Source organism: Salmo trutta, chromosome 19 (genome assembly GCF_901001165.1).
Source record: "Salmo trutta chromosome 19, fSalTru1.1, whole genome shotgun sequence".
Lineage (NCBI taxonomy): Eukaryota > Metazoa > Chordata > Actinopteri > Salmoniformes > Salmonidae > Salmo > Salmo trutta.
Window position 1 is genome coordinate 42,260,670 of NC_042975.1, and position 60,948 is coordinate 42,321,617.

The 60,948-nt window shown below is 44.5% G+C and overlaps 1 protein-coding gene and 1 non-coding gene across 3 annotated transcripts; one reads left to right on the forward strand and one right to left on the reverse strand.

Annotated features, from left to right (window-relative positions):
* Window positions 1-27,189: 27,189 nt before the first annotated feature.
* On the forward strand, window positions 27,190-50,655 carry hrh2b (histamine receptor H2b). 2 transcript variants are annotated; one of them, XM_029701053.1, is made up of 4 exons: window positions 27,190-27,315; window positions 47,921-48,832; window positions 48,992-49,482; window positions 49,845-50,655. In XM_029701053.1, the coding sequence occupies exons 2-4, from the start codon at window positions 48,212-48,214 to the stop codon at window positions 49,975-49,977; spliced, it is 1,245 nt and encodes a 414-aa protein (XP_029556913.1). In that variant the 5' UTR covers window positions 27,190-27,315; window positions 47,921-48,211; the 3' UTR covers window positions 49,978-50,655. The 2 variants fall into 2 exon arrangements, with proteins under 2 accessions (XP_029556913.1, XP_029556914.1); XM_029701054.1 differs by having other exon boundaries at window positions 49,772-49,928.
* Window positions 40,510-40,562, reverse strand: LOC115155105 (U7 small nuclear RNA). Its single transcript, XR_003867999.1, has one exon. It is a non-coding gene; the product is annotated as a U7 small nuclear RNA (small nuclear RNA).
* Window positions 50,656-60,948: the final 10,293 nt, after the last annotated feature.

The following is a 60,948-nucleotide window of genomic DNA, read 5'->3' on the forward strand; positions in this document are numbered from 1 at the left end:
TCAACATTTAAATCACCCAGAAAATGTAGTTCTCTGTTGATATCACATATATTATCAAGTATATCACACATACTATCCAGATCCTATATTACTTCAACTGTATTTAACATGAGATCCTCTCTAAGCTTTACAAGAATGTGGTTCTGAAAATAAACAGCAACACCTCCACCTTCTGTCTTTTCTGTAGATGTTCTAATCATATATTGCTACCACTGTATCATCAAAGGTATTATCTAAGTGAGTTTCGGAGATTGTCAGAATATGAATGTAATCTGTTACTAGCAAGTTATTGATTTCATTTATCTTGTTTCTTAAGCTACATATGTTAACATGGGCTGTTTTTAGCACTTTTCTGGCATTATTGATTGTTTTCATTGCTTTGCTGGGAAGTTTAGAATAAGTACAAATGCTCATGTTATTTATGTTAGTGTAGGGTGAGCTGCACACAGTTGACTTCCTACTAGGGCACACAGCCTCAGTGCTAACAGCATAACTCTGGTTCATAGGCACAAGATTTCTGCATACAATAGCTGTAGGATCAGCAGAGGCATTTGGGGCAGTTCGAGGGACATACATTAGGTTACTTACATTGTGTCTACCAACGCCCCTGGGATAATGTACATTTGCTGACAACATTATGACAACTCAGCAACACAATGGTAGGGATTAACTGAGCTGGGCTGGGCTTTGGTCATTGATAAATCATTGTCTCAATGCAGCCTTATAATGCAGTGAAAGGATCCAGGATCCCAAATGATTTGGGTGGATCCCATCCTCCTTATAAAAAGTGACAAAGGATGGTCATAATGCTTCATGATAGTGTCATAAAGTGTGTTCTGACGTCACAACGGCAGTCAAGCGCCAAAGCTAACTGGCCATAGTTGGCTAGCTTGCTAGCTACTTCCAGACACAAATGAGAGACCACCTCACTCTGACCATTTTACTCAACCTAGCAGAGCTAGTTAGGCTGTATTCATGTTATCTAGAGCATTACTGACTGTAACTGTGCTGATAGAAACAATTTAATAATTTTTTTTGACAACCTTTACTGACACCTGTCATATTCAACGGGTTTGTAAATTCATCAGTTATTGTGCGCTCTGGCACACAAACGAGAGTGCTCTGAAATTGTAGGAGATAGCCAAAAAGCATTTACAAACGCATGTCACAACAGGTGTAAATATATGGGTCATGTCAGCTGTTGTGACATATTATGACATGGTTATGACCGTGTCAAGTAAATTGTTACCAAAACAAGTTGTGCTAGTAAATTCAGTTTTAATCCCAAAACAGCCCATGCCCTCCACTGATTGTTTATTTATTCTGTTGTTTTTTTTTGGGGGGGGGGGGGGGTTCCAGCTCCTGAGAGGTGTGGTCTCTCGGTCAGGTTTAGGAGGCACTCTGAAACTATACTGTAATTACAGTAATGACAAATGTGCTCAGTGATGATAACCCTGGGGTGCAGTACCACCGTGGAAAGGATTAGGCAGCAGTGTGAGTTAAAGACAGGACTGACAGAGTTGGTTAATCAGGAACATGACGTGTGAGCCAGTCCACTAACAGCTTGTTAGCACACAGCAGAGGATGAGCATGATGGACAGAGACAGGATCTCAGTGCCAAGAGACCTTTTTCATCCCTGTTAATTGGGCCAGAAATGTCATACTGCCTGAATAATCTTACTGACATGACATGTCCTCCTGAGGAGCACATAGCCATCACACACAAAGACACCCTCACTGTGCTCGGACACTTACGCACTGAAACTATGTAAACACACTGGGCAGGATACAGCTAAACCAGCATATTCAACCGGGGGTGTTTGGGCCCCTAGTGCTACAAGAGGTCCGCGAATATATATATATATATATATATATATATATATATATATATACTGCTCGAAAAAATAAAGGGAACACTTAAACAACACATCCTAGATCTGAATGAAAGAAATAATCTTATTAAATACTTTTTTCTTTACATAGTTGAATGTGCTGACAACAAAATCACACAAAAATAATCAATGGAAATCCAATTTATCAACCCATGGAGGTCTGGATTTGGAGTCACACTCAAAATTAAAGTGGAAAACCACACTACAGGCTGATCCAACTTTGATGTAATGTAAAACAAGTCAAAATGAGGCTCAGTAGTGTGTGTGGCCTCCACGTGCCTGTATGACCTCCCTACAACGCCTGGGCATGCTCCTGATGAGGTGGAGGATGGGATCCTGAGGGATCTCCTCCCAGACCTGGACTAAAGCATCCGGCAACTCCTGGACAGTCTGTGGTACAACGTGGCGTTGGTGGATGGAGCGAGACATAATGTCCCAGATGTGCTCAATTGGATTCAGGTCTGGGGAACGGGCGGGCCAGTCCATAGCATCAATGCCTTCCTCTTGCAGGAACTGCTGACACACTCCAGCCACATGAGGTCTAGCATTGTCTTGCATTAGGAGGAACCCAGGGCCAACCGCACCAGCATATGGTCTCACAAGGGGTCTGAGGATCTCATCTCGGTACCTAATGGCAGTCAGGCTACCTCTGGCGAGCACATGGAGGGCTGTGCGGCCCCCCAAAGAAATGCCACCCCACACCATGACTGACCCACCGCCAAACCGGTCATGCTGGAGGATGTTGCAGGCAGCAGAACGTTCTCCACGGCGTCACCAGACTCTGTCATGTCTGTCACGTGCTCAGTGTGAACCTGCTTTCATCTGTGAAGAGCACAGGGCACCAGTGGCGAATTTACCAATCTTGGTGTTCTCTGGCAAATGCCAAACGTCCTGCACGGTGTTGGGCTGTAAGCACAACCCCCACCTGTGGACGTCGGGCCCTCATACCACCCTCATGGAGTCTGTTTCTGACCGTTTGAGCAGACACATGCACATTTGTGGCCTGCTGGAGGTCATTTTGCAGGGCTCTGGCAGTGCTTCTCCTGCTCCTCCTTGCACAAAGGCAGAGGTAGCGGTCCTGCTGCTGGGTTGTTGCCCTCCTACGGCCTCCTCCACGTCTCCTGATGCACTGGCCTGTCTCCTGGTAGCGCCTCCGTGCTCTGGACACTACACAGCAAACCTTCTTGCCACAGCTCGCATTGATGTGCCATCCTGGATGAGCTGCACTACCTGAGCCAGTTGTGTGGGTTGTAGACTCCGTCTCATGCTACCACTAGAGTGAAAGCACTGCCAGCATTCTCAAAACTGAGAAGTGGTCTGTGGTCCCCACCTGCAGAACCACTCCTTTATTGGTGGTGTCTTGCTAATTGCCTATAATTTCCACCTGTTGTCTATTCCATTTGCACAACAGCATGTGACATTTATTGTCAATCAGTGTTGCTTCCGAAGTGGACGGTTTGATTTCACAGAGGTGTGATTGACTTGGAGTTACATTGTGTTGTTTAAGTGTTCCCTTTATTTTTTTGAGCAGTGTATATATATATATATATATATATATATATATATATATATATATATATATATATATATATATATATATATATATACAGTGAGGAGAACAAATATTTGATACACTGCCGATTTTGCAGGTTTTCCTACTTACAAAGCATGTAGAGGTCTGTAATTTTTATCATAGGTACACTTCAACTGTGAGAGACGGAATCTAAAACAAAAATACAGAAAATCACATTGTATGATTTTTAAGTAACCAATTTGCATTTTATTGCATGACATAAGTATTTGATCACCTACCAACCAGTAAGAATACCGGCTCTCACAGACCTGTTAGTTTTTCTTTAAGAAGCCCTCCTGTTCTCCACTCATTACCTGTATTAACTGCACCTCTTTGAACTCGTTACCTGTATAAAAGACACCTGTCCACACACTCAATCAAACAGACTCCAACCTCTCCACAATGGCCAAGACCAGAGAGCTGTGTAAGGACATCAGGGATAAAATTGTAGACCTGTACATGGCTGGGATGGGCTACAGGACAATAGGCAAGCAGCTTGGTGAGAAGGCAACAATTGTTGCCGCAATTATTAGAAAATAGAAGAAGTTCAAGATGACGGTCAATCAACCTCGGTCTGGGGCTCCATGCAAGATCTCACCTCGTGGGGCATCAATGATCATGAGGAAGGTGAGGGATCAGCCCAGAACTACACGGCAGGACCTGGTCAATGACCTGAAGAGAGCTAGGACCACAGTCTCAAAGAAAACCATTGGTAACACACTACGCCGTCATGGATTAAAATCCTGCAGCCCACGCAAGGTCCCCCTGCTCAAGCCAGTGCATGTCCAGGCCCGTCTGAAGTTTGCCAATGACCATCTGGATGATCTAGAGGAGGAATGGGAGAAGGTCATGTGGTCTGATGAGACAAAAATAGAGCTTTTTGGTCTAAACTCCACTCGCCTTGTTAGGAGGAAGAAGAAGGATGAGTACAACCCCAAGAACACCAACCCAACCGTGAAGCATGGAGGTGGAAACATCATTCTTTGGGGATGCTTTTCTGCAAAGGGGACAGAACGACTGCACCGTATTGAGGGGAGGAGGGATGGGGCCATGTATCGCGAGATCTTGGCCAACAACCTCCTTCCCTCAGTAAGAGCATTGAAGATGGGTTGTGGCTGGGTCTTCCAGCATGACAACGACCCGAAACACACAGCCAGGGCAACTAAGGAGTGGCTCCGTAAGAAGCATCTCAAGGTCCTGGAGTGGCCTAGCCAGTCTCCAGACCTGAACCCAATAGAAGATCTTTGGAGGGAGCTGAAAGTCCATATTGCCCAGCGACAGCCCCGAAACCTGAAGGATCTGGAGAATGTCTGTATGGAGGAGTGGGCCAAAATCCCTGCTGCAGTGTGTGCAAACCTGGTTTGCACACACTACAGGAAACATATGATCTCTGTAATTGCAAACAAAGGTTTCTATACCAAATATTAAGTTCTGCTTTTCTGATGTATCAAATACTTATGTCATGCAATAAAATGCAAATTAATTACTTAAAAATCATACAATGTGATTTTCTGGATTTTTGTTTTAGATTCCATCTCTCACAGTTGAAGTGTACCTATGATAAAAAAATTACAGACCTCTACATGCTTTGTAAGTAGGAAAACCTGCAAAATCGGTCGTGTATCAAATACTTGTTCTCCCCACTGTATATATATATATATAAGTATGCGGGCACCCCTTCAATGAGTGGATTCGGCAAATTCAGCCATACCCGTTGCCAGTGGCGGAACGAGATTGTTATACATGGGGTGGCCAGGGGGTGTCCAAGGCTACTTCAGGGGGTCCATAGACCGTGACAGAAAATGTGTGTGTAACCCTAACCTGGCATCTAAGGAGCATGAATGAATCCTGTGATTGCTGATTAGAGGTAGAAGTGATAATTCTTCAATGTGGCAGATAGTGTGGTCCAAAAGGGTTACTTCACTATAATTCTTTAACATACTATGAATAGTCAGTGTCACGTCCTGACCAGTATAAGGGGTTATTGGTTATTGTAGTTTGGTCAGGACGTGGCAGGGGGTGTTTGTTTTATGTGGTTCTGGGTTTGTTGGGATATGTCCTTATAGAAGAGGGGTGTTTGTTTTATGTGTTCCGGGGTTTTGGGTATTGTTCTGGTTTTGTGTGTTTCTATGTTTTTCTAGGTTGTGTATTTCTTTGTTGGCCTGGTATGGCTCTCAATCAGGAACAGCTGTACATCGTTGTTGCTGATTGGGAGTCATACTTAGGTAGCCCTTTTTTCACCTGTGGTTTGTGGGAAGTTGTTTTTTTGCATAGCTGTGTATAGCCTGCATTACTGTTCGTTCGTTTTCTTGTTTTGTTTTTTCAGTGTTCAAATAAAAGTTAAAATGAGCACTCAACCCGCTGCGCCTTGGTACACTTCATACGACGACCATTACAGTCAGTGTCTCTACCTCGGAACTGCAGCTCAATTTCTTTCTTTCTTTCTCTCTCTCACATACACACGCTGTACTCACACGCTGGAGAGACTTGGGTCACTCTGTTTTCATGAATATATAATCTGAGTCTATAAGTGTTGAACATCCAAAATATTTTCAGAAAATAAAGCTCAAGCACCAAGGAGATAAGCTAGTATTTGTGTGTTACATAAATTGCATAGTTTATTTACAAAAAATGTAATTTACAAGAAAAACACACGGCAATTTGACATACCAGGTATCAAGCAGAAATGGACTTGAAAAATAAAAATAATTTTGATGCCCATCAATATTACAAACTTACAGTATCATATTTATGCTCATATATATTATGTTAACTAATAGCAAAGAAAAGTTTTGGAATTGGCCTAATCAAGACCAAATTACATTTGTGTGACATGATACCCTTTGGATTTGTCATTTTAGAATGTCAGTGTACTAGCTAGTGCACAGTGCAGGTGTTAATCATGACCAGAGGGACCGCCTAAGTGCCAAATTATCCTTGGTAGATTTAAAACAGCAATATTCTGCGGTTCTGTTGAAAACTGGCAAAATGTTTCACAAACTCATCCATGTTGAGGGAGCGTGCCCTCCTTGACTTAACACTGAGAATTCCGAGGTGACTTAAGCTGTTATCAACCATTGTTGTCCTAAGGTGGGTTTTAATCCATTTTAAAGCTGAGAAGCTTCTCTCACAAGAAGCACTGCTGACTGGTGTAACAACAGAAATCTTATAAAGTTGAAATAGCTCATGGAAGACCTCCATGAGTTCTAGAAACACAACAAAGTCAAGGAGTCTGAAGTTTGACCACACTGACTGACTAGCCTCAGGTAGGGAGCTGCTCTTAGGGTCTGGTGGTGATGCAAGCGCTGGGGTCTGTTTGGACCTGATCTGCCTGTTTGTGCTTCTTTAAAAATAAGTCTGATATCTCCCCCTTTCTTTTCATGTTTACTTGACCCTATGCAAAAATAAGACAGTCTATGGTTTCATCTAAGAATCCAATTACCCACATTTTAGTCCAATCTCAATCTTAATTACAAATCCCCATTATCATAACTTTACCTTAAAATCAACTACCAGCCTACGTTACTAGTTAGATCATGGCTAGCCCTACTCTGCAGTAAGTAACTTCGCTAACTATCATTTCTTACACCTTTACGATAGCAAACAGGCTATCTGAAAATTGTGGTAATCTTTTGAGTAACGTTAACAGATTGAAATCTAACTGAGTTAATGGATTTCAAATTGTTGAATGTTAACTTGCTGAACACTGACAGCAGTAGCTTACTAGTTACACCACATTAGCTAAACATTCGTATACTGTAACTTACGACACTGAACTCTATATGCGTGTATTACTAGCACAGATGTAAGCATAATGTTGGGCCAAATTGGGAACCCATCTCTCTTATCTGATTAACTGTCTGTTAATGGAGCCAAAGCTCTAACGTTTTAACTTATACAGCGACTCAACTTTCGTAAAAGTTGTTCAGGAAACCTAAACCCGATGCTAAACCTTAAAACTTACTTCAAATATGATGTTTTCGCCAATCGCGAAAAGAGCTCGTGGAGCTGTGGAAATATTCTCTCTTCTTCTTCTGTATGTTCTTCTTATTCTTCCGTATCTCGCAACCAACATTAATATTCTCTCTTCCTCGTCCTTGAATTTAAAACGTCAAAACAAATGCTTCTTTCAACAAGAGGTGAAATGAGATGTCAATCAGCATCAAACTGCCAGTACCGAATAACATTTTGGGGTAGCAGCCGGGGTGGCCAATCAGATGTCAGGGGTGTCCAGTGCCACCCTGGACACCCCTCTGGCTCCGCCCCTGCCTATTGCTGACAGGTGTATAAAATCAACCACACAGCCATGCAATCTCTATAGACAAACATTGGCAGTAGAATGGCCTCACTGGAGAGGTCAGTGACTTTCAACGTGACACCGTCATAGGACACTACCTATCCAGCAAGTCAGTTCATCAAATGTCTGCCCTGCTAGAACTGCCACAGTCAACTGTAAGTGCTGTTATTGTGAGGTGGAAATCTCTAGGAGCAACAACGGCTCAGCCGTGAAGTGGTAGGCCACACAAGTTCACAGAACGGGAGCGCAGAAGGCTGAAGTGCGTATCACGTAAAAATCGTCTGCCCTCAGTTGCAACACTCACTACCGAGTTCCCAACTGCCTCTGGAAGCAACGTCAGCACAATAATTGTTCGTCGGGAGCTTCTGAAAATGGGTTTCCATTGCCGAGAATCCGCACACAAGCCTAAGATCACCATGCGTAATTTCAAGCGTTGGCTGGAGTGGTGTAAAGCTCGCCACCATTGGACTCTGGAGCAGTGGAAATGCGTTTTCTAGAGTGATGAACCACGCTTCACCATCTGGCAGTCTGACGGACAAATCTGTGTTTGGAGGATGCCAGGAGAATGCTACCTGCCGAATGCATTGTGCCAACTGTAATGTTTGGTGGAGGAGGAATAATGGTCTGTGGCTTTTTTTCATTGTTTGGGCTAGGCCCCTTAGTTCCAGTGAACATTTACTGCTCTTAGCGAACATGTGATTTGAGTTACCTTTCTATCTAATAGGCTATGTTAGAGTTTACACTTCCTCTTCCAATTATAATGTGGGGAGCTAAACATATTGAAAAACTATCTACCAAATCTATTCATTTTAAACGGTTGATTACTTCTCCTTGCCATTATCATTCATCGGATGATGAGAAAAGACGTGATGGTGCTTCTGTTATGTTGGTGTCCCTGGGTCGCAGGTTTTCCCAGTATGTCCCTTGGCAGGAAAAGGTTGAAGACCCTTGATCTAAACAAGCACATACAGTATGTACATTGTGGACACAGTGGTAAACTGTGGGGTGTTGGGTTGAGAATGCTGAGATGGACACAGAGACAGGGAGTTTCTATTCAGAAAACATGACTTTACTATGCAACAAAAATAAACAGCACCAAAATAACTTAGGGTTGGCTCGGTCCTTCTTCTCCTATTCGGCTCCGTGCCTCTGTGGGATGTGTTCCCCTCTGTTGGCTCACTCCTTGCCTCTCTCTTTGTCCTCTTCACGGTGTGCCACGGTGCTCCATTTATGTGGCCTGCACGTTCAGTTGGCACTCTCCAACTGAATGTTGGCAATCTCCCAGCCCGTGTACTCCCAGCAGAGGGAGCAAACGTCGCGGCACGTACCTCCCCTCTATCACCAACCCCTGGGGTAGACCTCCCAGGATACCGCACACCTCCCCCTTAGCCCTGACTGGGAGGAAGGTGTGCTCAGGGTTAGGGTTGCATTATTCGTGGAGAGGGCATCCGCATTGCCATGCTGGCCCCCATGACATGTGCATGACAGAGAAAGAGAATGACAGGAACCAGCGGGTGACGCGGTCATTCGTGTCCTTACCTCTTGCCATCCACTCGACGGGGGCATTGTCAGTGATCAGGGTGAACTTCCTACCGAGGAGGTAATACTTGAGTGTGTCCTGCACCCACTTCATGGCGAGGGACTCCTTCTCGACAATTGAGTACTTCTTCTCCCTCGGGAGGAGCTTCCTGCTGACATGCCAAGAGTGTTCAAGGCTGCCATCAAGTCGAAGGGTGGCTACTTTGAAGAATATCAAATATCAAATATATTTATATTTGTTTAACACTTTTACTACATTATTCCATGTGTTATTTCATAGTTTTGATGTTTTCACTATTATTCTACAATGTAGAAAATAGTAAAAATAAAGAAAAACCTTTGAATGAGTAGGTGTGTTCAAACTTTTGACTGGTACTGTACATGATGGGGTGCTCCTTGTCTTCCTGCTCCTGGGACAGAGGTATCTGTCTGGACCAGGAGTTTTTTTAATCATTATTATTATTTTTTTTTTAATTGGGAGAAGTCCGGGGTGACGAGTACTGGGTGCGAACATAGTGCGTCCTTCAGGGCCTGGAACGCCGCCTCTGTGTCATCCGTCCATCGCACCATCTGGGGTAGGCATGCCTTCGTTATGTCTATGAGGAGAGAAACTACTGCGGCAAAGTTAGGTACAAATCGACTGTAGTAGCCTGCTAACACCAGGAATGACTTCACCTGCCTTTTGGTTCGGGGGACTGGCCATCCCCTAATGGCGGTGATTTTTGTTCTTGGGGGCTTCACATTTCCCCGCCCGATTCGATACTCCACCTCAGCGTAACCCAGCTTGCACTTGTGGGGGTTCGTGATCAACCCCACATCCCTTAGCTCATCCACCACCACCTCTAACCTAGACGAATGGGACTCCCAACTGTCACTGTGCACGATTATATCATCCAAATAAGCAGCAGTCTACTCACAGTGCGGGTGCAGGACACGGTCTATAAGTTGCTGGAAGGTCACTGGGGCCCGTGGAGTCCGAAAGGAATAACTAAAATGTAAAATTACACAAGACATGAATGCGGTGCCCTGGTCCATCAGGATTTCCCGTGGAATACCCACCCGGCTGAATAAATGGAAGACCTCCTGTGCGATCCCTTTCACTGCCACCGTGCGTAACAGGATCGCCTCCGGATACCGGGTGGCGTAATCCACGATTACCAGGATGTATTGGCAGTAGTCCTCCACGGTGCGCATGTCTCCGGGCCAGTGAAACCAATTCCAGATTAGCTCCCTGGTTTTCTGCATCCCCGGGTGTGCCCCGAGCAGGTGGGTGTGGGCGATCACCAACCCCCAGGGTAGACCTCCCAGGATACCACAACACATACACACTTTAACATACATAAACTCGCACACATCGGCATACACATGTAACGCTCGTCGTCGGGTGATAAGGAAGCGGACCAAAACGCAGCTGGGAGCGAACACATGTTTATTTAGACACAAATAAACACGTTAACCAAAACAGCCAAAGAATAGACGAAACGTTAACTTGCTCAAACAAAAGAGGCAACAACCCACAAACATCGTGGGGGAAAAGGAACTTAAATGTGATTCCCAATCAGACTTCACAAGCGACAGCTGTCTGATTGGGAAATCACCCCCGAGCCCAACATAGAAATAAAACACAAAGAAAGAAATAAAACACAAAGGCTATAACCAAAACATAGAAAATAAACCATAGAAATGCCACACCCTGACCAAAATAGCAGAGTTCACCTGGTCAGGGCGTGACAGTACCCCCCCTCCAACGGTGCGTACTCCCGGCGCACCAACCTAAAGTCTATTAGGGGGGGGACCCGGGTGGGCGCCTCACCCTCGGTGGAGGCTCTGGCCCCGGGCGTGTTTCTCCCCCTGCCTCCACCCTAGCCCTACCCCTCTGGCCCGTACTGGACCACGGTGGAGCGGCATGCTCAGTCTCCGGAGCGGAGCCGCCGACCGGAACAAGACTGGTCACCGGTGGACCGGACACAGGCCGTGCCGGACTGTGGACATGCGCCTTGGGCCTAGTGCGGGGAACAGGGACGGGCCGGACAGGACCGGGGACACGCACCACCAACCTGGTGTGGGGAGCAGGGACGGGCCGGACTGGACTGGGGACACGCACCACTGGCTTGGTGCGGGGAGCAGGGATGGGCCGGACAGGACTGGGGACACGCACCGTGGGCTTGGTGCGAGGAGCAGGGACGGGTCGGGCCGGACTGTGGACACGCACCGTAGCCTTGGTGCGGCGAACAGGGATGGGCCGGACAGGACTGGGGACACGCACCACTGGCTTGGTGCGGGGAGCAGGGATGGGCCGGACAGGACTGGGGACACGCACCGTGGGCTTGGTGCGAGGAGCAGGGACGGGTCGGGCCGGACTGTGGACACGCACCGTAGCCTTGGTGCGGCGAACAGGGATGGGCCGGACAGGACTGGGGACACGCACCACTGGCTTGGTGCGGGGAGCAGGGACGGGCCGGACAGGACTGGGGACACGCACCACTGACTTGGTGCGGGGAGCAGGGACGGGCCGGACAGGACTGGGGACACGCACCACTAACCTGGTGCGGGGAGCAGGGACGGGCCGGACAGGACTGGGGACACGCACCACTAACCTGGTGCGGGGAGCAGGGACGGGCCAGACAGGACTGTGAACACGTACTGGTGACCTGAAGCGTGGAGCCGGTTTAGCCACTCGTCCTGGCTGGATGCCCATCCTAGCACGGCATGTGCTGGGCATGTCCACCGGACGCACCGGGCTGTGCGGGCGCACTGGCGACATAGCGCGCAACTCCGCTTCCCATGGCTTGGTGCGGGGAGCAGGGACGGGCCGGGCAGGACTGTGGACACGCACCGTGGGCTTGGTGCGGGGAACAGGAACGGGCCAGACAGGACTGTGAACACGCACTGGTGACCTGAAGCGTGGAGCCGGTTTAGCCACTCGTCCTGGCTGGATGCCCATCCTAGCACGGCATGTGCTGGGCATGTCCACCGGACGCACCGGGCTGTGCGGGCGCACTGGCGACACAGCGCGCAACTCCGCATACCATGGCTCCTCCTCCAGATCTTCCCTCTGCAGGTCCTCAATCAACTGCCTCATCTCCGTCTCTTCCTCCGCCGTCATCCCCCACGAGAGCAGTGGTCTGGGCTCTTCCTCTGCCCTTCCGGACCACCCCATTAGCCCCCCCAAAAAATTTTCTTGGGGGTGTTTTCCGGGCCTCCTCGACCGCCGCCTGCGACTCCGTCTACCGGCTGGCTTTATCTCCTCGACCTGGGAATCCTTCCGCCAGGGTCCTTTCCCCGACATGATCTCCTCCCAGGTCCAGAACTCCTTTCCCTCGCGAGCCCATCTCTCGCGCTCCTTTTCCTCCCGCTGCTTGGTCCTGGTTCGGTGGGTTGTTCTGTAACGCTCGTCGTCGGGTGATAAGGAAGCGGACCAAAACGCAGCTGGGAGCGAACACATGTTTATTTAGACACAAATAAACACGTTAACCAAAACAGCCAAAGAATAGACGAAACGTTAACTTGCTCAAACAAAAGAGGCAACAACCCACAAACATCGTGGGGGAAAAGGAACTTAAATGTGATTCCCAATCAGACTTCACAAGCGACAGCTGTCTGATTGGGAAATCACCCCCGAGCCCAACATAGAAATAAAACACAAAGAAAGAAATAAAACACAAAGGCTATAACCAAAACATAGAAAATAAACCATAGAAATGCCACACCCTGACCAAAATAGCAGAGTTCACCTGGTCAGGGCGTGACAACACAGTTCAAAGACATGAATATATGTCTATTTTAACTCGATATGTAACGATAAAAAATGTTTAACTAGATAACATGCAGGATTTCTGAATTTGCTCAAAGTGTGCTGTAATTTATGACTTTTCATTTACTAAACATAACAAGAATATTGAAGTCTTAATTTTGTCTAATGTAACGGTTAGCAACTAAGGAAAGCATTGTTTCTCTGCATCAATGTCAACTTGTTTTTACATGGCATTGTAGATTTTAGCTGTTTTAGATTGTATTTTGGATGTTTTAGTGTACTTTCAACGCTTTCAGATTATGCCGGCAAAAAAAATTGTGCTCTAAAACCTGGTTGTCTGCTTTCCACCAAACACTTGGAGATGAATTCGCCTTTCAGCAGGACAACAACCTAAAACACAAGGCCAAATCTATACTGGAGTTGCTTACCAAGAAGACATGTTCCTGAGTGGCCGAGTTACAGTTTTGACTTAAATATACTTTAAGTACTATAGCAAGACCTGAAAATGGTTGTCTATCAATGATCAACAACAGATTTGACAGAGCTTGAAGAAGTTCTTAAAATATAATGGGCAAATGTTGCGCAATCCAGGTGTGGAAAGCTCTCAGAAAGTTATCCAGAAATACTCACAGCCGTAATCACTGCCAAAGGGGCTTCTACAAAGTATTGACTCAGGGGTGTGATTTTTGGCAAATATCACCAATATTCTATCCTCCTATTTCCTGCTAACAAGCAAAACTAAAGCAGGAAGCACCAGTGACTCGGTCAATAAGAAAGTGGTCAGATGAAGCAGATGCTAAGCTACAGAACTGTTTTGCTAGCACAGACTGGAATATGTTCCGGGATTCTTCCGATGGCATTGAGGAGTACACCACATCAGTCACAAGATTCATCAATAAGTGCATCAATGACGTCGTCCCCACAGTGACCGTATGTACATACCCCAACCAGAAGCCATGAATTACAGGCAACATCCGCAATGAGCTAAAGGGTAGAGCTGCCGCTTTCAAGGAGTGGGACTCTAACCAGGAAGGTTATAAGAAATCTTGCTATGCCCTCCGACGAACCATCAAACAGGCAAATCATCAATACAGGACTAAGATTTAATCGTACTACACCGGCAAACTATTACAGACTACAAAGGGAAGCACAGCCACCAGCTGCCCAAAGACACAAACATACCAGATGAGCTAAATTACCTCTGTGCTCGCTTCGAGACAAGTAACACTGAAACATGCATGAGAGCACTAGCTGTTCCGGACGACTGTGTGATCATGCTCTCCGTGGCCAATGTGAGTAAGACTTAAACAGGTCAACATTCACAAGGCCGCAGGGCCAGACAGATTACCAGGACGTGTACTTCGAGCATGCGCTGACCAACTGGCAAGTGTCTTCACTGAAGTTTTCAACCTGTCACTGACTGAGTCTATAATACCAACATGTTTCAAGCAGACCACCATAGTCCCTGTGCCCAAGAACACTAAGGTAACTTGCCTAAATGACTACCGATCTGTAGCACTAACATCTGTAGCCATGAAGTGCTTTGAAAAGCTGGTCATGGCTCACATCAACACCATTATCCCAGAAACCCTAGACCCACTCCAATTTGCATACCACCCCAACAGATCCACAGATGATGCAATCTCTATTGCACTCCACACTGCCCTTTCCCACCTGGACAAAGGAACACCTATGTGAGAATGCTATTCATTGACTACAGCTCAGCGTTCAACACCATAGCACCCTCAAAGCTCATCAATAAGCTAAGGACCCTGGGACTAAACACCTCCCTCTGCAACTGGATCCTGGACTTCCTGACGGGCTGCCACCAAGTGGTAAGGGTAGGGAACAGCACATTCACCATGCTGATCCTCAACACGGGGGCCCCTCAGGGGTGCGTGCTTAGTCCCCTCCTGTACTCCCTGTTCAAACATGACTACATGGCCAGGCACGACTCCAACACCATCATCAACTTTGGCAATGACACAACAGTAGTAGGCCTGATCACCGACAACAATGGGACAGCCTATAGGGAGGAGGTCAAAGACCTGGCCGTGTGGTGCCAGGACAACAACCTCTCCCTTAAGATGAGCAAGACAAAGGAGGTGATTGTGAAACACAGGAAAAGGAGGGCCGAGCATGCCCCCATTCTCATCGACGGGACTGTAGTGGAACAGGTTGAGAGCTTCCTGTTCCTTGGTGTCCACATCACCAACAAACTATCATAGTCCAAATACACTAAGACAGTCGTGAAGAGGGCACGACAAAGCCTATTCCCCCTCAGGAGAATGAAAATATTTGTTATGGGTCCTCAGATCATCAAAAGGTTCTACAGCTGCACCATCGAGAGCATCCTGACTGGTTGCATCACTGCCTGGTATGGCAACTGATCGGCCTCCGACCACAGAGGGTAGTGCGTACGGCCCAGAGGGTACAGAGGGTAGTGCGTACGGCCCAGTACATCACTGGGGCCAAGCTTCCTACCATCAAGGAATCCTATATCAGGCAGTGTCAGAGGAAGGCCACCCTAGTCATGGACTGTTCTCTCTACTACTGCACAGAAAGCAGTACCGGAGCGCCAATCGAGGTCCAAAAGGCTTCTTAAGAGTTTCTACCCCCAAGCCATAAGACTCCTGAACAGCTAATCAAAGGGCTACCCAGACCCCTCTTTTACGCTGCTGCTACTATCTGTTAATAATCTTTGCATAGTCACTTTAACTCTGCCTATACGTACATATTACCTCAATTACCTCGACTAACCGGTGACCCTGCACATTGACCCTGCACATTGTACTGGTACCCCCTGTATACAGCCTTGCTTGTTAATTTACTGCTACTGTTTAATTATTTGTTACTTTAATTTTCAAATTTTTTCTTATCTATTTTTTACTTAACACTTTTTTTCTTAACTTGTTGGTTAAGGGCTTGTAATTAAGCATTCACTGTAAGGCCTACATCTGTTGTGTTCGGCGCATACGACAAAACAAAATGGTGTGTTTTTTTTGTGAGACAAGGACGGATCCCGAAGGGTCCCAGGGCCAGGTCTTCTCTCAAAAACGTCTGTAGAGTCCGAATCTGTTTTCCTTCCTGACGCTGACAAGCCACACATGAGAAGTTACAAGGTAAGGAGTTCTTCTAAACTCAGCAAAAAAAGAAACGTCCTCTCACTGTCAACTGAGTTTATTTTCAGCAAACTTAACATGTGTAAATATTTGTATGAACATAACAAGTTGCAAAAACTGAGACATAAACTGAACAAGTTCCACAGACATTTGACTAACAGAAATTGATTAATGTGGCCCTGAACAAAGGGGGGGTCAAAATCAAAAGTAACGTTCGTATCTGGTGTGGCCACCAGCTGCATTAAGGGATTGTGCGTTCCTGATGTAACTCGGGCAGTTGTTGTTGCCATCCTGTACCTGTCCCGCAGGTGTGATGTTCGGATGTACCGATCCTGTGCAGGTGTTGTTACACGTGGTCTGCGACTGCGATCAGCTGTCAGTTCTGTAGCGTTGTCTTTGGTGTCTCACAGTACGAACATTGCAATTTATTGCCCGGGCCATATTTGCAGTCCTCATGTCTCCTTGCAGCATGCCTAAGGCACGTTCACACAGATGAGCAGGGACCCTGGACATCTTTCTTTTGGTGTTTTCAGAGTCAGTAGAAAGGCCTCTTTAGTGTCCTAAGGGTCCTGAAAAAGGGACGTTTCGTTTTTTGCTGAGTTTACATAGAAGTTCATGGATATTTTACCTTTATTTAACTAGGCAAGTCAGTTATAAACAAATTCTTATTATCAATGATGGCCTAGGAACAGTGGGTTAACTGCCTTGTTCAGGGGTAGAACAACAGATTTTTACCTTGTCACCTCAGGGGATAATCTTGCAACCTTCCGGTTACTAGTCCAACCCTCTAACCACTAGGCTACCTGCTGCCCCATCCCAGGACATAGTGTCTTTAATACTGTTTTAAGCTCACATACGGTAGTGGCTGTCACAAACTTAAAACTCCACACATATGTCACTGACTAGTTGAATATTCATTTCCCACTGAGCAAACAATTTCTGTACTTCTGCATTCTTATAAAGTCATTTATATCAGGTGTTAGTATGGTGGACCTTTTTAAAAAATTGACATTTGTCAATAAAACTCATGAATGCAACTGTTTATGGGAAATTGTTTTGTGTTCTACTTGTAGCCCTGGCTGTCCTGAAAATAAAATAGTAAAACACTTTATTGTGATGCTAAATATAAGGGACATGCAGATAAATGAAAGAAGTGAAGAAAAGGCAGATTTTTGCCGGGGTCTTCAGGTCTGATGAGGTTTTAATTAACCTGTAATGGAGATACTTTTCTGTTGATAATGTGCGTCGTCTATAAATATTTTCCCCCCCTCCCCCTACATTAGAGTCCAGATGACAGAGGACTTCACAGCTGAGCACATCACATCATGTCACATTAGCACAGAGAGAGTGTGTGGTTGTGTGGTGTGTGTGTGTGTGTGTGTGTGTGTGTGTGTGTGTGTGTGTATGTGTGTATGTCCATGTGTATGCATGCGTATGTCAGTGCATGAATGTGTACCAGAATCTACAAAATTAGAGCAGCTGTGGTATTCATTGCGTCAAAACAGTGTCAAAAAGATGACTTCAGTACTACCAAAGACCACCAGAGAGCAGCAGAGAGTAATATTGCGCTCATTGCTTTATTAAATCACACACAGGCACAAGCATACACACACTGAAAACACACACACACACACACATGCACAAGCATACACACATTGTAAGGCACAGGTTTGTTATGTGATAAGGATACAGCAAGTGTGTGGTTTAATAACACAGGGAGAGCCCATCTACTGTATTGTTTACCGTTGAGTCAGTCAGTAATGTCGTTTGACGCACTACTATGATACTGGCAGTGCATTGATCGGTCCCCAGTTATCAGCAACACTATCATTGATTTGTGTTAGGTCTGTTTGCAGAGTGGACGCCTCACCCCTGGACAACTACCGCATTTACGCAGCAGACAATGAAGCTAATGTGTACTTTAACACATAATCAGCCACACAACAATGTCTTTTTCCATAACACGGTGATAAAACCAAGAAACACGGAAGCAATCCACTTTCAAAAACGTTATCTTAACTCACGTCACTGTTTCTTGTACAATTAATAAGAATTGCCACATTTACCTGGAGCTAACTCTGCAAATAGCACTGCTGGGTGATTTAAAAAGTCAGTCAATCGATTTTTAATATAATAATACTTTTAGCAAAAAATGTTATCTTTAATTTACAGTCTGTTGAAACCATAAGAATAGAAAGGTTAAAAATGTTTGTGAAACATCACATTTGAAAAACATGTGGAAAATATAAATCAAAACTGGATGGTCTTCAAAGATATAGGGGAGGGGTTAAGGATAGCTGAAAGATAGGACTAAAAACAAACAAAGATAACTATTATAAAATATACTGTGTCTGTAAAATGTATATTATATTTATAAGGTGGAAGTAGTCCATTAGTTTACTCCAATTAGGGGAGGGGTGGTATGGTTAGGGGAAAATAAGAAAGGAAAATACATTTTAAAATATATACATATTTTATATATTTACAAAAAAAAAGATATAGGAAATTGGAAATGAGGCCGACAATTCCATTGATGGAAGCCACAATCTGTCTGCACTATTAAAGCTGATCATTCTTTAAATGAAGGAGTTAATCAGCATCAGTGGACTGTAACATAAATGATGCTACTGTTCACTTAGGGCTTGGAATTTCCTCAGTTGGTCAATTGTTAGAAATGCCTATGTCTATTTTTGTCATGGAAAATACAAGACAATGTGGAATAACTACTATAAGACTGACTGTGAGATGGATACTTCAGATGTTTAATTGTCAACTGTTTATATCCTTGGGATTAACTGTTCTCCCATGGTGTACTTTGTCTCCTGGAAGATAGTTCAATAACAATGCTTTCAAGGATAAAAATATATGTTATGTTTTATTTAATTGAATCGAATTGAGTTCCAATTGGAATTTGTGGAATTGTTGGGGATAATATTGAATTGGAAATTGAATTATTGGAATTTACAAAACATTGGAATTGAGAGGAATGTATTATCTCTGAATTCAAAGACTGACCTGGAATTAGAATTAAATTTAATTTAAAGGGGGAGGGAATAAAATTAGAATTGAATTGTGGAATTAACTTGTAAACAAACTATTTAGTGCAAAAAGTGTCAATGCAGATTGTCCGAGTAGCTATTGGTAAACTGTTTAACTATTTAGTCTTATGGCTTTGGGGTAGAAGCTATTCAGGGTCCTGTTGGTTCCAGGCATGGTGCACCTGTACCGCTTGCCATGCGGTAGCAGAGAGAACAGTATTTAGGGCCTTCCTCTGACACCGCCTGATTTAGAGGTCCTGGATGGCAGGGAGCTCGGTTTCAGAGATGTACCACGCTGTACGCATTACCCTTTGTAGCGTCTTGCGGTCAAATGCCAAGCAGTTGCCATACCAAGCGGTGAAGCAGCCAGTCAAGATATTCTCAATAGTGCAGCTGTAGAACTTTTTAAGAGTCTGAGGGCTCATACCAAATCTTTTCAGCCTCCTGAGGGGAAGATGTGTTGTCGTAACCCCTTCATGACTGTGCTGGTGTGTGTGGACCATGATAAATCGTTAGTGATGTGGACACTGAGGAACTTGAAGATCTCAACTCGCTCCACTACATTACACTTCCAGTAGTTTTCTGTAGTCCACGATCAGCTTCTTTGTCTTGCTGATGTTGAGGGAGAGGTTGTTATTCTGTCACCACACTGCCAGCTCTCTGACCTCCTCCCTATAGGATGTCTCATTGTCGTCAGTGATCAGGACACCATTGTGTCGTTGGCAAACTTAATGATGGTGTTGCAGTCGTGGGTGAACAGGGAGTACAGGAGGGGACTAAGCACGCACCTCTGAGGGGCCCTCGTGTTGAGGGTCAGCGTGGTGGATGTGTTGTTGCCTACCCTCACCACCTGTGGGCAGCCTGTCGGGAAGTGGGAGGTGGGAGGGAGGTGTTTAGTCCCAGGGTCTTTAGCTTAGTGATGTGTTGGAAGACACTATGGTGTTTAACACTGAGCTGTGGTTAATGAACAGCATTTTCACATAGGTGTTCCTCTTGTCGAGGTGGGAAAGGGCAGTGTTGAGCGCAATAGAGATTGCATCATCTGTGGATCTGTTGGGGTGGTATGCAAATTGGAGTGGGTCCAGGGTGTCTGGAATGGTGGTGTTGATGTGAGCCATGACCAGCCTTTCAAAGTATTTCATGGCTACAGATATGAGTGCTACGGGGCGATAGTCATTTAGACAGGTTACCTTGATGGTCTTGGGCAAAGGGACTATGGTGGTCTGCTTGAAACATGTAGGTATTACAGTCTGGTTCAGGGAGAGTTGAACATTTCCATGAATACACTTGCCAGCTGGTCAGTGCATGCTCTGCGTACGCATCCTGATAATGTTAACCTGTGTAAAGTTCTTACTCATATCGGCTACATAGAGCATGATCACACAGTCGTCAAGAACAACTGGTGCTCTCATCTCATGTATGGTTCAGTGTTGCTTGCCTTGAAGCAAGCATAGCAGGAATTTAGCTTGTCTGGTATGTTTCTCTTTGTAATCCGTAATAGTTTGCAAGCCCTGCCACATCCGATGAGCATCAGAGCCAGTGTAGCAGGATTCAATCATAGTCCTGTAATGATGCTTTGCCTGTTTGATGGTTCGTTGAGGGCGTAGAGGGATTTCTTATAAGCGTCCGGAATGAGTGTCCGGCTCCTTCTAAGTGGCAGCTCTAGCCTTTAGCTCAGTGCGGATGTTGTCTGTAATACATGGCTTCTGGATGGGATATGTGGGGATGAAGTTGTCGATGCACTTACTAATTAATGAAGCCAGTGACTGATGTGGTAAACTCCTCAATGCCATCGGATGAATCCTGGGACATATTCCAGTCTGCATTAGCGAAACAATCCTGTAGCTTAGCATCTGCTTCATTAGACCACTTCCATATTGAGCGCTGGTTCTTCTTGTTTGAGTTTTTGCTTGTATGCAGGAATCAGGAGGATAGAGTTATGGTCACATTAGCCAAAAGGAGGGTGAGCATTGTATGCTTTTCTGTGTTTGGAGTAAAGGTGATCTAGAGTTTTTCGTCTGTAGTTGCCAGAGGTGTGGACTCGAGTCACATGACTTGGACTCGAGTCACAAATATGATGACTTGCAACTCGACTTTGACTTTAACACCAATGACTCGTGACTTGGACTTGAGCCTTATGACTTGACCTGACTTGATTCCCTCCTCAAGCCCAAATATTAAAAATAATGCTATTAAAAAAAGTGTACAGCGTGTCAACTCTTCATTTAACAGACTACAGTTTGAATCAGACAGCAGCCAATCAAATTGTGCCAGCCGAGAAAAAGTTGTGCGTGGCAGTGCAGAGGAAGGTCGGCAGGTGAATTCAGATGGAGCCCTTGGAAAGATGGAAAGAAAAATTATTATTTTTGGATATAAAGACGACGCTGTATCAACAAAAAAATTACAGACGGAGGAGCAACAATTTCCAACTTTGTTCAACATTTGAAACTACACAAAGAACGGTAAGTCATGGCTAATATAGACGACAGCTATATATTTTATTACTTTACTAGTGTAGGCTAACATAACGTTAAATCAATGAGCCTCCACACAGTCAGTCAGTGCGGGAACGTGATCATTGCACCCAAGATTGAGCTACAACTGGCTAGGCAGTTGGTAGCCTAAATACTGCCTGATGTTACTGCTGTTCCTAAAACCACTGATATACGTTAGCCTACTGTAACCACACAGAGAGAGTGTGTGTTCAGGTTGGGTGATTGTGTACAAGCCTACATCGCCTGATTGCGCCCATAGCGATCCTCAATAGTTGATCACTATTGGGGGGTGTGTCTGTCTCATGGCTACCCATGTATTTCCATGGAAATATAACGTTTATTTGGAAAGTAATAAATATGTAGATATTTTTAAAAGCATTCATGATTTGCGTAAATGTAATATACTAACTATTACTCTTGTTAAAAATATGAAATGGTATTACATTTGGTGAAGAGCACATTATGACTTGTTTAGGACTCAAAACTCAAAGTTAAAGACTTAAGACTTGACTTGATACTTGACGGTCTTGACTTGAGACTTGACTCGGTCTTGCCTGTCTTGACTTTGGGACTTGACTTGGAACTTGAGTGCTAAGACTTGAAACTTACTTGTGACTTGTAAAACAATGACTTGGTCCCACCTCTGGTAGTTGCACACCTGACATTCTGGTAGAAATTAGGCAAGATGGATTTCAGTTTTCCTGCACTGAAATCACAGGTAACTAGGAGTGTCTTCTCTGGGTGAGCATTTTCTTGTCTGTTTATGACCCTACAGTGCATTTGGAAAGTATTCAGACCCTTTGACCTTTTCCACATTTTGTTACATTACAGCCTTATTCTAAAATGGATTAAATAGTTTGTTCCTCATCAATCTACACACAATACCCCATAATGACAAAGCAAATCCTTTTATATATATATATATATACATACATATATATACATACACATATATATATATGTATATATATATATATATATATATATATATATATATACATACATACATACATATATACATATATATACATACATATATATACATACACATATATATATATACATACCGCCATATATATATATATATTTGAAAATTAGTTAAAAATAAAAAACTTAAATATCACATTTACATAAGTATTCAGAGCCTTTACTGAGTACTTTGTTGAAGCACCTTCTTGGGTATGATGCTACAAGTTTGGCACAACTGAAATTTGGGGAATTTTCTCCCATTCCTTTATGCAGATCCTCTCAAGCTGTCACGTCCTGACCAGTAAAGGGGTTATTTGTTATTGTAGTTTGGTCAGGACATGGCAGGGGGTGTTTGTTTTATGTGGTTCGGGGTTTGTTGGGTTATGTATTTATGTAAGAGGGGTGTTTGTTTAGAGTGTTCCGGGGTTTTTGGTCTATGTTCTAGGTTAGTGTTTTTCTATGTTCAGTCTAGTTTTTCTACTTCTATGTTTAGGGTTTGTTGATTGACCTTCAATTGGAGGCAGCTGTTCCTCGTTGCCTTTGATTGAAGGTCCTATGTATAGGGGTGTTTGTGCTATGGGGGTTTGTGGGTAGTTGTTTCCTGTTTTGTGTCTGTGCACCTGCCAGGACTGTTTAGTGTCGTTCGTTGTTTTGTATACGTGATTTGTTGGTTTTTCCTTCTTTTGATTTAATAAAGAGGATGAGTATACACGTTCCCGCTGCACCTTGGTCCAATCCTTACGACGCCCGTTACAGAACTACCCACCACCAACGGACCAAGCAGCGGGGTAAGGAGCTGGAGAGGAGCTATTGGGAGTCGTGGATCTGGGAGGAGCTCTTAGCCGGAGAGGGACCATGGAGGAAGGCTGGAGAGGACCGGGAGTGTTTTGCTGGAACACGGTTGGCATGGAAGCCTGAGAGGCAGCCCCAAAACATTTTTGGGGGGGGGCACACGGGTAGTTTGGCTGGGCCAGTGTTGAGCCCTAAGCCAACTCCCCGTGCTTACCAGAGGCAGCGTGGTACTGGTCAGGCCCCGTGCTATGGGGTGATGCGCACGGCGTCGAGGCCAAGCATCCACAGGCCGGTATGCTCGGTGCCAGCGTCCCGCATTTGCCGGGGGGAAGCGTGCACCCAGCCAGTAAGGGTGGTGCCAGTCCTGCGCTCGAGACCGCCAGTGCGCCTTCACGGCCCAGTGTATCCTGTTCCCGCTCCCCGCACTAGCCCTGAGGTGCGTGTCTCCAGTCTGGCGTCTCCAAAGCCAGCACCACGCACCAGGCCTTCAGTGCGTCAGCCCAGTCCAGGATGTCCTGTTCCCGCTCCTCGCACTAGCCCTGTGGTGCGTGTCCCTAGTCTGGCACTTCCTAAGCCAGCCCCATGCATCAGGTCTTCAGTGCGCAGTCCCCGTCCAGAGCTTCCGGCAACAGTGCCTCGTCCAGAGTGTCCGGCAACAGTGCCTCGTCCAGAGTGTCCGGCAACAGTGCCTCGTCCAGAGTGTCCAGCAACAGTGCCTCGTCCAGAGTGTCTGGCGACAGTGCCTCGTCCAGAGTGTCCGGCGACAGTGCCCCATCCAGAGTGTTCGGCGACAGTGCCTCATCCAGAGTGTCCGGCGACAGTGCCCCGTCCAGAGCTTCCAGCGACAGTGTCCCGTAGAGAGATGGCCCACAGTCCGGAACCGAGAGAGACGGCCCACAGTTCGGAACCGAGAGAGACGGCCCACAGTCCGGAACCGAGAGAGACGGCCCACAGTCCGGAACCGAGAGAGACGGCCCACAGTCCGGAGCCGAGAGAGACAGTCCGGAGCCGAGAGAGACGGCCCGCAGTCCGGAGCCGAGAGAGACGGCCCACAGTCCGGAGCCGAGAGAGACGGCCCGCAGTCCGGAGCTGAGAGAGACGGCCCACAGTCCGGAACCGAGAGAGATGGCCTACAGTCCGGAATCGGCGCAGCCAGAGTCGCCCTTCAGCCCGAGGTCTCCAGCGACGCGCATCAGCTCGAGGTCTCCAGCAACGCACATCAGCCCGAGGTCTTCAGCGATGCGCCATAGCCCAGAGACTTCGGGAGGGGTAAAGTTTAATGAGTATTTAGCGGGGGTGGACAGGGTTGGTTGGGGAGTAACATAACAACATTTGGAATGAATCAAGGGGTCTGAATACTTTGTGAATGCACTAGCTTCTTGAGGTTTTAGTGCCAGCATCAGTTTGTCATGGTAAATAGACAGCAATGAAAAAATATAGATGAAAACTCTCTTTTTAAATAGTATGGTCTACAGGTTATTATGAGGTATTCTAACTCAGGCAAGGAGAACCGCAAGACTTGCTGAACATTAGAGATCGCGCACCAGCTGTTGTTAACAAAGAGTCACACACCTCCTCCCTTGAGCTTACCCGACTCTGCCCTTCTGTCCTGCCGATGCATAGAAAAACAGCTAGATGTATATTATCCATGTCTTTGTTCAGCCACAGCTCCGTGAAACATAGGATATTACAGTTCTTTAGGTCCCGTTGATAGGATAGTCTCGAACGGATCTCGTACAGTTTGTTCTCTGGTGATTGTCCGTTCACCAATAGAACGGAGGGTAGAGAGGGTTTATGTACTCACCTATGTATTTCCGTCAGGGTGCCCGCTCATCGGCCTCTCTTACCAACGTGTGGGCTCGCTATGGGATATTAACCTCTCTGGCGCATGTGGGACGAACTCGTCCCACCTACGTAACAGCCACTGAAATCCAGTGGCGCGATTTTTGAATCGTTAGAAATACTATTACTTCAATTTCTCAAACATATGACTATTTTACAGCTATTTAAAGACGAGAATCTCGTTAATCTAACCACACTGTCCGATTTCAAAAAGGCTTTACAACGAAAGCAAAACATTAGATTATGTCAGCAGAGTGCCCAGCCAGAAATAATCAGACACCCATTTTTCAAGCTAGCATATCATGTCACATAAACCGAAACCACAGCTAAATGCAGCACTAACCTTTTATGATCTTCATCAGATGACACACCTAGGACATTGTGTTATACAATACATGCATGTCTGTTCAATCAAGTTCATATTTATATCAAAAAACAGCTTTTTACATTAGCATGTGACGTTCAGAAAAAGCATAACCCCCGCAAACTTCCGGGGGAATTTACTAACAGTTTGCTAAATTACTCACGATAAACGTTCACAAAAAGCATAACAATTATTTTAAGAATTATAGATACATTACTCCTCTATGCACTCGATATGTCCGATTTTAAAATAGCTTTTCGGATGAAGCACATTTTGCAATAATCTAAGTACATAGCCCGGCATCACAGGGCTAGCTATTTAGACACCCACCCAGGTCAGCCTCCACCAAAATCACATTTCCTATAAGAAAAATGTTCTTACCTTGCTTGTTCTTCGTCAGAATACACTGCCAGGACTTCTACTTCAATAACAAATGTTGGTTTGGTCCCAAATAATCCATCGTTATATCCAAACAGCGACGTTTTGTTCGTGAGTTCTAGACACTATCAGAATACTACATCACGGTCTCGCGCATGGCGCATTGGCGTGACAAAAAATTTCTAAATATTCCATTACCGTACTTCGAAGCATGTCAACCGCTGTTTAAAACCAATTTTTATGCCATTTATCTCGTAGAAAAGCGATAATATTCCGACCGGGAATATGCAATGAGCCTAAACAGCCGAATTAAATTTCTCCTCAGGAGCGAATCGTGCACGCGCCTCATTCAAAGGTCCTCTGATCCGCCACTTACCAAAGGCGATAATGTGTTTCAGCCTGAGGCTGCCTCGTCAACCTTCAGGTATTTCCCGGGTTCTGAGAGCCTATCGGAGCCCTGGGAATTGTCACGTTACAGCTAAGATCCTTACTTTTCAATAAACAGATGCAAGACGCACGACTCCTTGTCAGACAGGGTACTTCCTGCATGAAACCTTGTCAGGTTTTTGCCTGCCATAGGAGTTCTGTTATACTCACAGACACCATTCAAACAGTTTTAGAAAATTCAGAGTGTTTTCTATCTAAACCTGAACAATAATATGCATATTCTAGCTTCTGAGTTGGTGTAGGAGGCAGTTAAAAATGGGCACATATTTTTTCCAAAATTCTCAATACTGCCCCCTAGCCCAAACAGGTTTTAAGTTAACAAATAAGGGTTGATGTTTAGTTCCCATCAAATATTACCACCAGTAGAGGAGTGTTGATGCACAATAATCGCTAATCCCAGTTAGAGTGCTGTGTTTGTACAGTATGAGTATGTGAGTACAGTACATGGGTGCCTGCGTGCGTGTGTGTGTGTGAGAGAGAAACGACAGGGAATAGAGAGTGGGAAAGAGAGAGAAGAGTTGTCATTGAATTGTTTTATGTGATTCATTTCTCATCCTATTTATGTAACTATAATCCAATTGAATGGGAGGATGTAAACAATAAACAAATAAATATGGCAATGACGAACACTGAAAGGAGGAGGAGGAGGGAGTGAGCAAACAAAGGACAGGAAGAGAGAGAGCGGGAAGGAGTGATAGGGAGGGAGAGGGAGTAGACACCAGATGGAAACCGAAATTACATTTATAACCTGAGCAGAAGGTTAGGTTTGGCGAGAAGACTGTCGTCATTCTGACTCCCATCAGCCAGTGTGAGGTGAGCTTCTCATTCTGTAACTACTTAACAGCTTTTGACACTTTGGTTGTCTTTAAACTAGTTGTGTTTGCCGTGACTAATGTAAATGTGAATGTGTATTTCTAAGTTTGCGTAGATGTCAGTCTAGGACGTTGTAACAGTAAACCACATTACCCTTGTGTGTGCTTTAAGTGGTTTCCTGGGGGGTCTGAGTCTCTTGCTGTATTCTGACAATCGTAAATAAATAATGGTCTCGAAAACCCGACCCTAGGCAACACAGTGACTCGGTTTCAATGATGGACTATTTTGGCATAGTGGAACTACTGACTACATCATTACCTACATCATTACTTTATACGCTTGATTAAAACACAAAATAGTAACTAGCAAGATGGAGATCACAGAGGTTCTTTAAGAGTGCTTTTCTCAAGTGGCTAGTTTGCATTATATACCTTCACTACAGGGGGGAGGGGGGGTTAGAAGGATTACTTTATCCTATCCCAGGTATTCCTTAAAGAGGTGGGGTTAAATCCTCTTAAGGATCGAACCATTTTTTTTTTCAATTTTCGACCTATTATCCCATTATCCCATATGCTAACTTTTTCAAGCTTTTCTTTTTTTTTTATTCAATGAAAGAAAGCTTTGCTTTTTTTCTTACAAGACCATCAGGCATGACTGAGCTGTTTTGTCTTGTAGTAATGTGGTGCAGGACTATATTTCCTTTATCCTTAATTCTAGCTATACACTTTTTTTGTATCATTATAACATCATTTTTGGTCAGTAGATTCCCAGCATAACACCAGGTGGTGGTGTGTTGGACACAGTAGCTGAGATACATAGAGCCTGTCTGTATTCCTCATTTCTGTAACGGTTAGCTTACCATTGTTAAATTGAATTAGGCTCAGAACCATTTGTGTTTTCAAACATGGTCCTGTTTTATCAATTCATATGCTGATCAATGGTAAATAAAAAAGTATTTGGACACCCCTTCAAATTAGTGGATTCAACTATTTCAGCCACACCCGTTAATGACAGTTGTATACAATCAAACACAGCCATGCAATCTCCATAGACAAACATTGGCAATAGAATAACCTTACTGAAGAGCTCAGTGACTTTCAACTTGGTCCTGTCATAGGGTGCCACCTTTCCAACACATCCGTTCATAACATTTCTGCCCTGCTAGAGCGGCCCCAGTCAACTGTAAGTGCTGCTATTGTAGAAGTGGAAACATCGAGGAGCAACAACATTTACATTACATTTACGTCATTTAGCAGACGCTCTTATCCAGAGCGACTTTCAAATTGGTGCATTCACCTTATGATATCCAATGGAACAACCACTTTACAATAGTACATCTGTATATTTTTTTGTGGGGGAGGGTAGGGGGGGTTAGAAGGATTACTTAATCCTATCCCAGGTATTCCTTAAAGAGGTGGGGTTTCAGGTGTCTACGGAAGGTGGTGATTGACTCCGCTGTCCTGGCGTCGTGAGGGAGCTTGTTCCACCATTGGGGTGCCAGGGCAGCGAACAGTTTTGACTGGGCTGAGCGGGAACTGAGGTAGGGGGGCCAGCAGGCCAGAGGTGGATGAACGCAGTGCCCTTGTTTGGGTGTAGGGCCTGATCATAGCCTGAAGGTACGGAGGTGCCGTTCCCCTCACAGCCCCGTAGGCAAGCACCATGGTCTTGTAGCAGATGCGAGCTTCAACTGGAAGCCAATGGAGTGTGCGGAGGATCGGGGTGACGTGAGAGAACTTGGGAAGGTTGAACACCAGACGGGCTGCGGCGTTCTAGATGAGTTGTTGGGGTTTAATGGCACAGGCAGGGAGCCCCGCCAACAGGGAGTTGCAGTAATCCAGACGGGAGATGACAAGTGCCTGGATTAGGACCTGCGCCGCTTCCTGTGTAAGGCAGGGTCGTACTCTGCGAATGTTGTATAGCATGAACCTACAGGATCGGGTCACCGCCTTGATGTTAGCGGAGAACGACAGGGTGTTGTCCAGGGTCACAGCGAGGCTCTTAGCACTCTGGGAGGAGGACACAATGGAGTTGTCCACCGTGATGGCGAGATCATGGAAAGGGCAGTCCTTCCCCGGGAGGAAGAGCAGCTCTGTCTTACCGAGGTTCAGCTTGAGGTAGTGATCCGTCATCCACACTTATATGTCTGCCAGACATGCAGAGATGCGATTCGCCACCTGGTTATCAGAAGGGGGAAAGGAGAAGATGAATTGTGTGTCGTCTGCGTAGCAATGATAGGAGAGACCATGTGAGGATATGACAGAGCCAAGTGACTTGGTGTATAGCGAGAATAGGAGAGGGCCTAGAACTGAGCCCTGGGGGACACCAGTGGTGAGAGCACGTGGTGCGGAGACGGATTCTCGCCACGCCACCTGGTAGGAGCGACCTGTCAGGTAGGACGCAATCCAAGAGTGAGCCGCGCCGGAGATACCCAACTCAGAGAGGGTGGAGAGGAGGATCTGATGGTTCACAGTATCAATGGCAGCAGATAGGTCTAGAAGGATGAGAGCAGAGGAGAGAGTTAGCTTTAGCAGTGCGGAGAGCCTCCGTGACACAGAGAAGAGCAGTCTCAGTTGAATGACCAGCCTTGAAACCTGGCTGATTTGGATCGAGAAGGTCATTCTGAGAGAGATAGCAGGAGAGCTGGCCAAGGATGGCACGTTCAAGAGTTTTGGAGAGAAAAGAAAGAAGGGATACTGGTCTGTAGTTGTTGACATCGGAGGGATCGAGTGTAGGTTTTTTGAGAAGGGGTGCAACTCTCGCTCTCTTGAAGACTGAAGGGACGTAGCCAGCGGTCAAGGATGAGTTGATGAGCGGGGTGAGGTAAGGGAGAAGGTCTCCGGAAATTGTCTGGAGAAGAGAGGAGGGGATAGGGTCAAGCGGGCAGGTTGTTGGGCGGCCGGCCGTCACAAGACGCAAGATTTCATCTGGAGAGAGAGGGGAGAAAGAGGTCAAAGCATAGGGTAGAGCAATGTGAGCAGGACCAGCGGTGTCGTTTGACTTAACAAACGAGGATCGGATGTCGTCGACCTTCTTTTCAAAATGGTTGACAAAGTCATCCGCAGAGAGGGAGGAGGGGGGGGATTCAGGAGGGAGGAGAAGGTGGCAAAGAGCTTCCTAGGGTTAGAGGCAGATGCTTGGAAGTTAGAGTGGTAGAAAGTGGCTTTAGCAGCAGAAACAGAGGAGGAAAATGTAGAGAGGAGGGAGTGAAAAGATGCCAGGTCCGCAGGGAGGCTAGTTTTCCTCCATTTCCGCTCAGCTGCCCGGAGCACTGTTCTGTGAGCTCGCAATGAGTCGTCAAGCCACGGAGCAGGAGGGGAGGACCGAGCCGGTCGGGAGGATAGGGGACATAGAGAGTCAAAGGATGCAGAAAGGGAGGAGAGGAGGGTTGAGGAGGCAGAATCAGGAGATTGGTTGGAGAAGGATTAAGCAGAGGGAAGAGATGATAGGATGGAAGAGGAGAGAGTAGCAGGAGAGAGAGAGCGAAGGTTGCGACGGCACAATACCATCTGAGTAGGGACAGAGTGAGTAGTGTTGGAGGAGAGCGAGAGGGAAAAGGATACAAGGTAGTGATCGGAGACTTGGAGGGGAGTTGCAGTGACATTAGTAGAAGAACAGCATCTAGTGAAGATGAGGTCAAGCATATTGCCTGCCTTGTGAGTAGGGGGGGACGGTGAGAGGGTGAGGTCAAAAGAGGAGAGGAGTGGAAAGGAGGCAGAGAGAAATGAGTCAAAGGTAGACATAGGGAGGTTAAAGTCACCCAGAACTGTGAGGGGTGAGCCATCCTCAGGAAAGGAACTTATCAAGGCGTCAAGCTCATTGATGAACTCTCCAAGGGAACCTGGAGGGCGATAAATGGTAAGGATGTTAAGCTTGAATGGGCTAGTGATTGTGACAGCATGGAATTCAAATGAGGAGATAGACAGATGGGTCAGGGGAGAAAGAGAGAATGTCCACTTGGGAGAGATGAGGATTCCAGTGCCACCACACCGCTGACCAGATGCTCTCGGGGTGTGCGAGAACACGTGGTCGGACGAGGAGAGAGCAGTAGGAGTAGCAGTGTTTTCTGTGATAATCCATGTTTCCGTCAGCGCCAAGAAGTCGAGGGACTGGAGGGTAGCATAGGCTGAGATGAACTCTGCCTTGTTGGCCTCAGACCGGCAGTTCCAGAGGCTGCCGGAGACCAGGAACTCCACGTGGGTCGTGCGCGCTGGGATCACCAGGTTAGAGTGGCAGCGGCCACGCGATGTGAAGCGTTTGTATGGCCTGTGCAGAGAGGAGAGAACAGGGATAGACCGACACATAGTTGATAGGCTACAGGAGAGGCTACGCTAATGCAAAGGAGATTGGCATGAAAATTAACTAAACAACTGGGGAAGCGAGAGAGCAGGGCCTCCCTCACTAACAATTCACTGAAACACTAAAACGCTAAAATATAACTTTTCTAGCTACCACTAGAAATTAAAATTGATGTAAACTACAGTGGTTCAATGTTTCCAGGTATAGGCTCAAACTTAGTTTATTCCGCTAGATAACTTGTGCAGGGTACATATACGACGTTCATAGCGTATTTGTTTTAGGTTTAACAAAATATTCAATTGATGTTCATGCAATTTACATTTTACCTTGTCTTGGACGTCCTCAGAACAGAATATTTAGAAAATGTTAGATTTAAGTTTGACCTAATATTACCACAACTTTCTCAGCATGCACATGAGAAAGCAGATTGGAATACATCCCCATTATGTTTCTCTCCAGATTTGCTTCTTTTCTTCCCATATGTTTATGTACCCTGCACATGTGACATAACTCCACCATTCATATCATTATCAAAGATAATAACATTTTTAAACATATTTTGAACATGGTTCCGATCTCAATTAACCAAAAGTAAGAGGTTGTAGTGTGGATAAAGGGGAAAAGGCCATTTTTTAACAAGGGGTGAGCCATTCTTACTAATCTACTGGAGAACCCGTTCAGGTTTAAGTATAACTTTTCAATGACTGAAGCTTTTAGTGAGATGTTTAATGGTTTAAAATGTAATACTTTTAGCCCATATTCATAATATAAATAAGCATGTTTAATTTTGTTTGGCAAGATGTCTGGAGAAAGCAGGGCCATAAGTAAATATGTAAGTAAACTGTGATATCGCAAGTCCGACTCCACGAGGGGGCTAAAGGGGGCTTAGCCTGCGTTCCTACAACACAAAAGTAAGAATGGAGGCTACAGGGCTGCTGAAGGTGGTGACGGACCCCAGCTATTAGTTTACAGCCAACATGGTGCACAGAATCCTCAACGAGTACGAAGCCATTTGGGCACAGTGCAGTGCCAGTGGCATTGATGCACCACCAGCTCCAAGCTAATGACAATATTATGTACATACAAATTTCCAGCAATATGAGGTGGACAGTACAGTAGGCCAGCAGGACACAGGAAAAGAGACAATGTAAAATACTGTTTTTCAACGCGTTATATGCTGTCATTGGTGAAATGTCAGAACGATTTAGCGAACGCAACAGCCAACTGGTGGAGACCCTGTGTGCCCTTGACCCGGAGAGCCATGACTTTCTAGATGTGAAAAATGTTAAACCACTGCTTGAACCAAGCAAAACAGATTTGATGGAAGCTGAGTTTAGTGTCGCTCACCGGTTTTTGCAGATTGAAATCGTCCGCTCTGGCTCCAATGAGGACAAATGGACCCCACTTGAAATCCAGCAATGATCCTCGTGGTATCTCTTTGCTATCTTGACTATGCTTACTGCACTGAAACATGGACTGACTTTTGGGGCGTCCACGGCTACCTGCGAAAACACATTTTCTGCTTTGACAAATGTGTTCAGTCAGCACAGAAGAGGCAAGCTACACCCAAGGAAAACCTCAACTAATCCTACTGGCATTTGAGGGATCTCTTACAAGTATATTTCCGGGGGAACAGAGTAATTGACTTCTCAGGAAGTTCCACATAGCATCAAGGAAGCTGCAACTCTTTGAAAAAGTAAGATTGTTTCAATCTAGCTAGTTGGATTTTATCAAAATCTTGCTTTAGTCTGTAGTCGGACACGGAACCACGAAGGGGCTAAATGGGGTTTAGCACCCTCAGTTCAAACTTTAGCTCCCTTAGTTTTAGTTTTATGTCCCTATATAAAAATATCAAAAAAGTTAAAAGATTGAGTGACAGGCACCGTATCAACACAATGGACAAGGTGCGCTGCTGTATGTGTAGACAGGCTGGTCTCATAGACTAGACGTAACAAAGTGCAGTGCCTTGCAAAAGTATTCATTCCCCTTGGCGTTTTTCCTATTTTGCTGCATTACAACCTGTCATTTAAATTGAGTTATATTTGGACTTGTAATGTAATGGACATACACAAAATAGTCCAAATTGGGGAAGTGAAATTAAAAAAATAACCTGTTTCAAAAATGAAAAAAGAATAATAATTGAAAAGTGGTGCGTGCATATGTATTCATCCCCTTTGCTATGAAGCCCCTAAATAAGATCTGGTGCAACCAGTTACCTTCAGAAGTCACATAATTAGTTAAATAAAGTCTACCTGTGTGCAATCTAAGTGTCACATGATCTCATTATACACCTGTTCCGAACGGTCGGGGACAAAGTTGTGGAGAAGTACAGATCAGGGTTGGGTTAATAAAAAAATATCAGAAACGTTGAACATCCCACAGAGCACCATTAAATTCATTATTAAAAAATTGAAAGAATATGGCACCACAACAAACCTGCCAAGAGAGGGTCGCCCACCAAAACTCATGGACCAGACAAGGAGGGCATTAATCAGAAAGGCAACAAAGAGACCAAAGATAACCCTGAAGGAGCTGCAAAGCTCCACAGCAGAGATTGGAGTATCTGTCCATAGGACCACTTTAAGCCATACATTCCACTGAGCTGGGCTTTACAGAAGAATGGACAGAAAAAAGCCACTGCTTAAAGAAAACAATAAGCACCCTTCATCACCCCGAGAATAGCATCCCCAGTGAAGTATGGTGGTGGCAGCATCATGCTGTGGGGATGTTTTTCATCGGCAGTGACTGAGAAACTGGTCAGAATTGAAGGAATGGTGGATGGTGCTAAATACAGGGAAATTCATGAGGGAAACCTGTTTCAGTCTTCCAGAGATTTGAGACGGGGACGGAGGTTCACCTTCCAGCAGGACAATAACCCTAAGCATACTGCTAAAGCAACACTCTAGTGGTTTAAGGGAAACATTTAAATGTCTTGGAATGGCCTAGTCAAAGCCCAGACCTCAATCCAATTGAGAATCTGTGGTATGACTTAAATATTACTGTACAGCAGCGGAACCCATCCAACTTGAAGGAGCTGGAGCTGTTTTGCCTTGAAGAATGGGCAAAAATCCCAGTGGCTAGATGCGCCAAGCTTATAGAGACATACCCCAAGAGACTTTCAGCTGTAAAGGTGGCTCTTCAAAGTATTGACTTTGGGGGGAGTGAAGAGTTATGCACACTCAAGTTTTCAGTTGTTTTGTCTTATTTCTTGTTTGTTTCACAATAAAAAATATTTTGCATCTTCAAAGTGGGATGTTGTGTAAATCAAATAATACAAACCCCCCAAAATCTATTTTAATTCCAGGTTGTAAGGCAACAGATAAAGAAAAATGCCAAGGGAGGTGAATACTTTCGCAAGCCACTATAAACATAAATCCGGGAAACTCAAATGAGTATGATATGTTACGTTTGGTATGGTTACATAAGACAGAAGGTTACTTAAAGGTGCCATACGCTGAAATCACTCTGCCTGTTCCTGGTTACTAAAATTCGAATAGTTCGCCTAATTCCTATAAGGACAAGGTAAGACCCAGATGCAGACCGTGTCGAAGTACCGTTTATTACAGCAACAGAGGCAAAGGTACAAGACGGCAGGCAGGCTCAGGGTCAGGCAGAGTGGTCAGGCTGGCGGGTTCAGGGTAAGGACAGGCAAGGGTCAAAAACCAGGAGGGTGTGAAAAAGAGAGGATGGGAAAAGACAGGAGCTGACAGGACAAATGCTGGTAAGCTTGACAAACAAGACGAACTGACAGCAGACAAACAGAGAACACAGGTATAAATACACAGGGGGTAATGGGGAAGATGAGCGACACCTGGAGGGGGGTGGAGACAATCACAAAGACAGGTGAAACATATCAGGGCGTGACAATTTCAGTTTATATGACAGAACAAGCAGTCATTGTGTCGATAATCAGCGTACCATCTAAATAAGGAACTCAATAAAGTCCACAATAGCCGACAAATACATGTGATTTCCTGTATGTAGGGAACTGCCCATGGTGCTGATAGAGCACAACGAGATTTTGTGCCATTGAACCTGTCACTTCTTGGTCAAAAACATTTTTTTTACTTTTATGTTTGTGGTATAGTGTGATATAGAATTCAGAATTCAATATAAGTCCAATGCAAGAACACAAATTACGCCCCTGGCTATTGCTACATATGGGTATGTTTCATCACTGAAATGATGATATTATGGTTTTCTTGGTAGCCTATTAGTTTTTGTGGTTGTAAATGGAACTGCACTTATTAGAAACGTGTTTATGGTAGGTTGTCATTGCTTAATTGATTATGTGGGTCAAATTTGATTCACAGAAGTGTATTGTGACATATCACAACATATTGCTGAACTCGTGAGCAAGCGGAATTCATTTCTATTTTTGAAACAGGCCTGTAAAGGCCTATTTATTTGGCAAGACAGCTGTGCATGTCCGCATCTCACTGTAATAAGCTTTAGGCTATGTTTTGGTTATTTGGATCTCCATTCGCCCTTTGTTTACGGCATATATTTACTATTAATGTAACTAGCCTAAATATAAATTGTGTCATGCCTTACAGATCTGATATTTTGTCTACTAGGCCTACCACTTGGCATTGCTGTTTTGTTCAAAAGCACTCAGTAATCTCAGTCTCTGCATTTGAACTTTATGTTTGTGGAATTGCGTGATTATACACTGAGCGTAGAAAACATTAAGACCACCTTCCTAATACTGAGTTGCACCCACCCTTTTGCCCTCAGAACAGCCTCAGTGCATTGGGGCATGGATTCTGCAAGGTGTCGAAAGCATTCCCAAGGGATGCTGGCCCGTGTTGACTCCAATGCTTCCTACTGTTTTGTCAAGTTGGCCGAAAGTCCATTGGGTGTTGTCCATTCTTTGCAACCATGTACGCTGAGAGTCGGGAAGCAAGTTCAGGGAGTGAGTGTTTTAAAATAAACGGAACATAATACAAAACAAGAACCTCAAATAACATGCAGACAGGAAACTGAAACAGAAACAATGACGCCTGAGGAAGGAACCAAAGTGAGTGACACATATAGGGCAGGTAATCAAGGAAGTGATGGAGTCCAGGTGAGTCTGACGGCACGCAGGTGCGCGTAACGATGGTGACAGTATTATAGACAGCATACATGGTTAATATTTGCCATTTACCTCTGTTAGATCACATTTATCAATAAAATGTTCAAGTCAAATCAAGTTGTATTGGTCACATACACATGGTTAGCAGATGTTATTGTGAGTGTAGTGAAATGCTTGTGCTTCTAGTTCCGATTATAATCAATTATGATCAAGACATGGGTGGAAAAAATCATGTTTATCTTGAACAAATATAAAGTTAACAAGGTTTTCATCACTACTGACATGTATTGCTTTGAACAGAACAAATTGGAAGGACAAATTTTACTAACAGTATTTTATGGAAATGATAAATGAGCCCCATTTAATACAAATTAAGGTGGGTCTACACCCCAGATGAGGGACTGAGTTGTTGGCTATGTGGGTCGGGCGGATGGGGCACCAGCATCCTCCTCCTGAATCCTCCTCACGGTGGCTGCAAAAGCTGGGGTCCTTGGGATATGTTTCCTCCTCTGGATTTGAGGTCTTACCAATGCCTTGCCCAGGTTCTCGAGAAAGAGCCGTCTTCTCTGGAGCTTCCCTCTGTTCCAATCTGGGTTCAACAGCATCCAGATGACACACGCGTTGTACACCGAGATGTCCAGGATGTTGAAGAATATCACGTGGCCAGCATAGGGTTCTTCTTTTGCAGCTGTGGCCAGTCACCAGGTTGTCTAAATTGTCCACAAATTGTCCACTAAATTGTCCACTAAATTGTCCACATTGTAATCCATTATGATTTCTGTTTTTTGATGTTCCTGGCCACAGATTCTCCCATCCCTATGCAGCGTGCTCATGATTGCCACATTTTTGCCTTTCTTTGGAATGCAGGACACTAGGGATGTGTCGGCCACGAACACAAACTTAGAGGAATTGATAGGCCTGTTCCATGTATTCAACAGCTGAGGTTGGAGCTCTGGCTTGTTTTCATACTGTTCCTACCATCGTCAGTTTCCTCTTGAGGAGCTCCTGTCCCAGCTTGTGTGAAGTAAAAAAGTTATTGCATGTGATGTTGTGGACACGGAGTCCCTGTGTCACGTCCAGGAAAACCCATATCCCTTGGTCCTTCTCAGGGGCTCCTCCACCTGGCTTCCCTGTAAACACTTGCAAGTTCCACTCATATGATGAAGAAGCAACACAGTCAGCCCAGATCTTGATTCCATTTTTTGTGGGTTTAGACGGTATGTATCGCCTGAAGGGGCAGCAGCCCCTAAATGGCATAAGCTGCTCATCAACAGTAACATTGGGACCAGGGTTGTAAAACAGGGGAAGGTGGCCCACCAACTTGTCCCACACTGACCTGATTGCAGCTAGTTGGTCTCTCTGCCACCGAGCTGGTCTGCTGTCTCTGTTATCGAAGGGGAAAATCCTGGAAATAATATGGAAGTTTTCCAGAGACATTGTTACACAGAAATGTTCTCTACCAGTTTCTGCATCCCACAGGGATTCTGAGGATTCCCCATTGGATCTGAAAACACAAGCAAGGATAAGAACCCCAAAGTATGCATGTAAATGAATTTGGTCTATCTCCTTCCGTGTCTCTCCAAAAACACGCCTTCCCTCCAAATTAGTGAAGTCCAGAATGATTTTCTGAACACTTTATGTCCTGCACATGAGTAACCGACATCCACGTTGGCTCTGGTTGCACCCTTATCACATTGGCAGCCATGCGGGGTGGCTCATTCCTTGGCAAGATGACCATTCAATTTCACCTTTTTTTAAATAATAGCCCATCTGTTCTGTTGTCTATCTACCATTGATCTTGAGTGCTGTAGAGTGGAGTACATGCACTTAGGGTGACCAGACGCCACTCACTCAGCTGACCTTTGCTGATAAACGTAAACAGGTGGATTCCCCAAGATCAATTCAATTCTCTTCCCTCAAAACTGAATAAAAAAGTAATACACTATATTGAGGGATACATGACATCTATTGGCTCAAGTTGACTTACCAAGTCATACTAACCAGGTCTGTCAGTAGAAATATTTGACGAAGGGTCCCGCCACATGAGCCCCTCAGTAGTCGTAATAGTACTTCTGAGCTGGTAAATAGAATAGGACAGTGTCACACGTGATTGCGTCACTGCTGAAATACTGTGACAAAGTCATTTTCTTGAGCTATCATGACTGCCTAAGAACTGTAGTTCCATGTGTGCAGCGTGGGCGAAATGTAAAGGTAGAGATGACAGCTCATGAGTTGGTTCAACAGTCTAACCAAACCACTTTAGTCAACAACACTCTGTTATCTTTGTCCCCTCCCTGACTGTACCCAGAACCCTGCTCAGGTGGGCATGAAGACAACACTGTCTGTTGAAATCACCAGGGAGATCACAGACTTGCCACTCATGGCTATTAAAGTCTCCATGGAAACGGACAAGACACCACAGAGGAATCTATATTGACTTTGTTTCACTTGGTTGTTCCAAAGGGCAGAACGCAAGTGAGACATTTATAATGTTCTTATACAGTGAGGCCATTATGATAATCAATTTCGATACCACTTTTCCACTGTCGTTGGTGTAAATCATTGTCTGTATTGCAGGGTATACATTTACATTATCTCTCTCATTCTCTTGGTCTCTCACAAACACACTATCTCCCCCGTCTCCCTTTCCTTCTCTCTCTCCCCGTCTCCCTTTCCTTCTCTCTCTCCCCCTCTTCCTTTCATTCTCTCTCTCCCCCATCTCCCTTTATCTCCCTCTTGTTTTAAGAAGGTTATACAGAGGATAATTTGCTATTTGATTTAGAATTTTTATATAAAAATGATTTAATTGATAAACTGATTCACTACATGGAACAATAGATAGTCCCCCCAAAAACAAATCTAAAGGACGTTTGTTTTGAAGTGTCTATCCTATATATTCATCTTTTCTACTGGTCCCGGGGTACCTTCAGACGAGTATTGTGAGGGCTGGGGGCATCCTAGAGAAAAACAGTACACACCTACTCATTCAAAGGTTTTTTCTTGCTTTTTACTATTTTCTACAGTGTAGAATAATAGTGAAGATATCAAAACTATGAAATAACACATATGGAATCATGTAGTAACCAAAAAAGTGTTAAACAAATCTAAATATATTTTATATTTGAGATTCTTCGAAGTAGGCACCCTTTGCCTTGATGACAGCTTTGCACACTCTTGGCATTCTCTCAACAAGTGCTCAGCACATGTGGGAACTCCGTCAAGACTGTTGGAAAAGCATTCTAGGTGAAGCTGGTTGAGAGAATTCCAAGAGTGTGCAAAGCTGATTTTTATGGGGATTTTTTTAATTGTGCTAATTAGATTTCAGTGGGGTGCGGACATCGACCTTAGGTTAAGAAATAATTGCCCCTAACAGTATAAAAGTGTCTCTTGTCAAAGCCTACTGAAAATGTCTGCGGGTGTTAATGCCATGTCTAGACTATGGAGGACTGTTTTTGTCAAATTAAAGTTAATGGAAAATGTTGGCATTTCCACTGAATAGATTTTTGTTTATACCACTCCCACATGAAAAAATAGTATAGTTAAAAACTGTAGTGTTTTTGTGGACTGTATTTGTTTTGCAGACTGCGGTATACTGTATTTTTTCCTATAGAGTTTTTGTAGATATTACCGTAATAGACTATAGTATTTACAGTTTACTATTGTATAAATACTGTAGTATTACTGTAGTTAATACACTGTAATATATTCTATAGTAGTTACTGTAGTACAGTATACTGTAGTATTTACTGTTGTGTTTTTGTGGACATTATACTGTAGTATTTACTATAGTGTTTTCTTTTATTATCTTTTACGTAGAAGAGGAGGGCTTTCTCCTTGAGGAAACCTACTTGGCAAATACTAAAAGAGCACATTTTCCATAACCTGTAGGTAGGTAGGTAGGGGCGGCAGGTAGCCTAGTGGTTAGAGTGTTGGGCCAGAAAGGTTGCTAGATCGACTCCCCGAGCTGACAAGGTAAAAATCTGTCGTTCTGCCCCTGAACAAGGCTGTCCTAGGCCATCATTGTAAATCAGAATTTGTTCTTAACTGACTTGCCTAGTTAAAAAAAGGTAGGTAGGTAATGGGGTCTGAACAAATAGTGCTTCTGCTCTTTTCTATGACCTGTAGTCAACACAATATATGGTCTATACTTGGCATGTAGGTTTCTCACTTATGGGTGGTACAAAAGGGGATATGGGCTGGGTATATGCAAACTAAATACTCAAGTATTACTATAGTTAAACAGTAGTGTTTTTGCAGACTGTAGGATATTTACATCTCATGGCTGTATTCTACAGTATACTACAATATTCTATAGTAATTACTACACACGATCGAGAGACACTACATTGTGTAGTATAGTATTCTACAGTATACTACAGTTGGCTACAGTATTCTACAGTAAACTGTAGTATTTTTTCATGTGGGACTGCAGTCAAAGTCGTTCACAAACTCATACGGATGATATTATGCAAGAAAGAAAACAGAATGACACAATTTCAAGAACATTTTATGAATGGTCTAGACCCTTCATGTTACCTAAGGAGAAGTGTGAAGCCATTTAGCTTACACATTTACTGTCCGTCGTTATACTTTGTGTTCTGCATGTTTCCGTGTTCTCTGTGAGTGTGTGTGTACATGCATGCGCTTTGTGTGTGTCTCCAACATTGTGACCTTCCATTTTAAAGCTTTGCTTTGGTGTGGATTGAGGCCTACACATTCATATCAGTTGTGTTCCTACACTGTATTCATCTTTCCTTATCTCTATTGTGGATTGTGTTTATGTGCACCAATGGAAAGTCTACAAAACTATGAGCAAACCAGCCTATGTATTGAATACATGGATTTGGATTGTGATGATATTGATGAATGAATACTACACACAATGTGCTTATTTGTATTCTCATTGTTATGTATTTATAATCAGGAAGAATATTTGATTTGATGTGTATGAAAGTGTTTGGTGAAATATAAATAAAAAAGAGAGTAATTGTCCATAATTCTGCACCTTTGGATAGTTCTACTGTCACGTGTGCTCCCTCTCAGACCTCTAGCTCACCAGGCTGCTCGTTATGGCGCATATTTGTCACCATCGATACGCTCGTATCAGCGCATAATGACACTCACCTGGACTCCATCACCTCCTTGATTACCTGCCCTGGCAGGGGAGCACGTCGAGGCTGCTGGGGCAGCAGGTAGCCTAGTGGTTAGAGCATTGGACTAGTAACCGAAAGGTTGCAAGATCGAATCCCCAAGCTGACAAGGTAAAAATCTGTTGTTCTGCCCCTGAACAAGGCAGTTAACCCACTGTTCCCTTGTAGGCCGTCATTGAAAATAAGAATTTGTTCTTAACTGACTTGCCTAGTTAAATAAAGGTAAAATACATTTTGTCACGTCCTGACCATAGTAAGAGGTTATTTTCTATGGTAGAGTAGGTCAGGGCGTGACAGGGGTGTTTTGTGTTTTGTTCTATGTTTTCTATATCTATGTTTAGTTCTAGTTTTCTATTTCTATGTTGGGTTTTTTGGGGTTGATCTCCAATTGGAAGCAGCTGGTCCTCGTTGTCTCTAATTGGAGATCATATTTAAGTAGGGGTTTTTCTTCCTGAGTTTTTGTGGGTTATTATATTTTGAGTAGTGTTTGTTTCTCTCTGCATCACGGTTTGTTGTTTTGTCAGTTCAGTTATTTATGTATTGCAAAGTTTCACGGATTAAATAAAATGTGGAACAACAACCACGCTGCACTTTGGTCTGCTCCTTTCGACAGCCGTGACAGAATAACCCACCACAAAAGGACCAAGCAGCGTGGAAAGGAATGGACCTGGGAGGAAGTTCTGGACGGCAAGGGATCCTGGACATAGGAGGAGATCCAGGCTGGATGGGATCGCCTCCCATGGGAACAGGTGGAGGCAGCGAGAGCAGAGTGGCGACGAGAGTAGAAACTAGCCCGGCAATAAGGCAAGCACAAGAGGCAGCCCCCCAAATTTTTTTGGGGGGGGCACACGTGGAGGTTGGCAGAATCAGGTTGGAGACCTGAGCCAACTCCCCATGCTTACCTTGGGGGGCGAGTGATCGAGCAAGCACCATGTTATGCGGAGATGCACACTGTGTCGCCAGTGCGCAGCGACAGCCCGGTGAGCTCGGTGCAAGCTCCTTACAGGTGCTATGCTAGAGTTGGCATTCAGCCAGGAAGGAGTATGCCTGCTCAGCGTTCCTGGTCTCCGGGGCGTCTTCTCGGCCCAGGTTATCCTGCGCCAGCTCTACGCATGGTACCCCCCAGTTCGCCAACACAAACCTGTGCAACCTGTCACAACGCCTTGTGCTTGTTGGGCTACGGAGGTTATCCAGCCAGGACGGGTTGTGCCAGCCATAAGCTCCCGACCTCCAGTGCGCCTCCACGGCCCATATACCCTGTGTCTGCTCCGTGCACCCGGCCTCCAGCGACGTTCCCTAGTCCAGAACTCTCAGCGACGTTCTCTAGTCCGGTGAGACCTATTCCAGCTCCACAAAAGAAGCCTCCAGTGATGATCTATGGTCTGAAGCCTGTAGGGATGATCCATGGCACAAAGCCTCCAGAGATAATCCATGGCCCGGAGTCTGTAGGGATGATCCATAGCCCGGAGCCTGTAGGGATGATCCATGGCCCGGAGCCTGTAGGGATGATCCATGGCCCGGAGCCTGTAGAGATGATCCATGGCCCGGAGCCTCCTGTGATAATCCATGGCCCAGAGCCTCCAGTGATGATCCATGGCACAAAGCCTCCAGTGATGATCCATGGCGCGGAACCTGTAGTGATGATCCATGGCACGGAGCCTTCAGCGACGGTCTCCAGTCCAGAACCTCCTGAGACGGTCTCCAGTCCGGCGCCTCCAGCGACGCTCCCCAGCCCGGAGCCTCCTGAGACGCTCCCCAGCCCGGAGCCTCCTGAGACGCTCCCCAGCCCGGAAGCTTCAGCGATGGCCTGCAGCCCGGAGTCTCCAGCAATGGCCTGCAGCCCGGAGTCTCCAGCGATGATCTACAGTCTAGTTCTTTCGACTTCGATCCATGGTACGGTGGTAATAAAGCAGAAGGATCAGCGGGTGGAGCGGGGATTACGCCCCGAACCGGAGCCGTCGCCTCTGCTGGAGGTTATGTGGACTGCATTTGAGCTGCCATAAACAGGAGTTGCCCACCCTACCCTCCCTTTTGTTTTTGTTTGTTTTTGTTTAGGAGCATTCGGAGTCTGCACCTTTGGGGGGGGGGTACTGTCATTTCCTGACCATAGTAAGAGGTTATTTTCTATGGTAGAGTAGGTCAGGGGGTGTTTTGTGTTTTGTTCTATGTTTTCTATATCTATGTTTAGTTCTAGTTTTGTATTTCTATGTTGTTTTTTGGGTTGACCTCCAATTGGAGGCAGCTGATCCTTGTTGTCTCTAATTGGAGATCATATTTAAGTAGGGATTTTTCTTCCTGGGTTTTTGTGGGTTAATATAATTTGAGTAGTGTTTGTTTCTCTCTGCGTCACGGTTTGTTGTTTGTCATTTCAGTTATTTATGTATTGCAAAGTTTCACGGATTAAATAAAATGTGGAACTACAACCACGCTACACTTTGGTCTGCTCCTTTCGACAGCCGTGACACATTTTTAAAATGTATATATTTAATATGTCACTTCCTTTGGTTCCTTCCCCGGCATCATTGTTTCTGTTTCCTGTCTGCGTTGTTCATGTTTTGTATTATGTTAAATTTATTAAATGATCCACTCCTTGAACTTGCTTCCTGACTCCCAGTGCACATCGCTACATCTACTTCCAATTTTGAGCATGATTTACTGATTGCAAAGAAAATGTATTGATCTACTTGAATTTTAAAAAGACAAACTAACTTTCTGTTTCGTCTTCTCGTACTCAATAGATAAGCATGGTTGTGTTTTTGCAGGCAGTTCTTTTGATGAAGGTATTTGCAATTTTGACGGATCAATATAGTTTTGATGAATGTATTTGTTTTGAGATTTGGAAAACCCATTTACTGTTTTGCAAAAACAGTCTTGTGGACTCTGTTATAAAATTAACAACATTGTTCCAAAAAATGCTTGTATGTGATTGAAAAAAACCCTAATACGGCCCGCTCTACAGTGCATCTCTGCTTCAGTTATGCATGGGGACTGCATTTTCTTTGAGTTGCAGGATAGAAATGTTTAGAGCCTTTGCATACCTTGTCACGCCCTGATCTGTTTCACCTGTGCTTGTCTCCACCCCCCTCCAGGTATCACCTGTCGTGTCTTTGGGCACCATTAAACTGAAGACATGTTTATCAAAATAACTCCCTGTAATTATTATTATGCAATTAAACTGATTCATCGTTTAACTGTAATTAACTAGGAGATCGGGGCACCAAGGAAAATATTCAGATTACAAAGTTATAATCTTCCTAATATAACTTTCCTATATTATAACATTATATATTATATTATAGTATCTGACCGATTATCTTCTGGTTTAAATGGTGTATTCTTTACCTCGTCCAGTCTCATTCCAAACATCGTAAATTGTTGTATCTGCACGAACCCAGTCTTCACTAAGTCATCCATACATCAACTGTCTTAAAATCATTTATTTACTAAACAAAGTAATTCACAGAAAGCATACAAACAGTAGTTATCGTCACAAAGAATTGGTAGAGTAATGTGCCCTAGTGGGCTAAACCGGCATGGCGGCTTGTTAAACAAACAAGGGGGGGTCAGCTAAGAAGACCCTACAGAGTTGATAAATATTAACAATTGATATGCTAATCCTTTGCACATGAACGCTCACTCATTCAATATATATTTACGCTCAGTATGTCGTCGGGATCCTTGTTGGAGAGTTTTTGTCCTGTTGGAGAGTTTTTGTCCGCGTTCTCTCTCTCTCTCGGTTAGAATGGATCTTTCAAAGCGACATTCATTAATGTCGTTATAGAATGGATGTTTCATCGGTCTTCGCGTTCAATGATATCAAATTTCTAGCTGCAGACTATTAATTAATATCAAAGACTTGTTATTATTCTGTCGGTATCGATAGTCTAAAAGTTTAACCACGTGGAATGGTTAAACTTCAGTAGAGGAATGCATGGTCAAACCTTAGCTCTCTCTTCTGAGGTAAGCTTGTCTGCTGAAAGGAACCCTGGGTGGGGGTTTTATTCGGAATGGCAGAAAAAGGCTGTCTCATGACGCCAGGTCTCGTCTGTTCATGGGGGCATGCCGATGACTTGGTAAAACTTTAAACAGAAAATACAATTCTCTCACATTAACATCTTACCAGCGTCTCAACATATTCCAAATAGCTTTAATCTTATTAAATCATTGTATACAACCATTTAGATGCAAGTCCCATAGCTGAGGCTATTATATAAACCTTAGTATGGTAATATGGCAATATTGTCTCTAATGAGTATCATAAAATTGTACCAAGCAGACCAGTTCATAGCTGGATTCTTCACCGATCTTTTATACCTTCTCCAGAACATAAATGTCGTTCGGTTCTCCAATTCTGTGAGTTGTAAGAATCCTTTGTTCTCTCCATGAAAACACTCTGTCTCTTTATACTGGGGCCATGAGGCAGGACATTCTCCTTTGGAATTTTACGACCGCCTTCACACAGCCTTGTGTCAGAAGTATAGAGGTCGGGGGATGGTGCATAGAAAACCCAGAGGGCAACATCATGACACACCCATCTTCCCCACTCTCCCCTGGGTAATTTATACCTGTGTTTTCTGTCCGTCCCAGTTCATCTTGTTTGTTCAAGCCTACCAGCGTTTTGTGTGTCAGCTGCTGCTTTTTCCAGTCTCTCTTCTCTCATCCTCCTGGTTTTTACCTCTGCCTGAGACTGCCTGCCATCCTGTACCTTTGCCCCTATTCTGGATTACCAACCTCTGCCTGATCTGACCCTGGGCCTGCTGGCCGCCCGTACCTTTGTGCCACAACTATGGATTAACGAACCCTGCCTGCCTTGACCTGCCCCTGTTACAATAAACATTATACTTCTACACAGTCTGCACTTGGGTCTTACCTGATATACCTGTCAAGCTCCCTCTTCATCAGGTCCCATTGAAGGGTAGTGCTCTGTTATTGAGGCATTTATCCAGGCCCACTTCACCATTACTAGATATGAGTGCATCGTCGGCCCTCAACAAAGATCTCTATCCTGGCTCACTCCTGATTGCCTGTGCATATCCTCTCTAAATTACAGTCAATATTTCCTTATATTCAGACTATGGTTAATTCATGATATTGTGAGAAAAGTACTGGATGTTTGGCCTGTGCTGACTGGGCTGGCTGCCTGCTGTGGATGTTGCCTGCGTAGCGCCTCATGCCTCTGTAATTTGATTGCCGTTTAGATAGCACAGTATAATCGCATCAACTGGGAGCTTTCGTAGCTCCCCTATGCCAGTGTCATCCATCCTTAATGACTATTGGATCAATCAGCCCTGTTCAGGCCAGGTTTCATCTGTCTGTAATGGGAACACTAGCTACAGTACTTCACCTGGGTTAGGAAGTTGTAGAGGGAGGGCAGCTAGTGGGAACAACAGAACTGTCACTGGTTGTAAACAGGAGACTGTCTCCATTGAGCTAGTCTGGACATTTTCAGTACCTTGGACAAGTCCAAGCTAATGTCAGAGCCCAAATGTGATGTGGCCTCCAAAAAGTGCTAATTATGTCTCAACATGGTTTAAAACAATGCCTTGTCTGGTGGCCATTTCCTAATATTCAATGTTAGATTTTAAATGCACATTTTGAGTAGGCCTTTAGGTCATCTTTGACTCCTGGGTTCTGGGTACAATATGTAAGCTGGGTACTCAAAAGGCCTGCAGATAGACTTTAGCTAAGCTTCAAGCTAATGCTGGCGGAATGTTCTGGTGTTCTTCCAGAACAAACAGCACCACACTGCATCTGAAGCAAGTGCATTCATTAACAGTTCTCCTTCACATGATGTGCAATTGAATTACCATCATGAAAGTAAACAATGATTAAATGAAGTGAAGGACGACCTTTGATATTTCAACCATGTACTGTATATGAGACACCAAAGGGCCATTGGTTCAGTTTTCTAGTCTAAGAGACGTGAATTTTCATACATAAAAAATAAATAAAAATGTACCTTTATTTAACTAGGCAAGTCAGTTAACCTCATACCACTTAACATCAGTCTACTAATGCACTATCATGTTGAAATATCATCATAGCATAGCCCAATGGCCATTGTTTTGTTTTTGTACACCAGGGCAGCTTCAAAGAGGACATCTTCTGTGAAATTATGAAAAAAGAGATGGCTGCAATACAGCATCCCCCTACAGTGTGAAGCCCTCATTAATCTGATGGAGACTGACAGCTGAATTGACAGGACCCTGTCATTATACCAAGTCCTCAACAAGCTTGTTAAGCAGAGGGCTGGATTCTATGCAGTAGTCCTGTCTGTAGTCCTGCCTGCAGGAGCAGATAACCTGACAGAAGCAGTAGGTCTAATGTGGAGGCAGGGCTGGATCTTGTGACCTAGTGCAGGGGTAGGGACACCATGATCTCCACGGCACTCCGTTGGCTGTTTCTGGTGTCCTTCATCGTGGTGACCATCGGCGGGAACGTGCTGGTGTGTTTGGCAGTGGGGCTCAGCCGCCGCCTGCGCCGCATTGCTAACTGCTTTGTTGTGTCACTAGCTGTGACGGATCTGTTGCTGGGCCTGCTGGTGCTGCCCTTCTCTGCCACCCTGGAGCTGCGGAGTGGACACTGGCCCCTGGGGGGCACCCTATGTAACATCTATGTGTCTCTGGATGTGATGTTTTGTACGGCCTCCATCCTGACTCTGCTGGCCATCAGTGTGGACCGTTACCTGGCCATCTCAGCCCCACTCTGCTACCCCCGCAGGGTCACCCCTCCCCGAGTAGCCCTGGCCATCACCACCATCTGGGTCACTTCCCTGGCCATGTCCTTCCTCCCCATCCACCTGGGCTGGAACACGGCTGACTTCAGGATACAGAACCTGGACTGGGGCGTTTGGGACAAGGTGGAGGAGGGACGCACCTGCCGCTTTGAGTGGCATAACAACTACGTGCTCCTAGATGCCTTTGGCACCTTCTACCTCCCACTACTGGTCATGTGCGGGATGTACCACTGCATCTTTCAGATAGCACGCAAACAGGTTCATTTTCTTCCTTATATTTATTTGTTGTGTGGTAGTATCATTACTGGAATAATTAGTAGTAGCTATTATAGTTCCATCCATTTATTAATGTCATCCTTCCAGTCATCCATCTGCTGACCCTCTTTCTCTTTAACCTGTCTTTATCCATCCATTCAGGTACGGCGTATCCGAGCTGCCACACCCTCATTCGCCCCCACAGCATCAGCGGCGGCCACAGCACGGGAGCACAAGGCCACGGTGACTCTAGCAGCAGTTCTGGGGGCCTTCATTATCTGCTGGTTCCCCTATTACACCTTCTTTACCTGCATGGGCATCGGGGCAGAGACTAACCCCCCTACTACTGCCCACTCTGTGGTGCTGTGGCTGGGCTACTTTAACTCTGCTGTCAACCCCATCCTGTACCCGGCCTTGAATAGGGACTTCCGCAGGGCCTATGGGGAGCTGCTGTGCTGCAGGGGGCCGAGGTGGAGACACATGTCCACAACTATCTGCCTGTCATGTCAGAAACGAGTGCCCCTCTCTAGCGAACACAGAGACACTCATCTGACCAATGGCCACACACACACCCTCCCTAAAGACAATCAGCCAGAGGGAAAGAGCCTCACCCCTCAGAAGACCAATGGCAGCAACATTGCTGACCAGACCTGGTAAAATACAATATACACTGGATAGGGACTAGGTAACACATACAGGACACTTTATAAAGGTGAATGAGAGAGACAGTTGTGCAGTAGCTAGTACAGTATGATATAAAATGGCTGATACGTTATCTACCACCTGCTTATAAAACAAAGGAGAACAAACCCATACCAAGAAGATAAAGAGAACATAGCCGAGTCAATATTAACTGTCTAAATAGCTGTGTCCATGCTGATTTCCTAGCTACCTGATGGAGACATAGGCAGTTAAATGTTTTGGTGATCCTCTCTGTTGCAGACCCACTGGTGGTGAATCAGTGACTAACCTGGCTGGATTTACTTGAATGTATATGTGTGTTCATCCGTAAAAGGTACAGAATGTCCAGTCAGAGCTACAGTATGTTGGATGGCTTCCAGGAGGTTGGCGGAGGGGATACAAGGACATCTGGATGTGTCATCCAGGCATCCCGGCTACATATGGGATACCTGTCCACCTTTAAATAATGTACCCCTGCATCAACAGCCAGTTGATGTAGTTCCCTCACGTCAGTGGTTTCTAAACCTTTTGGTGTCGTGACATCTTGGTCCTCAGATTAACATAACTGTTTCCTGCCGCAGCCGACAGCCCAATCTGTGACCCAGTAGAAATAACTGACCTACTGTTTGACAATTATTAGCTCACATCAACTCAACAACCCCCACTTTCACATGTGCTGCCAAGATACACTCACCTGTGCTGCCATTATATGGCATGTGACATTCACACCATGAGACTTTACTGTTGGCTGTTTATCAGAATGTAGTGTAATTTGTCCACTGGATTTGTAGACTTTGTTTCTGTCTGACCATGTGACCTCATATTGTACATACAATAGTTCATAATATATGTGAATGACATTTATCAAAAAGTCCCCGCACAATCAAATACTCTCATTCACACTCAGACACTTGCAAACAATGTACTTTGTCTGCAATGCCTTCTATAAATGACATGTCCCTGCCCTCTAGCGACCAAATGTGTCATCACACTCACCTTCACAAGAAGAGGTGACAAAATCAATTGTATCAGTATCTGTTTGTACAAATTGTTGTTACAGACATATGTTTATCTATTATGTATTATACATGTACATATTACCAATTATAATGACCTAATATGTCCAGGTTATTGTTAACTGCAAAGCAATAAATAAAGTTCCAATCTAAAAATTGATCATCATACCTTTATGTGAGGATATTGTTTCCTCTTGTTATGTTTTTTTTAAAATCTGTAGTAGTAGTGAACTACCATTGGGATTACTGAAGGTCAAGACAGCTGATGACCTCCAGGGAGAAGTTGTCTGAGCTCCAAGGAGACTCCTCAGCTCCACGCTTCTCTCCATGCTTCTCTCTGAGTTAGGGACATCCTGACCTCCATCGGACACGTCTGAGATTAAACACACCAGATATTCATATCCAAGAATCAGATTCCTAATTTTACATTTCTCTGACATTATTTGCATTTTTCTGCTTATGACATATTTGCGAGGAGATGTTGCCTGATAAGCCTGCATTTTGCAACACTGTTTTATGATATACCATAAGTTCATAAAACAATACATAAAAGATTAGTCTTGGGTCAAGGGAATGCATCACAACAAGTCTTATCAGTTATGTCTTATAACCACAGAAGCAATGAAATAGCATTGAACAAATAGCAGGGGGGTGTTACCTGATAATTCATTACTTGTTAGCACCAAGCTGGAAAACGTGAAACAAACAACAACAACAAAAAATATTTGTCACATCCATTGGTAAACCCATTTAAATTCTCTTTTTGACAGCACTTCTTTTGATTTGAATGAAACCTTTCATTGTAGAAGTGGTCAGAAAGTGACTTTCTGGACCTGAATGCCAAAACATTCAAGAGATAAAGTTGCTCAAAATGTATTTATTTTGCATACCCCACCATATCATGAGACATCCATGTCTTCATCAGTGGAAAAGATAGACGGTTGAGATTGATATAATTTTTTTACATTAAACGTTAATTCATATTTGTAAATATTGCAGCTTAGACCCTGTTTTACATCATCTGAGGTTTTTGTGTTGTGCCTGTCATCGGTTGAGACACAACGTGCTCTTTCTATGATTTCAATAGGTTACTAGCCCAACACTTAACCGCTAGGCTACCTGTTTACAACAAGTGATGGTAGGCCTCGTCTGTTACAGCATTCCTTATTTTGATTTAGACAAACACATGACTAACTTGATCTTGGCGGGACAACAAATTGTCAACTCACGCACAATTAGGCCTAATCTGTGCTTCAGTCTGTAGCCTACTGATGACAACCACAGCTGCAGGTAGCCTAGCCTGTTTACTCTGATCCCATCTGGGCCAGGGGTAACGTAACGTTATGTTTTTATGGACTAAGTTACAGGCCCATTTATTTTTGTTCTGAGAAAATGTGAATGTGATCAAATGTGGTTTATATTCACACTTCGGGTGGCTTGGCTACCTAGACCTTTTTAATCCAGAATTATTGACTGGAATGAATCAACCAACACAATAGTGATGACATACTGTATGAGTATATTTTTAATTACAGATCCAAAGGTCTACCCGATGCAATCCTGCATACAACCATCTCAGCCCTGTAAATTCTATTGTCCAATCACAGTTGTCTTTTTAAACCATATGACCTGATTAGAAAAAAATAAAGCTGATTTATTACTATGTCAGACCCTACAACTAGGGTCTGGAGTTTAACCTGGTTACGTTAGCCTACCAGATCAGGAAAAACTCTGGTCCCCAGGAAAACTATTTCCCCCCCACCACTCCTTGATACCATCTCTGAAATCACCACACAATGTTACAAATGAAGAAACATACGCTACATAACCTGTAAGTACGGTCGACTATCTTGACGTTTTGGTGGCAGGAATGTGCTTCCATAGGTTAGCACTCAGGGGGATAGATATGGACCTTACAGGAAGGACACATTTCCCCAGCAGGTGGCACTATGTCTCAGATAATAACTTTACTCAAATGTTCATGTTTAATTCCAAAATAACCGCATTGAGCATATGCCTCATAAGGAAAACATGTGGATCAGTTAGCCCTATGGGTCTACTTTCGAAAGTTCACAAGGTCAAGCAAGGCACATTAACAGGGCAGTCATATGTGGATTTTGTTAGGATGTATTGGCATTAACAGATGCCATTGGAATTATGGGCTTCTCCTGATACTGAGATGCGCTGCCTGTCGTGGTCTTGTGGACCATCATTCTCCCGAATGACAGAAAAATAAGTTTCATCATGGCCACACAATTCTCTGGCGCAGCCAATATTGGAATCCTGGCACCGCCAGTGGCTGGCTGCAGCTTCTGCTGAGAGAGAGCAGTAGTAAAAGGTGCGCACACAAGCACGAAATCCACCCTGCCCGAATCAATTCTCAAAATTTGAGGCCCTGGCCAAGATAAAGCGAAGCAGTTTGACACATACAACAACACAGAGTTACACATGGAATAAACAAGCATACAGTCAATAATACAGGAGAAAAAAAGTATATATACAGTATGTGCAAATGAGGTAGGATAAGGGAGGTAAGGCAATAAAATAGGCCATAGTGGCGAGGTAATTACGATATAGCAATTAAACACTGGAGTGATAGATGTGCAGACGATGAATGTGCAAGTAGAACTACTGGGGTGCAAAGGAGCAAAATAAATAAATACAGTATGGGGATGAGGTAGTTGGATGGGCTATTTACAGATGGGCTATGTACAGGTGCAATGATCTGTGAGCTGCTCTGACAGCTGGTGCTTGAAGTTAGGGAGGGAGATAAGAGTTGGTAGCTTCAGCGATTTTTGCAGTTCGTTCCAGTCATTGGCAGCAGAGAATTGGAAGGAAAGGCAGCCAAAGGAGGAATTGGCTTTGGGGGTGACCAGTGAAGTATACCTGCTGGAGCGTGTGCTATGGTGACCAGTGAACTGAGATAAGGCGGGGCTTTACCTAGCAAAGACTTGTAGATGACCTGGAACCAGTGGGTTTGGCAACGAGTATGAAGCGAGGGCCAACCAACGAGAGCGTACAGGTCTCAGTGGTGGGTAGTATATGGGTCTTTGGTGACAAAACGGATGGCACTATGATAGACTGCATCCAATTTGTTGAGTAGAGTGTTGGAGGCTATTTTGTAAATGACATCGAGGATCGGTAGGATAGTCAGTTTTACGAGGGTATGTTTGGCAGCATGAGTGAAGGATGCTTTGTTCCGAAATAGGAAGCCGATTCTAGATTTAATTTTGGATTGAAGATGCTTAATGTGGGTCTGGATGGAGAGTTTACAGTCTAACCAGACACCTAGGTATTTGTAGTTGTTCACATATTCTAGGTCAGAACCGTCCAGAGTAGTGATGCTGGACGGGCGGGCAGGTGCGGGCAGCGATCTGTTGAAGAGCATGCATTTAGTTTTAAGATCAGTTGGAGGCCACGGAAGGAGAGTTTAATGGCATTGAAGATCGTCTGGAGGTTAGTTAGCACAGTGTCCAAAGAGGGGCCAGAAGTATACAGAATGGTGTTGTCTGCGTAGAGGTGGATCAGAGAATCACCAGCAGCAAGAGCGACGTCATTGATGTATACAGAGAATAGAGTCGGTCCGAGAATTGAACTCTGTGGCACCCCCATAGAGACTGTCAGAGGTCCTGACAACAGGTCCTCCAATTTGACACACTGAACTCTATCAGAGAAGTAGTTGGTGAACCAGGCGAGGCAATCATTTGAGAAACCAAGGCTGTTGAGTCTGCCAATAAGAATGTGGTGATTGACAGAGTCGAAAGCCTTGGCCAGGTCGATGAATACGGCTGCACAGTATTGTCTCTTATCGATGGCAGTTATGATATCGTTTAGGATCTTGAGCGTGGCTGAGTTGCACGAAAGTAAAGAAAAATACTTTAGAAAATAGCAGATCCATACCACATTGGGTGAGGTGGGTTGCAGGAGAGTATATTGAAGTTGAGGTTTAGGAAAAATATTTTAAAAAGATATGCGAAGAAAAAAGATATAAAGATACGTACACGGGACAAGACGAGGACAAAGACGTCTGACTGCTACGCCATCTTGGATGTGTACCTGTTGACTGTATGCAAAATAAAGCATCACTAAAGCTTCCAGTATCTTAACTTACCCCAAATACAATTCTTACTGACCTCAAAATAAAGAAAAGGGGATGGAAACAGAGGCGATAATGGATGGATAAAGAGATTGCATCAAAATGCGACTGTAACTTTAGCACCTGTTTGCAGAGCCCCTAGGGGAAATGGATAGCACAATGGGGGAAGATCTGAATACACTGTACCTCAGTTGACAACCGCAAATCTAGTTTGGAAACAATTACTCTCCTTCTCTATCCAACTCTCTGTTTGTTTTTTCCATCTTTTGTTTTCCAATCTGTTGATCTGACATGGTCTTTCCAGGTAAAAGTCTGTACAGATCAGATAAATCCTGTATATTGAAGATTTATTTCTCATGTGAATTAAATGCACAACAAACATTTATTACTCCCAGAGTTGGTAATACGGTAAAAAAAAAGCAACAACACTGCATCAGAGAAAATCTAGTATGAGCACACAGTCCTACAGAGAAGTCTGGAAAAGGAATTGATCAGAGATCATTTCCAACACCAGGGAGATGGAGACTGTGTTGTCCTCCAGAAGCCAGACAGAGGGAGAGGAGGCAAGCAGAAAGTAGCGACGTGATATTGCGGCAGAGATTACATTTTTTGCTGAGCTGTTTCATTACTTTTCCACTCATTCATACCTGTCCCTGTTATAGCCTGTATTTGTTGTTCTCTTTTTAACACTATTTCTTTACTCCTCCTGAGGCTATTATTAGTTTTTCATTCCCTCTTTTTATAGTTTTGTTTCTGTTGGGCTGGAGGGGGCTCCAATTCCCTGCATTACCGCTCCCCTCACATTTAGAGTGCTATCATTCACACTGCTGCAGTAAAGAGAGGGGGGGCAGAGAGACAGGGAGAGGGGGTAGAGAGAGGGAGAGGGGGCAGAGAGACAGGGAGAGGAGGCAGAGAGAGGGAGAGGGGGTAGAGAGACAGGGAGAGGGACTAGAGAGACAGGGAGAGGGGCTAGGACAGGGAGAGGGGGTAGAGAGACAGGGAGAGGGACTAGAGAGACAGGGAGAGGGGCTAGAGAGACAGGGAGAGGAGGTAGAGAGACAGGGACATGGGGCAGAGAGACAGGGAGAGGAGGTAGAGAGACAGGGAGAGGGGGTAGAAACATAACAATAAGGGGAAAGGGGTGACAGAAACAGATACAGAATGGGAGAAAAGGAGTCACGAGTACACTGCACAGTGTAAAAGTATCTCTTCCTCTGCCAGTCTGTCTGCCTGTCTGTCTGTCTCTTTCTTATGCCCCGAATAAAGCATGGTATTTCTCTCTTAACCAGAGTAGGTGTAGGAAAAACAAGAGGCAGAACTGTGAGCGCTGTGTTAGCTGCAGTATCGTGATGGGGAGGGAGAAGCTAAATAAATTATTATTACTGCTGTTTATAGCTGCACAGTGCAAAGGGCTATTCTAAACCTGCTACACAAGCACCGTGCAATGATTACACCCCTCAGTGTAACACAGACATGAGCACCTTATTACATCCTACTAATCACCGACACACAATTATCACAGTGGGGTGCGGTTACTATTACTGAATTATGCAACTACACACACACTCATGCTCTCATTAAAAGTTACCAAGGTATATCTGGAAGTATGTATTATAGTATTAGTTGATCCAGATTCATTCTTTTGACTCATATGCTTAATATAAAACAAATCAATATGACTTTACGTCCCTCCTGTATTTTACATGAATCCTCCAGTACACCTGGGATGCTTCAACAGTGGCCCCCTCACTACCTCCTTCCTGAATGAGTTGGGATGGCGTGACAGTATTGATACTCACTAGGTGAACCATTTATCCACGTACATATATACATGCTGACGTCTCACTCTATCTGTTGATGAATAGAGTATACTTGCCTAGCTGTTTTCCCCTCATAAAATATTGACTGTATTAAAAGGTTCCCCCACCCTCTTCTGTGCGACGACTCCCCCGATAGCGACCTGACTCCCACAACCCCCTCTCCAACCATACCAGAAGGAACTACCTTCTCAGACAGGCAGAACGACATTGGTCCAGGAAAGACAGAGAATGAGATTAGGGCAGATAAAGAGAGATGGGAGTTAAGGAGTGAGATCTGTGGTGGTTTCGGCACTGTAATGTTCAACACTGACCTGAAGTCATTCTCTGACAAATTCTCATGGATACAGTATGATAACAGATTAGCCTGCTCTGGGTTTCAGTACTGGAGTTTTTGCAGTATAGGCCTGTACTTGTGGGATTAAAGAGTTGTACTGGTTGCAAGGTAGTGTCAGTGTAAGTGTTAAGTGTGTCTTGCAATAAACCAGGTCTCTGTAATGTTTTGCTGCCCCAGATATCCCTCTTCTCCCTGGCCTCCCACTGTCTCTGTCACAGTCCATAATTCCACACACAGTTAACTGCTAAACTCCTGGAAGCATCTGGAGATCCCAGGCCAGGTTTAGCATGTACATGCTGACTACACCAGTCACGTGTGTTTTATTTAACTAGGCTAAGTCAGTTAAGAACAAATTCTTATTTACAATGACGGCCTACCGGGGAACAGTGGGTTAACTGCCTTGTTCAGGGGCAGAACAACAGCTTTGTACCTTGTCAGCTCGGGGATTCGATCCAGCAACCTTTCAGTTACTGGCCCAACACTCTAACCACTAAGCTACCTGCCACCCCCAACTGTTTGTCTTCCCCCACCAGATGCGATCAGAACACGCAGGTTGAAGTATCAAAACAAACTATGAACCAACTATATTAATTTAGTATGGGGACAGGTCGAAACACATATGAAACATTCGTGGACATTTAGCTAGCTAGCTTGCTGTTGCTAGCTAATTTGTTCTGGGATATAAATATTGGGTTGTTATTTTTTCTGAAACGTACAAGGTCCTTTTTTTGCTGGATCTTTGTAGAATATCGTCCCATTTTGAGTCACACAAAACCGTGTGTTCTCTGCTCATTAATCGACAGCTTAAAGGGGAAACCTAGTTGGTTTCTATTAATCTCTCCAAGTTCAGTCTTCTTCTTCTGTGGATTTTATATGGTGGTTGTCCACCAACTTTAAGGTGCATTACTGCCACCAACTGGACCGGAGTGTGGACCTCGTTCATCTTTCAATCACCCACGTTGGGTACATGCGCCTAAAAACAAACAATGAGTTGGGAGAGGCGGGGCTTACAGCGCATCAAGCATTTTAAATGGAACCCAGCATGTTAGTGTATAATTTTGTATTCAGTATTTTATTAGGATCCCAATTAGCTGTTGTCAAGATGGGGTCCAAACAGAAATAAAACTTTACATCATACATATTAACATTGCTCAATTATTATATTAACATTTTACTACATAATACTCCATTACTAAGAATAATGTGTAGGATATGTGTAGAGTGTGTGTGTGTGTGTGTGTGTGTGTGTGTGTGTGTGTGTGTGTGTGTGTGTGTGTGTGTGTGTGTGTGTGTGTGTGTGTGTGTGTGTGTGTGTGTGTGTCTACCCATTGTGCTGTATGGTGCTGTAAACTCAGCAAAAAAAGAAACGTCCCTTTTTCAGGACCCTGTCTTTCAAAGATAATTCGTAAAAATCCAAATAACTTCACAGATCTTCATTGTAAAGGGTTTAAACACTGTTTCCCATGGTTGTTCAATGAACCATAAACAATTAATGAACATGCACCTGTGGAACGTTTTTTTAAGAAACTAACAGCTTACAGACGGTAGGCAATTAAGGACACAGTTATGAAAACTTAGGACACTAATAAGGCCTTTCTACTGACTCTGAAAACACCAAAAGAAAGATTCCCAGGGTCCCTGCTCATTTGCGTGAACGTGCCTTAGGCATGCTGCAAGGAGGCATGAGGACTGCAGATGTGGCCAGGGCAATAAATTGCAATGTCCGTACTTTGCAACGCCTAAGACAGCGCTACAGGGAGACAGGACGGACAGCTGATCATCCTCGCAGTGGCAGACCATGTGTAACAACACCTGCACAGAATCGGGTCATCCGAACATCACACCTGCGGGACAGGTACAGGATGGCAACAACAACTGGCGAGTTACAGCAGGAACGCACAATCCCTCCATCAGTGCTCAGACTGTAGGCAATAGGCTGAGAGAGGCTGGACTGAGGGCTTGTAGGCCTGTTGTAAGGTGATGGTCGCTGGACCAGACAGGACTGGCAAAAGGTGCTCTTCACTGACCAGTCGCGGTTTTGCCTCACCAGCAATGCTACCAGCCATACTGCTCGTTCTGTGCGTGATTTCCTGCAAGACAGGAATGTCAGTGTTCTGCCATGGCCAGCGAAGAGCCCGGATCTCAATCCCATTGAGCACGTCTGGGACCTGTTGGATCGGAGGGTGAGGGCTAGGGCCATTCCCCCCAGAAATGTCCGGGAACTTGCAGGTGCCTTGGTGGAAGAGTGGGGTAACATCTCACAGCAAGAACTGGCAAATCTGGTGCAGTCCATGAGGAGGAGATGCACTGCAGTACTTAAAGCAGCTGGTGGCCACACCAAATACTGACAGTTACTTTTGATTTTGACCCCCTTTTGTTCAGGGACACATTATTCAATTTCCGTTAGTCACATGTCTGTGGAACTTGTTCAGTTTATGTCTGAGTTGTTGCATCCTGTTATGTTCATACAAATATTTACACATGTTAAGTTTGCTGAAAATAAACGCAGTTGACAGTGAGAGGACGTTACTTTTTTTGCTGAGTTTATATGTATGTTCCTTCTATACTGTGTCATGGATGTTTTCGTCAGTGCCATTCAGACTAGTGTCCTCATGGTTGGAGACACTATGCTCTACATCTGTTATTGCGGCAGAGATTTTTACTTTGATGAAAGTTGAATTTCAACTCTCGAAAACGTTGAACTGTGGTGAACTATCGTGTTATCCTATGCTCTCTCATCATGTGTATCGTCTTCCTCCTTTTGTACTTACTATTCAAGCTCTACCTTTCATTGGAGACATTCCCTCCCGCCTCCAGCTCTTTGCTCTCATGCAGTTGTACAGAGCTGGCTGTGGCAGTTAGTGCAGTTGATAGATATTGGAGGGAAGGGGGTACTGTTGGCTGTTTGCCAAATCTTCTCACTGATGTGGATGACCTTCCTCTCTTTTGAAATGTGTTTAATAATAGAGACATGGTTTTACTCTACACAACCCTCAACTGTTTATATTGCTCTCACTACTTTATGCAACGACTCATCATCATTTAGATTCCTATCTACATCTTTCTATCTTCTTGACTCATTTAATGACCTCTAACTGCTCTAATTTACACTCATTTCACTTTGATCTACTTTTTATAATAGCTGCTTAAAGCAAACATCCAAAGAGGAGGTTTGACAGGATTAGTGATATACTGTATGATATGCTGATAGTGGTTGGCTATCTTTGGGGTACTATTTTTACCTTGCCACTCTCTGGGTGAAGTGCTCCTCTCCTGGGAGACTGAAAGGATTGTGTAAACCACCTCAGGTCACAAGAGCATCATCCTCCCTGTGTGTGTGTGTGTGTGTGTGTGTGTGTGTGTGTGTGTGTGTGTGTGTGTGTGTGTGTGTGTGTGTGTGTGTGTGTGTGTGTGTGTGTGTGTGTGAGAGTGCCCATTTGTGTGGTGTTATAAATAGAATATAAGCACTTTTATTTTATTTTTATTTTTTAACCTTTATTTAACTAGGCAAGTCAGTTAAAAACAAATTCTTATTCACAACGGCCTATGAACAGTGGGTTAACTACCTTGTTCAGGGGCAGAACGACAGATTTTTACCTTGTCAGCTCAGGGATTCAATCTAGCAACCTTTCGATTACTGGCCAAACGCTGTAACCACTACGCTACCTGCCGCCACTTAGTGTATAATGACTTCAGAAAGTATTCATACCCCTTGACTTATTTCAAATATCTCATTTATATAAGTCATACTTTGTAGAAGCAACCTTTAGCAGCAACCACTAATTCCACACCTGATTGTGCAACATTTGCCCATTATTATTTTCTAAATCCTTCAAGCTCTGTCAAATTGGTTGTTGATCATTGCTTGATAATCATTTTCAGGTCTTCTTGGTAAGCAACTCCAGTGTAGATTTGGCCTTGTGTTTTAGGTTATTGTCCTGCTGACAGGTGAATTCATCTCCCAGTGTCTGGTGGAAAGCAGACTGAATCAGATTTTCCTCTAGGATTTTGCCTCCATTACGTTTATTTTTTAAAGGGGAAAAACTCCCAAGTCCTTAACGATTACAAGCATACCCATTACATGATGCAGCCACCACTATGCTTGGAAATAGGGAGAATGTCACTCAGCATTTGCCCCAAACATAACACTTTGTATTCAGGACAAAAAGTGA

Excerpts from the sequence above, each read along its gene's own strand:
- hrh2b (XM_029701053.1), top strand. The coding sequence starts at position 48,212 with ATGATCTCCACGGCACTCCGTTGGCTGTTTCTGGTGTCCTTCATCGTG. Across the intron at positions 48,833-48,991 it reads TTCAGATAGCACGCAAACAG|GTACGGCGTATCCGAGCTGC; the intron begins GTTCATTTTCTT and ends CCATCCATTCAG. Across the intron at positions 49,483-49,844 it reads AACATTGCTGACCAGACCTG|GTACAGAATGTCCAGTCAGA; the intron begins GTAAAATACAAT and ends CATCCGTAAAAG.